The sequence below is a fragment of the Lethenteron reissneri genome, chromosome 26 (assembly GCF_015708825.2).
Source record: "Lethenteron reissneri isolate LAM-NWPU_2019-01 chromosome 26, ASM1570882v1, whole genome shotgun sequence".
Lineage (NCBI taxonomy): Eukaryota > Metazoa > Chordata > Hyperoartia > Petromyzontiformes > Petromyzontidae > Lethenteron > Lethenteron reissneri.
The window spans coordinates 24,609,476-24,670,423 of NC_083804.1; the positions used below are offsets into that span (position 1 = coordinate 24,609,476).

Consider the following 60,948-nt stretch of genomic DNA (forward strand, 5'->3'; position numbering starts at 1 on the left):
CAACGAGCGGAGCGCCGGGTGGCTAAAGCACAGCAAGTTGGTACAGTAGGGGGCACAGGTGGTGCATCAGCCAGTCATCTCGGTCATCTCGGTCAGTCGACCCGTGGCACCTGGGTCTGCCCCGTGACCTCCTGCCAGCGGGCGTTCGACACTTCACGTGGCCTCAAGGTGCACTTGGCCTGGCACAAGCGTCGTGGTGACGTCACCGCCACTTAGTGGCGAATGGCGGTTGTTGTTGTTGTTGATATTCTTAGGTTTTTTTCGGTAAAGTCACGTAGGTAAAACATTAAAATTAATAAAAGTAAAATAAAATAAAAATCACGACGTTTCGGAGGCAACACAAGCTTCCGTCTTCAGGTGGAACCGTCACAGCCACGACAGCTGTATCAAGTAAATGAGAGATTGCAGGAGCTACCACTCCGTTTATATAATGGTTGGAGAGGGGGGGGGGAAGGGCCAAGTAAAGCACACTTTTTATTCATATGGTAAGGTGAGGCTTAAGAGGGTGAGCCTTTGTTATGGAGAGGTACGGTGATGATGGTTACAAACTGAGTAATCATTGGAAAGATGTGATTAACCATGCAAAAAAGATTTAACTACACTCAGTTGGCCAATCTTATTTGACAGACTATTACAGGTTTACCATGTTTAGTGGTTGTCTCCTTGTCACAGGTTGAGTCACAAACCGTACCTCTCCATAACAAAGGCTCACCCTCTTAAGCCTCACCTTACCATATGAATAAAAAGTGAGCTTTACTTGGCCCTTTCCCCCCCCCTCTCCAACCATTATATAAACGGAGTGGTAGCTCCTGCAATCTCTCATTTACTTGATACAGCTGTCGTGGCTGTGACGGTTCCACCTGAAGACGGAAGCTTGTGTTGCCTCCGAAACGTCGTGATTTTTATTTTATTTTACTTTTATTAATTTTAATGTTTTACCTACGTGACTTTACCGAAAAAACCTAAGAATATGAATCCTTGCAGTCACGAAAGCTTCAAATCTAGAGTTGTTGTTGATGTTAGTGGTGGTGGTGTTAGTGGTGTTAGCGGTGGTGGTGGTATTAGTGGTGATGATGGTGGTGGTGTTGTAGTGACATAGGACGTCACTACTGTGTCGGCCCGTACGAGGGCTAGGGGCCCCAAGGCGGAGCCTTGGGGGTCACGGGGTGGAGGACCCGGACCTTCCCGGCGGTTCGGGAAGGGAGGGGTGGCTTGGGCGGAGCCGGCCATGCCGGAGCGGTTATAAGCGGAGTGTGAACGCAGAGTGGGGCTGTTCAACCCCGAAGTGAAAACGCCATAATCGGTCCTCAAGTCCCCGGGTTGTCGTCAGTGACCAGGCAGCGCATTGCCTGCCTTGGTCACGCTGATAGTGTTCCAGAGTGTTAGTGAGTTGAGGAAGGTGGCTACCACCTTATGTACAGTTTTATATAATTTAATGTTCTAATAAATAGTTTTGCCTCTAAGCTGTGTGTGTGCACCTAATTGGAACCCACTACAGTGTTAGTGGTGGTGTTAGTGGTAGTGTTAGTGGTGGTGATGTTAGGGTTACCACCACGACTCCCAAGGTTGGAGTGTCAGCGCTAAACAAACCCTAAAATCACCGCCACCGACTCGGGGGCTGCGGTGGCCGCCCCTCTGTGACCAGGCCGCTTAGTCGGTCACGGCACCGCGGCGTCACCACCGCGGTGTCGTGCCGGGGGTGGTAGTGCTGTGGTTGCGCAGTTGTTGATGTGGTTGTTGTTTTTGTTGTTGATGTGGTTGTTTTTGTTGTGGTTGTGTCAGTCTGTGCTGTGGGTCAGTGCGGCACCATCAAACATCTCCTGGACATCCTGAAGCACCAGCCGCTGTGGGAGCGCAGCCAGGTTAAGCGGGTACGGGGACACACGGTGAGACTCGGGGATACACGGTGAGACTCGGGGATACACGGGGAGATACGGGGAGACATGGGGACACACAGGGACACACATGGGGTGAGTAGATGATGGCAGGTAGTAGATGGGTAGTAGATAATGGCGAGTAGTAGACGATGGTGCTTAGTAGATGATGGTGAGTAGTAGATGATGGTGAGTAGTAGATGATGGTGGGTAGTAGATGATGGCGGGTAGTAGATGATGTTGAGTAGTAGATGATGGTGGGTAGTAGATGATGGCGGGTAGTAGATGATGGTGAGTAGTAGATGATGGCGAGTAGTAGATGATGGTGAGTAGTAGATGATGGTGGGTAGTAGATGATGGCGGGTAGTAGATGATGGCGAGTAGTAGATGATGGTGAGTAGTAGATGATGGTGGGTAGTAGATGATGGCGAGTAGTAGATGATGGTGAGTAGTAGATGATGGTGAGTAGTAGATGATGGCAGGTAGTAGATGGTGGCGAGTAGTAGACGATGGCGGGTAGTAGATGATGGTGAGTAGTAGATGATGGCGGGTAGTAGTTGATGGTGAGTAGTAGATGATGGTGGGTAGTAGATGATGGCGGGTAATAGATGATGGTGAGTAGTAGATGATGGCGAGTAGTAGAGGATGGTGAGTAGTAGATGATAGAGGCGCCGGTTCTCGTCATTCGCTTCTCGAGTTTTCAGAACTCGTCCGAGGACTTTCCTGGCGGCCTCTGCCGTCCGGGCTCGGCTTGCCAGCGCGGCGTCACACAGGGACACACATGGGGTGAGTAGATGATGGCAGGTAGTAGATGGGTAGTAGATGATGGCGAGTAGTAGACGATGGTGCTTAGTAGATTATGGTGAGTAGTAGATGATGGCGTGTAGTAGATGATGGTGAGTAGTAGATGATGGTGAGTAGTAGATGATGGTGAGTAGTAGATGATGGCGGGTAGTAGATGATGGTGACTAGTAGATGATGGCGAGTAGTAGATGGTGGTGAGTAGTAGATGATGGCGGGTAGTAGATGATGGTGAGTAGTAGATGTTGGCTGGTAGTAGATGATGGTGAGTAGTAGATGATGGCGAGTAGTAGATGATAGTGAGTAGTAGATGATGGTGAGTAGTAGATGATGGTGAGTAGTAGATGATGGCGGGTAGTAGATGATGGTGAGTAGTAGATGATGGCGAGTAGTAGAGGATGGTGAGTAGTAGAGGATGGTGAGTAGTAGATGATGGTGAGTAGTAGATGATGGTGAGTAGTAGATGATGGTGGGTAGTAGATGATGGCGGGTAGTAGATGATGGCGAGTAGTAGACGATGGTGAGTAGTAGACGATGGTGGGTAGTAGATGATGGCGGGTAATAGATGATGGTGAGTAGTAGATGATGGCGAGTAGTAGAGGATGGTGAGTAGTAGAGGATGGTGAGTAGTAGATGATAGAGGCGCCGGTTCTCGTAATTCGCTTCTCGAGTTCTCAGAACTCGTCCGAGGACTTTCCTGGCGGCCTCTGCCGTCCGGGCTCGGCTTGCCAGCGCGGCGTCGTCCGAGTGCGTGAACCCGCGGGAGCACGTCGCCGGAACGTCACCGGCACGTTGCGGGGGTTAAGATGGCGCGGCGCCGGGGAGAAAGCGGAGTCCACCGGCGGCTCCGCCGGGGCGCACGGTGGCAATGCCGTCGGCCCCCCGGGCCCACGCGGTGCGGGGGCCCAGAGGGCCGTGGCGGTGGCCCAACCCCGGGCACGGGCCAGGCGGCTCGGCGATGTCGGGGGGCGGGGAGAGCGGCGTGGCGTCGCGACCTGCGCCAAGGGGAGAGACGCTCGCGGAGACGAACGTGGGGACGCGGACGCAGTGAGACGGGTGCGGGGACGTGGACGCGTGAAGATAGACGTAGGGAGACACGTGGGGATGGACACGAGAAGAGATACGAATGCACACTGACATAGGGAGACAAATACGAGGCCACAGATGCTCTGTCTGTGGGGTTGGGGTGAGACAGTGGCACAGGGAGAGAGGGGGAGGCTGTCTGTGGGGTTGGGAAGCTCACGGAACAACAGGGAAGAGGAGACAGCGGAGACAGAGAGGAGACACAGAGGAGGAGGAGACACCGAGGAGACACGGGGAGGAGGAGGAGACAGAGCGGAGTAGAGACGGAGGCCAGGAGGAGGCACAGGCATCGTGGTTTGCTGGAGCGACGCGGCTGTCGCGTCCCGCTGGAGGCAGCGGCTCAACGCGCTCCAATAAGCAGTTTCCCTTTCCCAGAGAGCCGCAGCGCATCGACCGTGATGTAGTGACGTCACACCGTCGTGACGTCGCACCGCAGTGAGGACGCCTCGCCGCTGCTCACTGTGCGCAGACCACCGACGCACGGCCGCTCGCCGCACTTGGAGACACTCGCACCGTCAACAACAACAACAAGCAGCCAGAGGCACCGTCATGTGCACCTCCGTCAGCACACACGTGTCAACACGCATAAACACACGCGCAAACAAGCATGCAAACACACAAACAAGCATGTAAACAAGCACGTAAACGTGCGTAAATGCACACAAACAAGCATGTAAACACGCGTAAACAAGCATGTAAACACGCGCAAACAAGCATGTAAACAAGCATGTAAACACGCGCAAACAAGCATGTAAACAAGCATGTAAACACGCGTAAACAAGCATGTAAACGCGTAAACAAGCATGTAAACAAGCATGTAAACACGCGCAAACAAGCATGTAAACAAGCATGTAAACACGCGTAAACAAGCATGTAAACGCGCGTAAACACACGCAAACAAGCATGTAAACATGCGTAAACACACGAGTGTGTACCCGTGGCTGCGTGGAGCGCTTGTTGATGAAGGGACATGAAGGCGGTGACGTCTCCATGTGTATCTCCCCTGTCTCACCCCGTGTGTCGCCCCGTGTGCCGCCCCGTGTGTCGCCCCGTGTGTCGCCCCGTGTCTCGCCCCGTGTCTCGCCCCGTGTCTCACCCCGTGTGCCGCCCCGTGTGCCGCCCCGTGTCTCGCCCCGTGTCTCGCCCCGTGTGTCGCCCCGTGTGCCGCCCCGTGTGTCACCCCGTGTGTCACCCCATGCCTCTCACCCCATGTGTCACGCCGTGTCTCCCCGTGCGTCTCCCCGTGTGTCATCCCGTGTATCTCCCCTTGTGTCACCCCGTGTGTTACGCCGTGTGTCATGCCGTGTATCTCACCCCGTGTGTCTCTCCCCGTGTGTCTCACCCCGCGTGTCTCCAGACCATACGCAAGCTGCTGGTGAACACCGTCTCTCTGCTGGGGAACCTCTCCCGCGTGGCAGAGAACCGCGCCTCCTTCCGCCAGAGCAACGCGGTGCCCGTGATGCAGGAACTGCTCAAGAAGGATGACGTGGAGTTCAGGATGTCTGCCCTGCAGGTCATCGCCAACGTGCTGGAGGAGAGTGACTGCGACCCCCTGGGAGAGACGAGTAAACAACTCTCACCGCACCCCGCACGGACCGCTCCTCGCCTGCGGGACTCGGCACTCGGCTCTCGCTCGCCCGCCGCTTGCCTCCCTTGTGCAGCTTTAGTCCGATGTCAGATGAAGGGTGTAAACGCCACCGTTTCCGCATTAAAGGGAAGATGTTGATATTTTGGCTGACTGGCCTTGTTCAGGATCGACGGATTCATACAAATCTCCTGGAACGTTTGGGTGGGTTGCGTTGAGATTGTTGTTACAGGATAAGTGATGGTGAGTGACGGCTATTTTCGTGATGCCAGTCTCACTGAAGTGTATAGAGTTTGAAGAATAGTAGAGGTATTATATTCTCGTCAAGGAGAATAAACCATCACACAAACTCCGGCCATCCTCGCAGCGGCTTTTGCTTTAACACTTAGGCTTTCGCAGCTTTTGGCTCACCATTGAACAAAGACGGTGGTGACTGCATCGCGCACTTTAAGATGCGCTGTGGCCATCTGGAATGCTCTTCCCATATTAGGAAGCCACTGGAACTATGCAATTCTATATCATCTAGATTGAAACTCATTTCTTTCGAACTGATTTTTGTGTTCCTGTGTGTATGTGTGTGTGAGATCACTGTTAAGTTCCTGTGTGTGTGTGTGTGTGTAAGATCACTGTTAGGCAGGCCTCTCATGATGCCGGTGTGGGTAACAGCGTATGGTCCTATATGACGGCCTGCGTGTCTCGTTTCAGACTCCACTAATGAGCTGCTCCAGGCCATCAGTCGGTCCAAAGTGTACGGCCGATACAAGTGGGTAGGTGAGATCCTATACCAGGGCGAGGAGCTGCTGGAGATGCTGGCCATGCTGTCCGTGTGTTGGCCGGTACGCAGGAAGGTGAGCGCTCACACCGCACCAACGACGTCGGCCTGTGGCCGGCGTCGTGCTGCCCGAGTCGGCCCTGGGCGCCGTGCTGGGCGACACGCGCCGCGATCGTCGCTTCCCCGCCGGGACGTTGTCGCGGGTCGGTCGACGACGTCGCCCGAGTCGTGAATGCGTCGCGCTTCCACGCCGCTTCCTGCTTGCGCCGAGGTTCACCGTCGCTCTTCGCGGGATCCGCACCGCTTCTCTCGTCAGATCTACGAGGCGGGCGCCGTGGCTCCGCTGGTGCAGAGCCTGAGGCAGGGCCGCTCCGTGGAGAAGCTCCACGCGGTGACGACGCTCAGCAGACTCAGCCGCGACCCCGGCACCTGCTCCCAGATGAGGCAGGGTGAGGAGGGCGGCTCTCCCTGCACGCTCAGCAGCATGTCACACACACCACACATATATACACTACGTATTTGTGTGCGGTGAGTGTGTGTGGGGAGTGAGTGGTGAGTGTGGAGTGTGAGTGGTGTGTGTGGGGAGTGAGTGTGGTGAGTGTGTGTATGGTGAGTTAGTGGTGTGTATGGTTAGTGAGTGGTGAGTGCTGAGTTTATATAGTGAGTGGTGAATGAGTGGTGAGTGTGTATGGTGAGTTAGTAGTGTGTATAGTGAGTGGTGAGTGTGTCGTGAGTTGTGAGTAGTGTGTGTAGTGAGTGAGTGGTGTGTGTAGTGAGTGAGTGGTGTGTGTAGTGAGTGAGTGGTGTGTGTAGTGAGTGAGTGGTGTGTGTAGTGAGTGGTGAGTGTGTATGGTGAGTGTGAGTGGTGAGTGTGTATGGTGAGTGAGTGAGTGAGTGGTGAGTGAGTGAGTGTGTATGGTGAGTGAATAGTGAGTGGGTGAGTGAGTGGTGAGTGAGTGGTGAGTGTGACTCTGAGTGTTTGTGTGTCACAGAGGGACAGCTCCACTGCCCCATATGGAGCACGAACCAGAACCAGCTGAGGGAGAGAGCGGCCGTCTCCTGGGGCAGCGTGAGGACCCCCACCTCCTCCTCTACACCTCCTCCTCCTCTACACCTCCTCCTCCTCTACATCTTCTCCTCTACACCTCCTCCTCTACACCTCCTCCTCCTCTACACCTGCTCCTCCTCTACACCTCCTCCTCTACACCTCCTCCTCCTCTACACCACCTCCTCTACACCTCCTCCTCCTCTACACCTCCTCCTCCTCTACACCACCTCCTCTACACCTGCTCCTCCTCTACACCTGCTCCTCCTCTACACCTGCTCCTCCTCTACACCTGCTCCTCCTCTACACCTCCTCCTCTACACCACCTCCTCTACACCTCCTCCTCCTCTACACCTCCTCCTCCTCTACACCTCCTCCTCCTCTACACCTCCTCCTCTACACCACCTCCTCTACACCACCTCCTCTACACCTCCTCCTCCTCTACACCTCCTCCTCTACACCTCCTCCTCTACACCTCCTCCTCCTCTACACCTCCTCCTCCTCTACACCTCCTCCTCCTCTACACCACCTCCTCTACACCTCCTCCTCCTCTACACCTCCTCTACACCTCCTCCTCCTCTACACCTCAGTGCTCGTGTGGTGACACAACCCCCCCCCCCCTCCTGTGCCTCAGGTCGTGCTCCGCGCCGTCAAGGGCTTCATCTCGTGCTGCTCCTCCTCCAGGTCCAAGGAGGTGCAGGCTCGCCTCGCAGGTAACGGCAGCCCCTAGGCAACGGCAGCCACTAGGAAACGGCAGCCCCTAGCCAACGACAGGCCCTAGACAACGACAGGCCCTAGGCAACAGCAGCCCCTAGGTAACAGTAACCTGGCAACAGCAGCCCCTAGGCAACGGCAGCCCCTCAGCAACAGCAACCCCTCGGTAACAGCAGCCCAAGGCAACGGCAGCTCCTAGACAACAGCAGCCCCTAGGCAACAGCAGCCTGGTAATATCAGTTCAGGGGACATATGTATAGACACAGGGGCAGCTGGGTGTTTGATGCACCGAGTTGCAGGATTCTGCGTCAAGTTGCTCGTCTTGCTCACGCCGAGTCCCCCGTGGTTGCCCACGTCTGTTGCCCCGCGTGCGCCGCTTGCCGTGTCCCCAGGCGTCCCCAAGTGGCAGGAGGGTGACGTGCAGGCCTGGCTGGAGGAGAGCAGCCTGGGCGCCTACTGCCCCAACTTCACGCAGATCGACGGCCGCATCCTCCACTCCCTCCTGGAGATCCGCCAGCAGGTGGCACGGGGACACCGGGGGACACCACGTGGGGGCACCACAGAGCACCACGTGGGGGCACCACACAGCTCCTACCCTCCTCACACAGCTCCTCACCTCACCCAGCTCTTCCCCTCCTCAGCCAGCTCCTCCTCGATGTCTTTGTCTCACATATTCTCTTCCTGTTCTCAGGCCCCGGAGTTCTTCGCCATGGTGGCACGGGAAGTGGGCGGCTTCCACCGCCTGGAGGACTTCCTCAAGTTCCTGGATGCTGTGGAGAAACTGGACTGATGAGGTTCACTGTCCACTCACCATGCACTACCACACACTCACCACACTCATCATGCACTACCACACTCACCATGCACTACCACACATTCACCACGCAGTGAACACCACCACTCTCACACTCACCACACTCACCATGCACTACCACACATTCACCACACAGTGAACACCACCACTCTCACACTCACCACACTCACCATGCACTACCACACATTCACCACACAGTGAACACCACCACTCTCACACTCACCACACTCACCATGCACTACCACACATTCACCACGCAGTGAACACCACCACTCTCACACTCACCACACTCACCATGCACTACCACACATACACCACGCAGTGAACACCAGCACTCTCACACTCACCACCATCACCATGCACTACCACACATTCACCACGCAGTGAACACCACCACTCTCACACTCACACATTCACCACGCAGTGAACACCACCACTCTCACACTCACCACACTGTGCACTCACCACCGCCACCCATCACCACTCTCACGCGCTGCCTGTGCTCTGCTCTCACAGGACGTTTCTCTGCTGCTGCTGCTGTTGTTGCAGGTGGCAGAGTCGAGGACAGAGCAGCTGATTGGAGCTCAACCACACAAACACAGCACAGCCACACACGTGACAACCACACAGGACAACTCAACCACACCACACACATGACAACCACACACATGACAACCACATGCCGTACGTCCAGACACACCGGGACTGCACCTAAATGCAGCCGAGCACCAGTGACTGCCATGCGCACTTGAACTCCAAACCTGTAACTCTACGCTGATAACTCCATGCCACGCCATTTCTACCACAGCATAACTGCATTCTCTGACAGCCACTTACGCCACACAGGTGACGCAGGTGACACAGGTGACACAGGTGACACAGGTGACCCACACTCAGCACAGACTACTGGGCTCGTCTGACGACCGTGGGTACTGGACCCTGAACAGGGCTTGGGTCCACGGCCGCACTCACGCACTCACACACTCACTCACACACTCACTCACACACACACTCACTCACACACTCACACACTCACTCACTCACACACTCACTCACACACACACTCACACACTCACTCACACACTCACACTCACTCACACACTCACGCACGGCCATTCACACTGCATGCCTGCAGACGATGACGGTGGCTTCTTTGAGGCCTACAGAGGCCAGCACCGGCGCTCACACTGACACAGGCTCTGTGCTGCTGCTGCTGCTGAATGGCCATGAGTGAGTGGCGCTCACACTGACACAGGCTCTGTGCTGCTGCTGCTGAATGCCCATGAGTGAGTGGCGCTCACACTGGTACAGGCTCTGTGATGCTGCTGCTGCTGAATGGCCACGAGTGAGTGGCGCTCACACTGGCACAGGCTCTGTGCTGCTGCTGCTGAATGGCCATGAGTGAGTGGCGCTCACACTGGCACAGGCTCTGTGATGATGCTGCTGCTGCTGCTTGCAGGCAACACCGAATGCTCTCAGACGCCCGTGGCCCATGGCCACCTGTGGACGTGAAGAGGCCATCCACTGCCCCAATCAGCTTCTTGTCTCTGGGTCTCCGGGTTCCTTCTCTTTGTTGTCATAATTCTGTTTAACACTCAGCAGAAGCAGCGGTATTAGTAGTAGGAGGAGGAGGCTTTCGTGACCAATATTATCCATGAGAGGCTTTTGGGTTAAATTGCGTGAAAATAAGTGTCGTTAAACCCCCCCACCACCCAACACAGCCAATTAGTAAGGTTTGTCACGTAAACAAAACCTGCCAATTAGTGACGAGTACGGCACTAAGCGGCTGTGTGTTGAGAGTAAACCCACTACAACATCTACAACTCGAGTACAGCACTAAGCGGCTGTGTGTTGAGAGTAAACACACTACAACATTTACAACTCGAGCACGGCGTTTCGCCGGTAATTACAACCGGCCTGATGTCCGTGTCAGGTAGTGGTGGGTTTAACGACACATTAACACAATCTAACCCACAACAATCCTCTATTGCCGATGTCACGATCCTCCTCGTCAATCGCAGTTAATCCGATGGGTGTCGTTGGACCGGGCCTCGTAGTAATCGAGCGAGGTGCCCGGCTGGGATTCGCGTGAACGCAGCGGCTCTGTGTGGACGTCAACACTGGCAGCGGCAGGGACGCGGTCAGGTGGGGGTGGCGACGTGGGAATGTGCAGCGAGGGTGGGAGACGGCTCCACTCGCGCGGCGTGCGTGGTAGCCGGCAGGGCCCCGCCTGGAGGGGAGAGGCCTCGTCGCGGGGCGGTGGGCCCCTGGGTCCGGGTTGGGCAGGAGGAGTGGCAGTGCCGTGGACGTGGGCACTCGTGGCAAGTGCAGCGAGTGGAGACGGAGCCTGGTGGAGGCGGCATTTAATCTCGTAATCTTTGCTTTAATTTTAACATTTTACACGATAAAGTAGATTCTAGTGCAACCGTTAGGGTTTGGTTACGATGGTCCGAGCGCGATTCCATCCGGCAGAGCGGCCCTGGCCGCTGTTCACGGCGGGGGTTCTCCACTGTAGCTGTGCTGCAGATGCCTACGAGCGAGGCCGTGGATAGCAGTGGGGGTACGGAGACGACCAACGAGTCGGTGTGGAAGAGCCATCGGCTCCAAGGGCCACGAAGCCCTAGCGAGTCGTGATGAGTGCAGCGGCAGCAGCAGCGAGACCATCGGGGCTGCAGACTCCAGAAGGCCGAGAGCCTCTCTGCTCCTCGTCACCTGCCTGCTGTGGTGGTCTCGATTCGCACCATCGCAATCAAACACAAAGTAGAACCTGCGCTCGTGCTCATGAACAGTAGAATACGGCGTTACGTTCTAGTTAAGCGTTGGGGTGAGGTCGTCCCGCCAGCTCTACCGGCTCGCCTGGGAGGAGTCATAACCAATAGAATCCCGCGGCCGGGTTCACTCTGAGCTCTGACCTCGTGCCCATTCCCTCGCTGGCTTCGTGCCGTCTCCCCCCTTCTTCTCGCGTGAACCCTGTGCGTCATGCTCCATCCTCCCACTCCGCAAGAGCCTCCCAGGTGCTGCTGTAGACTTGGCGGCTAAGGGATAAGGTTATTAAAAGGCATTCTGCATTTTCTTCACGGTGATCATTAACCATTAAAAGTCGACGTGATTGTCATGTAAAACCCGCTGCTTGCTAATTGCTCCATTAAACATCTACTGCAGCCCTTGCCCGAGTCTGTTGGCAGTGCCTCGTGCTGTGGGTGGTCTCCGTGACCCCGTGGCCTTTCACAGACATTGCTGGGGAATGCGACGGTGCAAGTGTAGAGGTGCTAGACCAGTGGTTCTTAACCTTGTTGGAGGTACTGAACCCCACCAGTTTCATATGCGCATTCACCGAACCCTTCTTAATTGGAAAAATAAAATGTGATTTTTTTCAAATTTACTGGTGCACAAAATGAACCGTGCATCAACATTGTGTTCAAAGAACAAAACCAGCAAAACATGATTTTCACACAAAAACTAAATACTTGATACAGCTGTCGTGGCTGTGACGGTTCCACCTGAAGACGGAGGCTTGTGTTGCTTCCGAAACGTCGTGAATTTTTTCATTTGTTTTATTTTACTTTTATTAATTTAAATTTTTTACCTACGTGACTTTACCGAAAAAAACCTAAGAGTATGAATCCTTGCAGTCACGAAAGCTTCAAATCTAGAAATAATGAATACTTACTGCAAATCAGGGCCCGATGTACAAGTCTTAATTCACTGGCCAGGTGGTGTTGGTCAGAAATGCCATGAGCTCTGTGGTATAGTGTTTTGATGAGATTATTATTTTGAGCTGGGTGGTGGTGGGAATCAGGTTTCAAGTAGGAATCTGTGTGGGTGGCTTTCCTGTAGACAGAATGTCCCAAGGATCCATCAGATCTCCTCTCAAACAGAACATCTAAGAATAGTAGTTTGCCATCTTTCTCCACTTCCATGGTGAATCTGATCCTAAAAAACCTAAGAGTATAAAAAAATACACACAGACAGCAGCAGCAGCGTAAACTACTCAATATCCAACTACTCACTATTTAACTATTTAACTCACTCAATATTTAAATTCGCACTATTAAACTCACTATTTAACTAAATATTTAACTCACTATTTAACTCACTTTTCAACTACGCACTATTCAACTCACTCTTCAACTCACTCACTATTCAACTCAGGGGCCGTCCATAAATGATGTCACGTGATTTTTGACGATGTATTACCCCCCCCCCCTCGTCAAACGGCGTCACAAAAAGTCAGACCCCCCCTCAAATATGACGTCACAAAGCTCTGCCCCCCCCCAACCATATTTCCATTTTGAAAAGAAAACATGCTTAAAATCGCTTTAAACTATTGTCATTGTAGTGCGTATTTAATGTGGCGCTGAACCCTGATGTTGTAGGAGTGTTGTTATAACAATTAGTGTTGTTATAACAATTCTATATTTATTTAAAGTTGCGCATTTTGATGTGACGTCACATTTCTCAAACCCCCCCTCCCTCGTCACACATCGTCACAAATGTCTGACCCCCCCCCCACCCAAGGTGCGTGACGTCATTTATGGACGGCCCCCCACTCATTATTTAACTCACTCACTATTGAACTAAATCACTATTTAACTCACTCACTATTTAACTCACTCACTATTTAACTCACTCACTATTTAACTCACTCACTATTCAACTCACTTACTATTCAACTCACTATTTCACTCACTCACTATTTAACTCACTCACTATTTAATTCACTCACTATTCAACTCACTCGCTATTTACCTCACTCGTTATTTAACTCACTCACTATTCAACTCACTCGCTATTTACCTCACTCACTATTTAACTCACTCACTATTCAACTCACTCACTATTTAACTCACTATTCAACTCACTGACTCCGCTTCGCGTGCTCCTCAGCAAGGAGCCCCTCACGAGCCCCAGACCAGGGCCCCTGTCCCCTCACCCCGTGTCCCCACTGTCCCCGTGTCCCCCCCTGTCCCCTTGTCCCCTCACCTGGTGGTGTCTGTGACAAGAAACAGAAGCCGCAGCCCCCTCGCGCCCCTCCACCCACAACCCCCAGCCCCTCCCCCCACAACCCCCCAGCCCGTACAACTCCTGCGTGCCCCTCCCCCCACAACCTCCTCGCCCCTCCCCCTGCGCCGTGAACGGCATCGTGCTGGAAACCCCCTTGAGCAGCAGGCGACCAATCGGGGCGCGGGACGAGGCTCGCTGCCCCGCTCTGATTGGCCGCGCTCCGATCGCTCGCGCGCTCTGATTGGTACCTCATGCGGTGTGTAAACATCGCCACTGGGGAGACAAAGGCGGTCGGGCGTGGTGTTGGCCACCCACCCCCTCGTGTGCCGTGCTGGCCTTCATAGGTGTTGGCTAACAGCACTTGCCCCTACAGTCTGTTAAGGCTACACGGGGGATCTTTGTCTGTGTGAGTACTGTGCCAACTTGCTATGCTTTAGCCACCCGGCGCTCCGCTCATTGTTGTGAACGTCGCTCCTCCGCCCTCCATTGTTGGAGGACGACTGCCTCCAACTGCCCAGTAGCGTCCTTCACGAGCCTCCTCCACAGAGGCTTATCTTGACACCGCTGGTACCAGTCATCGGCAAGTCCACTCAGCTCCACGTCCTCTTGTTCCACATCACTCCATCTCTTCTCTAGCCCGTGCCGCGCCCATTTATCTCCCTCTATCCAGCCAAACAAAAGCCGTTTAGGCATGCGGTGACTGGGCATGCGGGCTACATGACCCAGCCAACGCAGCGCCGGATGAGCTCACCGATGGGACATTGTCCAGATCTTTCAAGGATTTGTGAGCTCCTCACACAATCCAGCCTGGTTAAACACAGGATGGATCGTAGGCAGGCCAGCCTAAATGTTTCTAACCGGCGAAGATGCTCCATTAGGGGGGTCCACGTTTTGCAAGCGTAGAGAAGGGAGGGCATGACTGTGGCCGAGAAGACCTGAAGCTTCGTGCGGAGCGACAGACCCAGGTAGCTTCCACACAGCGTTACGCAACCGATGAAAAGATATTGCCGCTCGACAGATTCGGAGTGAGACCCCTCTGCTGTTAAACTGGAGCCAGTCATGAGCACACTGCCCAGGTATGGGAAACTCTCCACTCTCCACAACTACCCCATCACCATCATGGGACCTCCTTTGCAGGGCGCGTAAATACTTGGGAAATTGGATACTGACAGGATAGGCTCTGCTCGCAGAATATTTCCTCCGGGCCGCTTGAGACTTGGGGCGAATGTCACGGAAGGGGCTGGACATTTACTCGGCTCTGCCACGGCGAGACGCGGGGGTGGGATGGTGGTTGGTGGTGCTCCCTTCCGCCGTGAGCCCGCGGCTGCCGTGTACGCGTCTCGATCAACGAGACTCGTCCATATGCTTTGGGTCTTTCGGGAAAGTCACGTAGATGGGGACAAAAAATAATAAAAACTACGACGTTTCGATCCCAACACAAGCGACCGTTATCAGGTAGAAAAAAGGGGGGGGGGCGTCGTAGTTTTTTTTATTTTTACTTTTTTATTATTATTTTTACTTTTTTTATCCCATTTACGTGACTTTACAGAAAGACCCAAATAATATGAATTCCTGCAGTGATGAAAGCTTTAAGTCAAGAGTCATCAATTGACCGCAGTCGTCACGGCAGAGGCATCGTTACAAACAGATATTCAGTAAATTTGAAAAGTCTCGTGAAAATGCGGCAGCTTCAAATGTGGTTGGACGACTTTGATTCCGCACCGGGCAAGACGCTGCGCGCGTGCCCGCAGCTCTTCGCCGCGTGCGTCTGGTGCCCTCGACTCCCACGTGCTCCTCTTGACGTCCCTCGCTGCCATTGCACGTGAGCAGCTCTCTCCATGCTTCCTTGGGCACCCACCTAAGCCACCCGAGACTAAGACTGGAGTGATCTCAAAGTTACAAACGTCTACGGGTGAGGCCCACTGTCTTCTAAGATCCAGGTCCGGTTCAATGCAGTACACAAAATCCGTGATCTGATCCCATCCGAAAAGGATGTCATTCCTGACTTACAGTACCCCGGTGTTTACAAATTGAGTTGTACCTGCGGTGACTGCTATATTGGGGAGACGAAACGACATATTTCTGACCGAATTCGCGAGCACAAATCAGATTTGAAACACGGCAGAACGAATTCTTCGGCCGTAGCTGATCATTGTTTCAACACAGCGTGTTCTCATATTGTTTTCTCCGATATCAAAGTACATCTGCAAACCTCCCGGATACTACCAAAGATTTGTCCATGAAGCCATCCAGATATACAAACATAGACACAACTTCAACCGAGAGGATGGTTTCAAATTAAGCAATCGTTGGAAAGATGTCAACCAAGTCAAACATCAGTTGCCACATGGCACTCTCTCCGTCCCCCTAACTCCCTGCAGCATAACAAAAGGCAGGGTTAACTTAGCCCCCTCCCCCACGGCCCGTCCTGGCTCCCCCCCCCTCCTGAACCTGTATACAATCTCGTGTCTCTTTGAGCTCTCTTCACTGGATACAGCAAGTTTGCTGTGACGGTTCCACCTGAAGACGGAAGCTTGTGTTGCCTCCGAAACGTCGTCATTTAATTCATTTTTTTTACCAACGTCACTTTACCGAAAGAAAACAAAGAGAATGGACCTCATTGTTGTCGTCATCAGGGGCGGAGCCTCCAGGGGGCAGGGCGTGGACAAACACGCGGTGACCTCATTGTTGTCGTCTCCAAGTGGTCACGGAGACCACCCACAGCACGAGGCACTGCCAACAGACTCGGGCAAGGGCTGCAGTAGATGTTTAATGGAGCTGTAATGCGGGCGTAAACGACCTCCCGGATGTGACGTCATGAGGGGAGGAGTTAAGTCACGTGGGGGAGAGGGGTCAGGTCTATAGGGAGAGAAACCGGAAGAGGAGGGGGAGTGATGGGAGACTAGGAACGAGTGAGGCCACGTAGGGCGAGAGCGGGAGAGTGGCGAGATCGCCACGTACACGGGGAACGAGGTTCGGCACCGTCGGCCAACGGTGACCGACCCCGGAGCAGCGAGGAGGCTGCAGGTGGCAGCGGGGGTCGGCACACGGAGGTGGCAGCGGGGGTTTGCACACGGAGGTGGCAGCGGGGGTCTGCATACGGAGTTGGCAGCGGGGGTCTGCACACGGAGTTAGCAGCGAGTCTGCAAGGAGAGGAAGGAGGCTACAATAGTGACAACAGCCAGGGGCTGCAAGCAGAGGGTCTCTAAGAGAGTGCCGTGAGGGGAAAAGACAAAAACCCAAATAAAGGACACGGAGTCAGAGAGAAGCGTCCGAGTCTTTTATTACACTGGAGTCAGAAGTGTAACGGCATGGCGAAACAACTGAGAAAAAAGAATATTCCGTCTCCGGCATCGGCTTCATCTTCCGACGACGATGATCTTCCTCCTGAAGTCGGCCTGACTCTGGCAGAGGAAGAGATCCGTGCTGGGACGAGTGCGGGTCCGAGGGTCCAAGAGGTCGCCGTGTCGGCGGACCCGTCTGCTCCAAGGGACGCGGATTCAAGATGGAGCCAGATGGCGGAGCAACTTGAAACTCTCAAGAACGTCATTACACAGTTGTGTGAGCTTGTCACGCCGAGGGCGGCGTTGGAAGGAGATGTTGGTGGTCCGCAGGAGTCCGGGTTGTCTTCGCTGTCGCCGCCATCGGCCACGCGGCACGAAGACGCCATCTTGGGCGTGGCGCACGACGAAAAGCGGGAAGCCGCCATTTTGGGACCTCCGCGACGGTCAGCCGCCATCTTGTCGACACCGCGTTGCGACGCCATGTTGAATTTGCCACCAGAGGAGCCAGCGGCTAGAGAGAGCAGGCCAAGGAGTCGCAGTCGTCACCTAACAACTGTCAAGGAATTCTCCATCGGGGGCGATTGGAGTGCGTTCGCCTGTAGATTTCTGGCAGCGGTACGCTCAGCGAGGTGGACGGACGCCGAGGCTCTGGAGGTTCTTCCGACTCTTCTCGATGATGAGTCCGTTCGATTTTTTCGCTCTATAAAAGCCGCGAAGAAGAAGACTCTGCGAGGTGTGTTCGACGAAATGGCGGACGCGTACGAGCCTCCGGATGATGCCCATCGCCGGTTTGTGCAACGACAACGCGCACCCGAGGAGTCACCGGTGGCGTATAGGGGCGTGGTGTTGGAGCTGGCTATGGCCGCTTACCCGGAGACGGAGCCTGACCTGCTGGAACCTCTCATCCTGGGGAAAATGTTGGAGTTGTCCCGGGATCTCGGCATTCCTATGCCGGTGTGCGGTCATGAAAAGCTCACGTCCCAGGCCGCGGCGAAGTGTCTGGACGCCCAGTTTAACCTTCGCCGCTGGAAACAAGTTACGGCGTGGACAGGTGGTCCTGTCGTCGAGGGGGGTGCCGTAGGGTGGGACCCTAAAAAGGCCGTGTACGTGCCGGATGGGAGCAGCCAGCAGGAGCTGTCAGCTGCCTCCACTCCGTGGCCGGCCCGGGGGGGGCCGGGGCCGCGGGCTGCGCCGCCGATACGGCCGCGTCGGGACGGGGTGCCCGATGCGCGCCGCAACGACATCGAGTGCTTCCGCTGCGGGCGTCGGGGCCATAATGCAAGGGACTGCTGGGCCCGCGTTCCGGGTCCGCCCCAGCAGGAGGCCTCGACAGCGGACGCTCCCAAGAAAGATTCTACAGCACAGGCAAGTCGGTGCGCACCAGACACCCGGCAAGGCTTGACACCTCACTCATCGCCGTTGTCTTGCGGGGCGGATGTTGTTAATAACGGGAGGCCATTATCTGCGCCTTGTCGCTCGGTAACGCAGTGGCGCAAGTTGGCTCGGCGGGTTGTCGCGGCCGCTACCGGTTCATCCACTGTACCCGGGTCGATCCAAGGGGTGGACGTACGTATTTTGGTGGATTCCGGTGCGTCCGCGACCATCGTTTCGGACGTAATATTCCACCTTTTGAACATCCCACCAGGGGCCGTAAGGCCGGCTTACGCTTCCTGCGTCGCTGCGAACGGGGGTAGCATGGGCATCGTGGGCCAGGTGGACGCTAACATATCTATCGGGGGAGTGTCGGCTTCGGGAATTGTGTTAATTTCGAGGTCCCTTGCGGTTCCTTGCCTGTTGGGTACTGATTTTCTGGCCAAAATGCCCATTCTAATTCGAATCAATGAAAACTGCATTGAATTACCGGGGGGCCGTAAAATGGCATTTTTACCGTCCGCCTGGGGGCGACCTGCTCCTGTCGCCCAGGTGCAGGCGTTGTCGGAAGTTTCTGTTGATATTCCACCTGGCTCACAGATGCTCATTCCCTTACGATATCGGAAGCCGCTGCCTGGTCGGCAGGGAGCTTTTGGGGTTTTGCTGTCGCCGTCCGCCGCTATTACGGGCGGATCGGCGCTGGTGGGGGCGCAAACTATTGTCCGGCCAGATCAGCGGCCGGTTTTTGCAGGTGCTTAACGCGAGTACCGAAAGCGTGTGTGTGCCGGCTGGTACCGTTGTGGCACATGCCACTACGGCGTTTACGGCTCAGGGTGATCTGTCCAGCGGGGGGCTGGTTGGGGGTGTTTCACACGATGGAGCGGTGGATGATCGCTGGATCGCTGAATTGTGTGGGGAGAATTCGGCCCTTTCCGGCGAACAACGTTGTGCGATTCGTAAATTATTATCGAGTTATTCGGATGTGTTTAGCTCCGACGATTTGGACTTGGGACGCACCTCGCTGCTTTATCATCATATCGACACAGGGGACGCTGCCCCTATTCGCTTAAACTCGCGTCGGATGAGTCCGGCTGAGCGAGAGCATGTTCGAGGGGCAGTGGACGACATGTTGAATGCGGACATAATATCTCCGTCTAACAGCCCATGGGGCGCGCCTGTTGTGTTGGTTAAAAAGGATGGCAAATTGCGATTTTGTGTAGATTTTCGTAAGTTGAATAAAGTGTCGGTAGCAGATGCGTACCCCCCTGCCGCGTATGGACGATTCTCTCGACGCCTTGTCGGGGGCGAAGTTCTTTTCAATGCTAGATCTCTCTTCGGGCTTCTGGCAGCTCCCCCTTGACGAGCCCTCGCGAGAAAAGACTGCTTTCCGTACGCCGCAGGGGTTATTCCAATTTAACTGTCTTCCGATGGGGTTGAATGCGGCCCCTGCCACTTTTCAGAGGTTGATGGAGTTGGTATTAACGGGGTTGCAGTGGGAGACATGTCTGATATATTTAGACGATATTATCGTCTTCAGCCGCACTTTTGATAAGCATTTACTGCGGTTGGAGGCTGTATTCACCAGGATGCGTTCTGCTAATTTGAAATTCAAGCCAAAAAAATGTCACCTACTGCAACACTCCGTTTGATACTTGGGGCACATTGTTAGTGCGGACAGGGTGGCCACAGATCCGGAGAAAACAGCGTGTGTCCGTGATTGGCCAACCCCAGCCACGGTGGGTGATGTGCGTCGGTTTTTGGGGTTCGCCTCTTATTATCGGAGGTTTGTTCCAAATTTTGCTACGATCGCGAGGCCTTTGCATCTCCTTACGGGGAAAGGACACAAATTTGCTTGGGGACCGCCGGAGGAGGAGGCGTTTCGAAGCCTGCGCGATCTATTGGCTACGGCACCGACGTTGGATTATCCGGATTTTGAACATCCCTTCATTCTGGATACGGATGCGAGTGACACTGGCATTAGGGCGGTGTTGTCTCAGTCAAAAGGTGGGGTTGAACGCGTGGTGGCGTATGGTAGTCGGGTTTTGTCTCCCGCGGAAACCCGCTACTGCGTCACTCGCAGGGAACTTTTGGCTATTGTTTTTTTTCTCCGCCAATTTCGACCGTATCTGTACGGTCGGTCGTTTATTGTCCGCACGGACCATACGGCCTTGCAGTATGCTCTTAAGATGGACCAACCATCCGGCCAATTGGCAAGGTGGCTGGACACGCTGCAAGAATTTTCCTTCCAAATTCACCATCGGAAGGGTGTGCGTCACGCTAAAGCGGACGCGCTTTCCAGGTTGCCGCAGCGATCCCCTTGCGCGTGTGCGTCGGGGACGCATAGGTGTGGACCGATTCAGCACCCCCCTCAACCTGTCGCGCTGGCAGTTGAAGTGCCTGGAGCTCCGCTTAAGCCGGGACCGGTTGATGGGGGACCGGCTGATGGGATTTTGCGTCTCCCGAGGTCTGTGTGGATTCGGGAGCAAATGTTGGACGATTCCTTGGTAACGTTACGAAAGCGACCGGAGAAGGCAAGTAGGGGACTCGGTGCGGGTGGTGTGCCGGAAACCGCTCTCCGAGATGGGTTGCTGATGTGGAGGGAAGGGATACAGGAACGCTGGCGTCTTGTTGTACCGGCATCATTGCGGTACGAATTGATTAGGACTCTGCATTGTGACACACTTTTACATCTGGGGGTGCAGAAGACCCTATTGACGCTGCAGCGAGATTACTATTGGCACGGCATGACGACAGATGTCGTCGGTCACGTTCGCGCGTGTCCCGATTGTGCCCGCCGGAAGCCACCTAAACATCCATATGTGCCGCCGATACAATCTATTCAGGTATCTCGAGTTAATGAATTGGTGGCGTTAGATATTTTAGGACCCTTTCCGCCATCCGCTAGGGGAAATAAGTATTTGCTAGTGGGGGTGGAGTACCTCTCCCGCTGGCCGATGGCCTGGCCTTTGCCTGACCAGTCAGCGGCGTCTATCACAGACGCCTTTCTATTTGGGTATGTTATGGACAAGGGGGCGCCGGAGAGGCTCCTTACAGACCAAGGCCGGAATTTTTCGTCTAAATTGTTGGGGGAGGTGTGTGCGGCTCTTGGAACTAAAAAGATACGGACATCCCCCTACCACCCACAAACGGATGGTATGGTGGAACGGTTAAATCGGACCCTGTCCGCCATGCTGTGTCACACGGTCAGTGAAAAACAATCAGATTGGGATTTGCATATCCCTGGGGTGCTTTCGGCGTATCGCATGACGCCGCACGTGGCTACTGGATATTCGCCGTTCTTTCTTATGTACGGCCGTGAAAACGTGCCGCCAATCAATGAGCAGTTGGGAACCGGAGCGAGGGGACCTGCTAAACCTCTTCCTGATTATATTCAGGACAACGTTCGCCGTGTCACTGAGGCGAGGGAAGGAGCCCGCATGGCTACGGCCAAAGCCCAGGCCCGGAACGAGCGGTGTGCTCGACGTTCAAAGGGGGAGTGCCCCTGGAAAACGGGGGACCTGGCCTGGCTTCATTGCCCACAGGTGCGGCCAGGTACCTCTCCTAAATTACATAAATCATGGCAAGGACCGGTCCGCCTCATCGAGGTTCCCAACCCACAGTCGGCGCGTGTTCGGGTTGGATCGCGGCGTTGGTTCGTACACACATCTCGGTTGAAGCCATACGTTGCCCCGCGACCTGATGCGTCATCTCCTGAGGTTGCCTTGCCGGGGTCTGTTGTTGCCGACTCACCCTTGCCTGTGCCTGCTGACCTTGCAAGAGCGCCTGTCGTACCCCTTACAGACAAGCCGGCCGTGACGCCGCAGGAGGGAGGACGCTCCGCTCGCGGGGTGCCGACCAGGGCCGCGGAATCTCCGGGACCTGTAGCCCTTCCTACCCCACCACGGACGCGATTACGGGACGCCTCTGAACGGGACATGGACGGTGGCAGGCCTCCAATGGCGACGGACGAACTTGCTCCTGTCGCCCTTAAAACCCTGCCACGTTCCCGCTCGGCGGGTGGGCCGCCAACCGTCCGGGACGGCCCGGCTACCCGTACTCGCTCGAAATCCCTCACATTTTGTTAACTTGTGTTGTGTTCTTGTTATATTGTTGTTGTATGCTTCGTGTCCTTTAACGTATTGGTCTTTTACACTCGCATTACTTGTTAAGTTGTTGTTCAGCCGAGGTCGGCTGGATTTTCTCTACGGGGGAGGGTGGTGTAATGCGGGCGTAAACGACCTCCCGGATGTGACGTCATGAGGGGAGGAGTTAAGTCACGTGGGGGAGAGGGGTCAGGTCTATAGGGAGAGAAACCGGAAGAGGAGGGGGAGTGATGGGAGACTAGGAACGAGTGAGGCCACGTAGGGCGAGAGCGGGAGAGTGGCGAGATCGCCACGTACACGGGGAACGAGGTTCGGCACCGTCGGCCAACGGTGACCGACCCCGGAGCAGCGAGGAGGCTGCAGGTGGCAGCGGGGGTCGGCACACGGAGGTGGCAGCGGGGGTCTGCACACGGAGGTGGCAGCGGGGGTCTGCATACGGAGTTGGCAGCGGGGGTCTGCACACGGAGTTAGCAGCAAGTCTGCAAGGAGAGGAAGGAGGCTACAATAGTGACAACAGCCAGGGGCTGCAAGCAGAGGGTCTCTAAGAGAGTGCCGTGAGGGGAAAAGACAAAAACCCAAATAAAGGACACGGAGTCAGAGAGAAGCGTCCGAGTCTTTTATTACACTGGAGTCAGAAGTCGACTTATAATGGTTAATGATCACCGTGAAGAAAATGCAGAATGCCTTTTAATAACCTCATCCCTTAGCCGCTAAGTCTACAACAGCACCTGGGAGGCTCTTGCGGAGTGGGATTATGGAATTTCTCTCACTTGATACAGCTGTCGTGCTGTGACGGTTCCACCTGAAGACAGAAACTTGTGTTGCCTCCGAAACGTCGTGATTTTTATTTTATTTTACTTTATTAATTAAAAAAAAAATGTATCTACGTGACTTTACCGAAAAAACCTAAGAATATGAATCCTTGCAGTCACGAAAGCTTCAAATCTAGAATTATGGCTCCTCCCAGGCGAGCGGTAGAGCTGGCGGGACGACCTCACCCCAACGCTCAACTAGAACCTAACGCCGTCTTCCACTGTTCATGAGCACGAGCCCAGGTTCTACTTTGTGTTTGATTGCGATGGTGCTAATCGAGGCCACCACGGCAGGCAGGTGACGAGGAGCAGAGAGGCTCTCGGCCTTCTGGAGTCTGCAGCCCCGATGGTCCCGCTGCTGCTGCTACCGCTGCTGCTGCCGCTGCTGCTGCTCCTCATCACGACTCGCCAGGACTTTGTGGCCCTTGGAGCCGATGGCTCTTCCACACCGACTCCTTGGTCGTCTCCGCTCCCCCACTGCTATCCACGGCCTCGCTCGTAGGCACCTGCAGCACAGCTACAGTGGAGAACCACCGCCGTGAACAGCGGCCAGGGCCGCTCTGCCGAATTGAATCGCGCTCGGACCATCGTAACCAAACCCTATCGGTTGCACTAGAATCTACTTTATCGTGTAAAATGTTAAAATTAAAGCAAAAGATTACGAGATTAAATGCCGCCTCCACCAGGCTCCGTCTCCGCTCGCTGCACTTGCCACGAGTGCCCACGTCCACGCCACTGCCCCTCCTCCTGCTGCCCAACCCGGACCCAGGGGCCCACCGCCCCGCGACGAGGCCTCTCCCCTCCAGGCGGGGCCCTGCCGGCTACCACGCACGCCGCGCGAGTGGAGCCGTCTCCCACCCTCGCTGCACATTCCCACACCGCCACCCCCACCTGACCGCGTCCCTGCTGCTGCTGCCGGTGTTGACGTGCACACGGGGCCGCCGCTGCGTTCACGCGAATCCCAGCCGGGCACCTCGCTCGGTTACTACGAGGCCCGGTCCAACGACACCCATCGGATTAACTGCGATTGACGAGGAGGATCGTGACATCGACAATGGAGGATCGTTGTGGGTTAGATTGTGTAAATGTGTCGTTAAACCCGCCACCACCTGACACGGACATCAGGCCGGTTGTAATTACCGGCGAGTAGTAGATGTTGTAGTGGGTTTACTCTCACCACACAGCCGCTTAGTGCTGTACTCGTCACTAATTGGCATGTTTTGTTTACGTGACAAACCCTACTAATTAGCTGTGGTGGGGGGTATAACGACACTTTTATATTCACGCAATATAACCCAAAAGCCTCTTATGGATAATATTGGTCACGAAAGCCTCCTCCTACTACTACTAATACCGCTGCTGCTGCGTGTGAAACAGAATCATGACAACAAAGAGAAGGAACCCGGAGACCCAGAGACAAGAAGCTGATTGGGGGCAGTGGATGGCCTCTTCACGTCCACAGGTGGCCATGGGCCACGGGCGTCTGAGAGCATTCGGTGTTGCCTGCAAGCAGCAGCACAGAGCCTGTGTCAGTGTGAGCGCCACTCACTCATGGCCAATCAGCAGCAGCAGCAGCACAGGAGCCTGTGACAGTGTGAGCACCACTCACTCATGGCCATTCAGCAGCACAGAGCCTGTGTCAGTGTGAGCGCCACTCACTCATGGCCATTCAGCAGCAGCAGCAACATCATAGAGCCTGTGCCAGTGTGAGCGCCGTGCTGGCCTCTGTAGGCCTCAAAGAAGCCACCATCATCGTCTGCGGGCATGCAGTGTGAATGGCCGTGCGTGTGTGAGTGAGTGTGTGAGTGCGTGAGTGTGTGCGTGGGTGAGTGAGTGTGTGAGTGCCTGAGTGAGTGTGTGAGTGTGTGAGTGAGTGTGTGAGTGAGTGTGTGAATGGCCGTGAGTGAGTGTGTGAGTGTGTGTGTGTGAGTGAGTGTGTGAGTGAGTGTGTGAGTGGGTGTGTGAGTGAGTGTGGGTGTGTGAGTGAGTGTGTGAGTGTGTGTGGGTGTGTGAGTGTGTGTGTGAGTGAGTGAGTGCGTGAGTGTGTGAGTGTGTGTGTGTGAGTGTGTGAATGGCCGTGAGTGAGTGTGTGAGTGTGTGAGTGTGTGTGAGTGTGTGAGTGGGTGTGTGAGTGAGTGTGGGTGTGTGAGTGTGTGAGTGTGTGTGAGTGTGTGTGTGAGTGTGTGAGTGAGTGTGTGAGTGAGTGCGTGAGTGAGTGTGTATGTGAGTGAGTGTGTGTGTGAGTGAGTGTGTGAGTGAGTGAGTGTGTGAGTGTGTGAGTGTGTGTGTGAGTGTGTGTGTGAGTGTGTGTGTGAGTGTGTGTGAGTGTGTGAGTGAGTGAGTGAGTGCGGCCGTGGGCCCAAGCCCTGTTCAGGGTCCAGTACCCACGGTCGTCAGACAAGCCCAGTCGGCTGTGCAGTGTGTGTGTCACCTATGTCACCTGTGTCACCTATGTGGCGTGAGTGGCCGTCAGAGAATGCCGTTATGCTATGGTAGAAATTCCGTGACATGGAGTTATCAGCGGAGAGTAAGAGCTTTGGAGTTATCAGTGTGGAGTTAGATGTATTCAAGTGCGCATGGCAGTCACTGGTGCTCGGCTGCATTTAGGTGCAGTCCCGGTGTGTCTGGACGTACGGGCATGTGGTTGTCATGTGTGTGGTTGTCATGTGTGTGGTGTGGTTGAGTTGTCCTGTGTGGCTGCCATGTGTGTGGTTGTCATCACGTGTGTGGTCGTCACGTGTGTGGTTGTGCTGTGTTTGTGTGGTTGAGCTCCAATCAGCTGCTCTGTCCTCGACTCTGCCACTTGCAACAGCAGCAGCAGCAGCAAAGGTGCAGCGGAACGTCCTGTGAGACCACAACACAGGCAGCGCGTGAGAGTGGTGATGGGTGGCGGTGGTGAGTGCACAGTGTGGTGAATGTGTGGTAGTGCATGGTGAGTGTGGTGAGTATGAGAGTGGTGGTGTTTACTGCGTGGTGAATGTGTGGTAGTGCATGGTGTGTGTGGTAGTGCATGGTGAGTGTGGTGAGTGGTGGTGTTCACTGTGTGGTGAATGTGTGGTAGTGCATGGTGAGTGTGTGGTAGTGCATGGTGAGTGTGGTGAGTGTGAAAAAGGTGGTGTTCACTGTGTGGTGAATGTGTGGTAGTGCATAGTGAGTGTGGTGAATGTGTGGTAGTGCATGGTGAGTGTGAGAGTGTGTGAGAATGGTAGTGTTCACTGCGTGGTGAATGTGTGGTAGTGCATGGTGAGTGTGTGGTAGTGCATGGTGAGTGTGGTGAGTGTGAGAAAGGTGGTGTTCACTGTGTGGTGAATGTGTGGTAGTGCATGATGAGTGTGAGAAAGGTGGTGTTCACTGTGTGGTGAATGTGTGGTAGTGCATGGTGAGTGTGGTGAGTGTGGTAGTGCATGGTGAGTGTGGTGAGTGTGTGGTAGTGCATGGTGAGTGTGGTGAATGTGTGGTAGTGCATGGTGTGAGAGTGGTAGTGTTCACTGTGTGGTGAATGTGTGGTAGTGCATGGTGAGTGTGGTGAGTGTGAGTGGTGGTGTTCACTGCGTGGTGAATGTGTGGTAGTGCATGGTGAGTGTGGTGAGTGTGTGGTAGTGCATGGTGAGTGTGGTGAGTGTGAGAGTGGTAGTGTTCACTGCGTGGTGAATGTGTGGTAGTGCATGGTGAGTGTGGTGAGTGTGTGGTAGTGGTGGTGTTCACTGCGTGGTGAGTGTGTGGTAGTGCATGGTGAGTGTGCTTCAATGGCCCGCGATCACAAATCGCTCTTTGATTCCATAAAAAAAGTAACCTGCAGCGCCACACCTATTACCATTATTAGGGGAAAGAACGGTGATCCAATCTCCGACCCCCAGGAACAGGTTTGCAGATATGCTGACTATTTCTGTGAGGTGCTGGGGGACGGGACATCCCTCAGCCTGGATAACAACGTGGGACAAAGTGGGGATGACCCTGCCGAGGCTGCGGTGCCTCAAATATTGGAAGAAGTCACCCCCTGTGAGTGCCTGGCTGAGGTGCCATCTGTTGAGGAAGTACTGAAGGCAATCCAGAGTCTGAGACCAGAAAAGGCACCAGGCAGAGATGATCACCCAAGCGAAATGCTGAGGGTGTCGTTTGTGCACAGACTGCCCTATATGACATCATAACAACAGTCTGGACCACTGGACAGGTTCCGCAGGATTGCAAGGATGCCCTGATGGTCCCCCTCTTTAAGAAGGGGGACCGCACAGACTAACAACTACAGTGTGCCGGGAAAGGTCCTGGCAAGGATTACGTAACATCGCCTTGCTAGGCACGCTGAGGAGAGGCTTGCGGAGCCCCAATGCGGTTTCAGGAAAGGGCGGTCCTGCACAGATGCCATATTTTTTGTCCGTCTGCTACAGCAGAGGTGTAGGGAATTCCAACAAGACCTACATCTCTGTTTTATTGACCTGCTCAAGGCCTATCATACCATCAGTAGGCCTGGGTTCTGAGTTGTTCTTCGTGCTTTCGGAGTCCCTGACCCTCTGCTCACGAATGTAGTGCCGTAGATGGGCCACACTTACCGGCAGTGGTAGATGGGGCCCATCTGCAGGCGGTACCTCGTACCACCAGGGGAGGGGCTGCTGCGGGCTCAGGATCCTAGACAGATAAGCCCCTCGACGCCCCCGACGGGGGGGGGGGGGGGGCGCTAGGGGGGTTTTGGAATCCCACGCGGCCCCACCCCTCGATGGGCAAGGGGCATAAAAGGGGACGACCTCCCCAGCCGATCGGGAGCTGTCGCCGCCGAAGAACCAAGACCAGCCAGCTTAGGACCCTGGACCCCCTCGCCCACTGTCCTTGTCAGGAGCGGGACGCTGTGCGGGCCAGTGGTGGGACTCTGGGACTCCCGGCCAGAGTCTAGACCCGCACCTTGGCTGGGTTGGGTCAGGTAGCCTCCCCTAGGGTAATTGTAGCCGGAGGGCCCGAGAGCGTAGCCGGTGTCAGGCACGCTAGAAGTATATTCTTAGGTTTTTTCGGTAAAGTCACGTAGGTAAAAAATTATAATTAAAATTAATATAAAAAAAAATCACGACGTTTCGATTGCAACACAAGCAATCATCATCAGGTATAAATGAAATAGCAACAAAAAATTCTAACCAGAAAAACTATAGACAGACATATAAGCAGACAGATATCACCAAGATACATAGAGAGAGAGTAACACAGGTATAGAGAGGGAGATCGTCTCTGTTGAGTGGCCTTAAATAGGCAGAGGGGGCGGGGGCAGAGAGATGGAGGGGGTTAGATAAAGAATTAACATGTCAATGAGTGCGGAAAACACGTAAAAAATTTACATGTCAATGAGTGCGGAAAACGCGTAGTAAAGTAAGCAAATTTGAACATTAGGAGAGAGGGAGAAAGAACACACTAAATTAAATAACCTAGCAAAATATCGAAATGTTATGTAATACAACACAGAGAGTCGGTCAACACACAATTAACGCATAGCCTGGTCGATTACGTATTTCAAAGATTGCTAAGTTAGAATTTAAGTGTGAAAATTCCTCGGCCAGTCATTCCCTCCCTTCTCTACGCTTGCAAAACGTGGACCCCCCTAATGGAGCATCTTTGCCGGTTGGAAACATTTAGGCTGGCCTACCTACGATCCATCCTGGGTTTAACCAAGTCCCATCGGTGAGCTCCTCCGACAGGCACGGCTGCGTTGACTGGGCCATGTAGCCCGCATGCCCAGCCACCGCATGCCTAAACAGCTTTTGTTCGGCGGGATCGAGGGGGCTAACCGGGCACTGGTACCAGCGGTGTCAAGATCGGCCTCAGTGGAGGAGGCTCGTGAAGGACGCTACTGCAGTTGGAGGCAGTCTCCCTCCAACAACAATGAAGGGCAGAGGAGTGACGCTCACAACAACGAGCGGAGCGCCGGGTGGATAAAGCACAGCAAGTTGGCACAGTAGGGGGCACAGGTGGTGCATCAGCCAGTCATCTCAGTCAGTCAACCTGTGGCATCTGGGTCTGCCCTGTGACCTGCCAGCGGGCGTTCGACACTTCATGTGGCCTCAAGGTGCACAAAGCCTGGCACAAGCATCGCGGTGACATCACCGCCACTTAGTGGCGAATGGCGGTTGTTCTTTGTGAGTGTGGTGAGTTTGAGAGCGTTGTTGTTCACTGTGTGGTGAATGTGTGGTAGTGCATCGTGAGCGGACATTGAACCTCATCAGTCCAGTTTCTCCACAGCATCCAGGAACTTGAGGAAGTCCTCCAGGCGGTGGAAGCCGCCCACTTCCCGTGCCACCATGGCGAAGAACTCCGGGGCCTGAGAACAGGAAGAGAAGATGTGAGACAAAGACATCGAGGAGGAGCTGGGTGAGGAGGTGAGGAGCTGGGTGAGGAGGTGAGGAGCCGCAGGGTTGGGGTCCCCACTGAGTCGTGGCGTCTGTGTCCATGAGCTTGCCACGTGGTGCTGTGTGTGGTGCCCCCACGTGGTGCTGTGTGTGGTGACCCCACGTGGTGCTGTGTGTGGTGACCCCACGTGGTGCTGTGTGTGGTGACCCCACGTGGTGCTGTGTGGTGTCCCCACGTGGTGCTGTGTGTGGTGACACCACGTGGTGCTGTGTGGTGACACCACGTCGTGTCCCCCGGTGTCCCTGTGCCACCTGCTGGCGGATCTCCAGGAGGGAGTGGAGGATGCGGCCGTCGATCTGCGTGAAGTTGGGGCAGTAGGCGCCCAGGCTGCTCTCCTCCAGCCAGGCCTGCACGTCACCCTCCTGCCACTTGGGGACGCCTGGGGACACGGCAAGCGGCGCACGCGGGGCAACAGACGTCGGCAACCATGGGAGACTCGGCGCCGAGCAACTTGGCCGTAAGCAACCCGACGCGAGCAAGACGAGCAACTTGACGGAGAATCCTGAACTAGAGGCTGGCCGAAACTGAATTTTTGGTTTCGGCCGAAATCAAAACCAGACCGAAAGTTAAAAATTGACTTTCGGCCGAAACCGAAAGTAAACTTTTCGGTTTCGGCCGAAACAGAAACAATGCTGAAAGAGGCCATATGCCAACTTTCGGCGCCGAAACTGAAAACGAATTTCGGTCGGCCTCTACCCTGAACTGCTATTACCAGGCTGCTGTTGCCTCGGGGCTGTTGTTTCTAGGCTGCTGTTGCCTAGAGGCTGCCGTTGCCTACGGGCTGCCGTTGCCTAGGGGCTGGCGTTGCCTAGGGGCTGCCGTCGCCTAGGGACTGCCGTTGCCTAGGGGCTGCCATTGCCTAGGGGATGCCGTTGCCTAGAGGCTGCCGTTACCTAGGGACTGCCGTTGCTTAGGGGCTGCTGTTACCTGCGAGCCGAGCCTGCACCTCCTTGGACCTGAAGGAGGAGCAGCATGAGATGAAGCCCTTGACGGCGCGGAGCACGACCTGAGGCACAGAGGGGGGGAGGGGGTTGCGTCACTGCACGAGCGTCGCCCTGCACGCTGGGGACACCGCTGGGATGTAGAGGGTGGTGTAGAGGAGGAGGTGTGGAGGAGGTGAGGAGGAGGTGTAGAGGAGGTAGTGTAGAGGAGGTGGTGTAGAGGAGGAGGTGTAGAGGAGGTGGTGTAGAGGAGGTGGTGTAGAGGAGGTGGTGTAGAGGAGGTGGTGTAGAGGAGGTGGTGTAGAGGAGGAGGTGTAGAGGAGGAGGTGGTGTAGAGGAGGAGCTGTAGAAGAGGAGGTGTAGAGGAGGAGGTGTGGAGGAGGTGGTGAGGAGGAGGAGGTGTAGAGGAGGTGTAGAGGAAGTGGTGTAGAGGAGGTGGTGTAGAGGAGGAGGTGGTGTAGAGGAGGAGGAGGTGTCGAGGAGGAGGTGTAGAAGAGGAGGTGGTGTAGAGGAGGAGGTGGTGTAGAGGAGTAGGTGGTGTAGAGGAGGAGATGTGGAGGTGGAGGTGTAGAGGAGGAGGTTTAGAGGTGGAGGTAGTGTAGAGGAGGAGGTGGTGTAGAGGAGGAGATGTAGAGGAGGATGTGTAGAGGAGGAGGAGTTGTAGAGGAGTAGGTGTAGAGGAGGAGGAGGTGTAGAGGAGGAGGTGGAGGTCCTCACGCTGCCCCAGGAGCCGGCCGCTCTCTTCCTCAGCTGGTTCTGGTTCGTGCTCCATATGGGGCAGTGCAGCTGTCCCTCTGTGACACACAAACACTCAGTCACACTCACCACTCACTCACTCACCACTCACAACTCACTCACTCCCTCACCACTCACTCACCACTCACTCACCACTCACTCACCATACACACACTCACCACTCACTCACTCACCATACAGTGGAGCTGTCCCGCTGAGAAACACAAACACTCAGAATCACACTCACCACTCACTCACCACTCACTCACCATACACACCATTCACTCACCACTCACTCACTCACCACTCACTCACTACTCACTACACACTCACCACTCACTCACCACTCACTCACTACTCACTACACACACTCCCCACTCACTCACCACTCACTATTTACACTCACTCACCACTCACTCACCATACACACCATTCACTCACCACTCACTCACTCACCACTGACTCACCACTCACTACACACTCACCACTCACTCACTACTCACTCACCACTCACTACACACACTCACCACTCACTCACCACTCACTATTTACACTCACCACTCACTCACCACTCACTCACTACACTCACTCACCACTCACTCACCATTCATTATACACACACTTACCACTCACTCAGCACTCACTCACTCACCACTCACTCACCATACACCCCCCACACTCACTCACCACTCACACACCACTCACTCAACACTCACTCACTACTCACTCACCACTCACTATTCACACTCACCACTTACTCACCACTCACTCACTACACTCACTCACCACTCACTCACCGTTCATTATAAACACATTCACCACTCACTCATCACTCACCCTACACACTCACACCACACTTACCACTAACACTCACTCACCACTCACTCACCACCCACTCACCACACACACTAACCACTCACTCACCACTCACCACTCACTCACCACTCACTCACTACACACTCACCAGTCACCATACTCACTCACCACTCACTACACACACTCACCACTCACTCACCACGCACTACACACTCACCACTCACCATACACACTCACTCACCATACACACCACTCACCATACACACACTCACCACTCACCAAAGACACGCTCACCACACATACACTCACCACTCACCAAAGACACGCTCACCACACACTCACCACTCATACTCCCCACACACACACTCACCACTCACTGACCACTCACCATACACGCACACACCACTCACCATACATACACTCACCACTCACCATACACACACTCACCACTCATCATACACACCACTCACCATACACACACTCACCATACACACTCACTACTGACTCACCACTCACAACTCACCACACACTCACCACTCACTATACACACTACTAACTCACCATACACACAACTCATTCACCACTCACTATATAAACTCACCACTCACTCACCACTCACTATACACACTACTAAATCACGATACACACTCACCACTCACTACATAAACTGACCACTCACACTCACTCACCACTCACCATGCACACCACTAACTCACCACACACTACTAACTAAGAGTTAACCGACGGTCGCCGATCGGTGGGATAGGCTCTGCCGCCTCGGTCATCAGCCAATCAAAGGGATGCGCCGAAGTTCAAGGGCGGAGCTCAAGGGCTCTTGTGGGTAACCAGCAAGAAGGTTCGTTAGGGGTGTGGCTTTAGGCGGGGCTTGGTGACGTACGTGAAGGGTTATAAGGGGAAGCCGGAAGGGGCTCGAGGTCAGTGTGTGGAGTGAGGGAGTGAGACCACGTCTCACGCCTCCGGAACGCCAGCGGCCACGTGGCGGGCCGGAGGCTTTCTCCTTGCGAGCTGCTTTTGAGCGGCGCGCAGGAGCGGGGAAGGTGTGAGCGAGCCGGCGCAAGCAACAACATCTAAACACGTGGAACGGTTAGTGGAGCCGTGTCAGAGTGAAGAGAACGCGGAGCTGTCCAGCTGTCGAGGAATAAATAATAAAGAAGACACAATTCACAGATTGTCGTCGCAGTGGTTTATTACAAGTGGTGTCAGAAGTGACTCTTGAAATTGGACGAAGCAGGCACTGTAGCAATGTCCAAGCATCTCAAGAAAAATAATCCACCTGCGCCGTTCTCGGACGACGATGATGACTCGCTCAACCAAGACCTGCCGACCCCGAGTGCCACGGACCCGGTTGCCGCAACCGCGGCTGGCTCGACCAAAGGGCCGGGCAAGGACATCGGTGTGGAGCCGTCTTCGTCTCCGGCCGTGGAAGACGGTTGGTGGCGGCTGGTAGAGCAGATCGACTCTCTCCAAGCTGTTCTGCTAAACCTCGTCACGCTAGTCGCTTCGTCTGCAGCGCCGGTGCCACCACGGGAAATGCTGCCGAGTGGAGACGAGCAGGGCTCCCGTCAGGGGGTCTCGGAGGGTCCTCTCTTGCAAAAGTCGACTGACATGGCAGTCTCGGAAGGGCTGCCCGCCATCATGACGACGGCGGGTGCCACGTGGCACGAATCCGCCATTTTGAGCGCGGTCGCGAGCGCGCCGTCCGATGTCGCCATTTTGTCCGAGCCGCATGGCGCACGCCTGGGGGAGGCGGCATCGCTCAATGATATCGGCGCGCGGCGCAGCCATCGCCTACCCAACATTAAAGAATTTGTCGCGGGCGGCGATTGGAATGCGTTTACTTGGCGGTTCGAATCCGCTTTCCGTTCAGTAAGGTGGACGGAGGAGGAGGCGTTGGACGCCTTACCTACACTGCTGGACGACGTCTCGTTGGCAGTGTTCCGATCGATTCCCTCGGAAAAGAAAAAGACGCTGAAAGACGCCGAGATAGCGGAAATTTACGAACCACCATCTGACGCTCAGAAGAAGTTTATGCATCGGCGCCGGGGGGCCAACCAGTCTCCACTCGCCTAATGCGGCGTGCTCGTGGCGCTCGCGATGGCCGCCCACCCCGACTCCACGGCCGACTTACTCGACCCTTTGATTCTAGCCAAGGTGCTGGAATTGTCTAAGGAAATGGGTATCTCGCTGGCGGTGTGCAGCCACGAGCCGTTGACATCCTGGTGGGCCGCCAGGTGCCTCGACGCAAAGATCAACTTGCGTCTGTGGGCGCAGATGGCCGCCTGGACGGGTGACCCCGCCAATGATGGAGAACCGATTGGCTGGGCGCCTTCTCGCGTCGTCCACATTCCAGATGATGATGGGGACGAGGATCTGGCCGCTGCCGCGCCTCGCTGGGTGCCGCGACGGGGGTCGATGGTGCGTCGGGAGGGTGCCCCGACACCGTGTGGGAATGCCGAGGGGGCCTCCCGAAGTGCTGGGACGACGTGCTTTAAGTGTGGCCGGATGGGCCACTTTGTGTGCGACTGTCTGAGTCGTCCCGATCCTCCTCCGCCTTCCGTGACTCCACCTTCGGAGTCGCCTCCATGATCGGACTGTATCCCTGGCCAGGCAAGTCGGCGCGCGTCGGACACCCGGCATGTACTGACACCGCATGCACTTCCGGCGCGCTAAATGTTCCTTCGGTTCGCGACGCTGGGGGTTCACCGCGTACGGTCACTCAGTGGAGGAGATTGGCGCGCCATATCGTCGCAGCCTCGGCGGGGTTCTCCACCGTACCGGGCACTATACAGGGGGTGGACGTTCGGATTTTGGTCGATACCGGGGCGTCGGCGACTATTATATCCGACGTCATCTTCCACCTCCTGTCTATCCCAGCTTCACGGGTGCGACTGGCTTTTGACGCGTGTATTGCTGCTAATGGGGGGAGTATGGGTATCATCGTACAGGTGGAGGTTCATATCGCCATTGGTAGTGTCGCCGCTTCAGGGACAGTTTTGATTTCACGATCATTAGCGGTGCCCTGCTTGTTGGGCACCGACTTCCTTCGTAGAATGCCCATCAAGATCCTTGTGGATCAAGGCCGATTGTAACTACCGGAAGGCCGGAAAATGTTTTTTTTTGCCATCACCACTGGGTCGCCCATTGCCGTGCCTTGCCGTGCAAGCGATTGCGGATGTCACGGTGGAAGTTCCACCTGGCGCACAAATGCTCATACCCTTATGTTATCGGAAACGGTTGGGGGAAGTTAACGCAGCAACTGGAATTCTGCTGTCCCTGTCTAAGTCCGTCTCCAAGAGTTTGTCTCTTGTCGCCACACAGACGATTGTCCGCGCCGGCCAGGCCCCGTTCTTACAGGTTCTGAACGGGGGCCCAGAAGGTGTAGTGGTCCTGGCCGGTGCGGTTTTGGCTCACGCCACCACCGCATTCACGGACTACGAGGGGAGTCGTCCACATGTTTTGGCCGTGGGGGCGAGCCACAATGCTAATTCCGACGATCGGTGGATCGCCGAGCTGTGCCGGGAAAATTCGTTGCTGTCCGGCCAGCAGCGTGATGCGCTGCGGGCGCTGCTGTCGGACTACGCCGACATCTTTAGCAGGAGCGATCTTGATCTGGGTCGTTCATTACTCTTATCCCATCACATAGATACCAGGGAAGCGAGTCCAATACGAATGAATCCGCACCGCATGAGTCCCGCGGAAAGGGACCATGTGCGTGAAGCGGTGGACGAAATGTTCGCTGCTGACATAATTTCGCCATCGAATAGCCCTTGGGGTGCTCCTGTCATGCTTGTTAAGAAGAAAGATGGCGACCTCCGGTTTTGTGTGGATTTTCGTAAATTAAATAAGGTGTCCGTGGCAGACGCGTACCCTCTGCCCCGGATGGACGATTCCCTGGATGATTTTTTGGGAGCGAAATTTTTTTCCACCCTCGATCTCTCGTCAGGATTTTGGCAGTTGCCTCTCGATGAGGCGTCAAAACCAAAGATGGCATTTCGTACGCCTCAGGGCCTATTTGAGTTTAACTGCCTTCCTATGGGTCTGAACGCTGCTCCCACCATGTTCCAGCGTTTGATGGAGCTGATGTTAGCAGGGCTGCAATGGGACACGTCTAATATACTTAGACGATATCATTGTGTTCAGTCGCACGTTCGAAGAACACCTTCAACGCTTGAAGGTTGTTTTCGATAAAATGCGGTCCGCTAATCTAAAATTCAAGCATAAGATGTGTCATCTTCTGCAATAATCCGTGCGTTACTTTGGTCACATTGTCAGTTCCGACGGTGTCGCCACGGACCCGGACAAAACCTCTTGCGTTCGTGACTAGCCGACCTCCACCTCCGTGGGGGAGGTACCTCGATTTGTCGGGTTCGCGTCCTACTACCGTCGCTTCGTTCCAAATTTTGCCACCATCGCTAGGCCTCTGCATGTCCTGACGGGGAAAAAATCTGAGGTTCAAATGGGAATCCGAGGATGAGCTGGCGTTTTGAACCCTCCGGGATCAGTTGACGTCCGTGCCGACACTTGATTATCTAGACTTTTCATTGCCCTTTATCCTGGACACTGATGCCAGTGATACGGGCATCGGCCCCGTATTGTCCCAGCGTAAAAATGGCGCAGAGAGGGTCGTGGCATATGGTAGCAGGGTTCTCTCTCCAGCGGAGACTCGTTACTGTGTTACGCGCAGAGAGCTTATGGCGATTGTGCATTTCGTTCGCCAATATCGGCCTTACTTGTATGGCAGACAATTTCTTGTACGCACTGACCATGCCGCCCTGCAATACTCGTTAAAGATTGAACAACCGTCTGGCCAGCTTTCGCGTTGGCTTGAAACGTTGCAGGAGTTCTCCTTTGAGATATGTTACCATAAAGGTACTCGCCAAGGTAATGCGGACGTGCTCTCCAGGTTGCCCAGGGGTTCCCCTTGTGCATGCGCGTCCGGCACTAACCGGTGCACGGTTCTTCCTCAGCCCCCTCAACCTGTCATGTCCGCGGGGGTGGACTCCACGGAACATGCGGAGCCGGGGCCGGCCGACGGTGCATTGAACCTGCCACGGTCGGTATGGATACGCGAGCAGCTGTTAGACAACTCGTTAGTTTCGCTGCGATGGCTCCAGCGCGGCCCCATGCAAGGACGGCTTCCGCCAGGCTGCCTTTCGGGAGGGCCTATTGATGTGGAAGGATGACCTGTTGGGCCATTGGCGTCTGGTAGTTCCCGTGACGCTTTGACACGAGCTGATTCGAGCACTGCACGCCGACAAGTTGTTGCACCTCGGCATGCAGAAGACATTACTTACGTTGCAAAGAGATTATTTTGGCCCGGCATGATGGCTCATATCGCCAAAGCCATCCATACATGTCCTGAATGTGCTCGGCGGAAACCTCCACACAAGAAATATATTCCACCCTTACAATCGATTAGGGTTACGCGCATTAATAAGCTTGTGGCTTTTGATATCCTCGGGCCGTTTCCTTCCACCAGGGGTAACAAATTCCTGCTGGTGGGGGTGGAGTATTTTTTGCGTTGGCCAATGGCTTGGGGCCTGCCCGATCAATTGGCGGCGTCCATTACGGATGCGTTTTTGAACGGTTATGTGATGGACAAGGGGGCTCCGGAATGGCTGCTCACAGACCAGGGTCGGAATTTTTCATCCAAATTACTACACGACGTATGTGACGCTTTGGGCACAAAGAAGATACGCACTTCACTCTACCATCCGCAAACGGACGGAATGGTGGAACGGCTGAACCGTACCTTGTCTGCCATGCTTTGTCACATGGTGAACGAAAAACAGGCCGATTGGGACCTTCACATTCCTAGCATACTGTCCGCCTACTGTATGGCCCCGCATTCCTCTACAGGTTACTCACCGTTCTTCCTCATGTACGGTCGGGAAAACGTGCCACCGATTTGCGTGCAACTAGGGGCGCCCGCTAAGGAACCAGTGCTGACCCTGCCGGAACACGTCCGCGATTCGATTCGCCGGGTCACAGAGGCACGGGAGGCACCGAGAATTGTTACGGCGAAGACCCAGGCCCGTAATGAACGGTGCGCTCGTCGATCGCGAAGCGAAATGCCATGGGCCGTAGGCGACCGGGCCTGGCTTCACTGTCCCCAGGTACCGGTGGGTACTTCTCCCAAATTACACAGGCCTTGGCAGGGGCCTGTTGATTTGATAGAGATACGCAGTCCTCAATGTGTGCATATACGGGCGGGTTCGCGCCGCTGGTACATCCACACTTTGCTGTTGAAACCCTTCTTTGCTCCGCGCGTTGATCCCTCATCCCCATTAACTACCCTGCCGGGGTCTGATGCGTCCGATGGGCCACCTCGGTTACCGGTGAATCCCCAGAAGGGGCCTGTTTTGCCTACAATAGACTCACAGGCCCTGAACGCCCCAGCTGCTGCCCCGCTCCAGCTGCCGCTTCCTCCGCGGCTGCAGACGCTGGACGTTCCACTCTTCTGCCTCCTGTTGTGTCGCAACCAGCAGAGCCTCGTGCCGCTGCTGGGGATGGACCGGCATCACTTACATGTTCCAAATCTGTTCCCTTTCGTTGAAAATTGTTCTGCCTTACCTTGCATAGTGCGTTCATATGCATCTTATCATTGTTGCTGTATTACGTTACGATTGTTCTTCTTACTTACCTTGCGTAGTGCTTTCATTAGGCACCTTGTTTTATTGTTGTTGCTGTTGCGTTGTGGCTCTCGTATTGCGTGCTACTTCGTTCCTAGCCGGGATGGCTAGCCTTTCACACCGGGGGGGGGGGGGTGATGTAATACAAGAGTTAACCGACGGTCGCTCGGTGGGATAGGCTCTCCGCCGCCTCGGCCATCAGCCAGTCAGAGGGATGTGCCGAAGTTCAAGGTGCCGAAGTTCAAGGGCGGAGCTCAAGGGCTCTTGTGGGTAACCAGCGAGAAGGTTCGTTAGGGGGCGTGGATGTAGGCGGGGCTTAGTGATGTACGTGAAGGGTTATAAGGGGATGCCGGAAGGGGCTCAAGGTCAGTGTGTGGAGTGAGGGAGCGAGACCACGTCTCACGCCTCCGGAACGCCAGCGGACACGTGGCGGGCCGGAGGCTTCCTCCTTGCGAGCCACCTGCCAGCGGCGCACAGGAACGGGGAAGGTGTGAGCGAGCCGGTGCGAGCGACAACATCTAAACGAGCGGAACGGGAGTGGAGCCGTGTCAGAGTGAAGAGAGCGCGGAGCTGTCCAGCTGTCAAGGAATAAATAATAAAGAAGACACAATTCACAGATCGTCGTTGCAGTGGTTTATTACACATACACTCACCAAAGACACAGTCCCCACTCACACTCACCACACACACTCACCACTCACACTCCACACTTATCACTCACTCTCCACACACTCACACTCCACACTCACACTCCACACTCACTGCACACATATGCGTAGTGTACAAATAATGTGTGTGTATATAGTATATGTAGTGTGTGTGTATATAGTGTATATATAGTAAATAAGGGAAATAAGGGAAATTTGTGAATGTGTGTCTGTTCGAAATGTTTAGCATACTTCCCAAAATGCAACAAACTTGAAATTTGGCATGGGTATCTTCCAGACTGTACACAATGCAAAACGTATAAATATCGACTTTTGTATTTTGGGGGGGGGGGCGCAATAATGGATATATTTTGTACGGCAAGTGAGTGGTGACGTCACATCCGTCATGTCACCCGCATGGAGCAGTCGAAACGCAGTGTGCCTGCTGACGTCACGCATCCCCCCCCCGCCCACTCTCCGCGTAGGTCGTGTATTAATCCAAGACAAAAATCCAAGTCTCGGGCGAAGCAGGGTAGTAAAGCTAGTAAGGGTATATATGTGTGTTTTTTTTATATATGTAGTGTGTGTGTGTACGTGTGGTGTATGTGACGTGCTGCTGAGCGTGCAGGGAGAGCCGCCCTCCTCCTCCTCACCCTGCCTCATCTGGGAGCAGGTGCCGGGGTCGCGGCTGAGTCTGCTGAGCGTCGTCACCGCGTGGCGCTTCTCCACGGAGCGGCCCTGCCTCAGGCTCTGCACCAGCGGAGCCACGGCGCCCGCCTCGTAGATCTGACGAGAGAAGCAGCCTGAGAAGCGCCACGGATTCACGACGCGGGCGGCGCCGTCTACCGACCCGCGACGACGTCCCGACGGGGAAGCGACGTGGGTGATGCGGTGCGAGTGCTCACCTTCCTGCGCACCGGCCAGCACACGGACAGCATGGCCAGAGATTCCAGCAGCCCCTCGCCCAGGTATAGGATCTCACCCGCCGACTTGTATCGGCCGTACACGTTGGGCCGACCGATGGTCTGGAGCAGCTCATTAGTGAAGTCTGTAACAAGACACGCAGAGACCATGACTCCTCAGCCCACCACGTGTCCCGTGTCACCTACACAGCCCACCACGTGTCCCGTGTCACCCACACCAACGCAGCCCAGCGGAAGCGCCTTCGCCGCTTGTTGCTGAGGTTCACGGCTCAAATCCAGCGGCCGCTCTGGTTATTACTGTGGTGTAATAACCAGAATAATATGCCCTGTCTACTTAACCGTTGTCTACTTAACAGTTGCTTACTCGTCTCTCCCAGGGGGTCGCAGTCACTCTCCTCCAGCACGTGGGCGATGACATGCATGGCAGACAACTTGAACTCCACGTCGTCCTTCTTGAGCAGCTCCTGCATCACGGGCACCGCGTTGCTCTGGCGGAAGCAGGTGCGGTTCTCTGGAACGCGGGAGAGGTTCGCTAGCAGAGTGACGGTGACCACCAGCAGGCTGCGTATGGCCTGGAGACACACGGGGAGAGACACGGGGTGAGACACACGGGGTGAGACACACGGGGAGAGAGAGACACGGGGTGAGACACACGGGGAGAGAGACACGGGGTGAGACACACGGGGTGAGAGACACGGGGAGAGAGACACGGGGTGAGACACACGGGGTGAGAGACACGGGGTGAGACACATGGGGAGACATCTGTTGTATATATAGGCTTTTTTCCAAAAATGTATATTAAGAATAATTCTGCCAATATTTTTTTTTTATAATTGATCGGGCCCAGCATGGGGCATGAAGGGGTGAGGCACACCCCACCCCTCACACCCAGCTGCCTTACCGCATTAAAAGCAACTCGAGGGAGGAGGTCATTAAACCATTAAATAACAAATTCGGGGCAAAGGAAGGTTAACGACGAACTGGGAAATCTCCAGGTTGTCAGATGACCATATGACACGACCTGCCCAAACGTTTTGGACAGTTCACAAACAAATCTCCAGAGCCGTAAAACACAGGCACATAGCAGGGACAAACGCACATTATAACTGGATGTTTTTTTTAATACGGTAGAAGTTCGAAGCTTGGCTATAAGAATTAGTCGACATTATAGACTGCAGTATTCCTTATTTTATTTTTATTATTATTCTTCTATCTACGCGACTTTACCGAAATAACCAAAGAATGAATTCTGGATAAACATAAACCAAATAATAATTATGAAGTATTAGACTGAGGGTCATCCAGAAGAATAAAAAAGGCGAAACAGGTCAATCACACATAACCAAGATAAATGTATCCCATTGAGAGAGAGCTTCCCAACCGCCTTTGTCTCCCAGCAGCACGGGATAGAAAACATTTGCATACGCATGCAGAGGGCATCTTCCCTTAAAAAGAAAAATCAAACACCATGAAGGAACTCCAAACCACGATGTAAACACTGCTACAGACATACCTTGAGTCACTTATAGAATCAGAACTACAAAAGTGGTACGGTATCAAGCTATAAGAGGTAAAATAATATTTTTTCCAAACGGTACAAGAGAAACGACTTCAAAGACCAACGCCCCTCTCTGTGAGAGAGAAGAAAATGTAACACCCCACCGCGAGGGAAGCGGGGGGGGGGGAATGCGACCGGACAGAGGGAACCCCTCCCTCCAGAGTGATTATTACAAAATAATAAACACCAAAGGGCAATTTGGGGCATCTGTGTTCCACGGATGAAAAGATGGCTTGAGGAGGGGGACAGAAACAAGGCCAGGGTGAGACTTAACAGATTTCTTAATAAATCAGGACATACACATACACACACACGTACCCCGGATGAACAACTGCCCCCACAGCAAAGAGCGAAATCAAAGAAAGTTCCGGTCCTTTGTGAGAAGGCGAGCCGAGGGGTGAGAATTTCACATAAAAACAGAGACACGACCCATTCATTGCCATTACTGCAAGCGACAGAAGGGTACTGCAAGCGGCAAGCTCAGGGGTGGGACTCTGCAAGCGACCAAGGATGGCGAGGCTTGCCGAGTAGCGAGATGTCACCGAGTACGAGTTCGGCGCGGACAGAATAAGAATCGCTCAAAGTTATTCTACACTGAGTGCCAGCTCCCACCCGGCAGCTGCACGATCAAGGAGAGAGAAAGAGTGACGAGCAACGACGAGCAATCAACCGGGAGAAAGGGCGGAAAGCGCCAAGCATCGACCAAGCCAGCATCGTAGAGGACCAGCTGCACGCGCAATCGTGCATCGCCAGAGAGCACTGAGCTGGAGAGAGAGCACAGCAGCGCCCCCAGCGCCACCGAGCAAGGGTGTCAGCTGCCAGCGGACAAGCGGTGAGCACTATCGTGCATCTTCAAAGACAAGCGTCGTGCCGACTCAACTCATCCAGCAGGGGAAAGAGCCTGACCAGCCGCCCGTGAGGAAGAGGAGAGCGCCGGCGAGAGCGCCGTGGGTTCGACCCACACACACCGACCAGCACCAGCTGGGAACCAAGACAAGAGTGAGGAACAGTGACCAGCAGACGAGCTGCGGGCGCTATCTGACGACGGAATCATCGCACACCGCCGACGGCGAGCGTCGTGCCGACTCTTCATCCAGCAGTGGACAAGCAGCCCCAGCTGCTGTCGAGCGAGAGAGAGCGAAGAAGCTGTTTGTATGCCCCTCCCCCACAATCACGCACTCACAACGCATCGCCCAGCGTCTGCTTAATGCAAATAATTAATCAAGGAGACAAAACCACCAACACACCCATAACGGGACTAATAATAAGAAGACCAATGATAAGAGTGCGTCAACTATTAGCTGATAATGAAGAACATTGCTGCCCATTGAGTTACGTGGATACGGTCGTTTGGAAGTATTTAAGTCGTTATTTTTGTTAATTGTAACTGTACCAATGAATTAATTGACAAACTAAACGTTTAGAAACCTACGTTACGAATCCACACACTCACAGGTAGACTATTGTGTTGAAATCTTTCTTTTGATCACAGAATCTTGCCCACGAATTTATTGAAGCCTTAGCCAATTGATAAGCATTTGCTTAAGCAGGCACACTGCCGCACACCATTGTTCCAAGACATTTTGTTAATTACATAATCTTACCAATGAATTCATTGATATCTACTTTTACCTTCGGGACGTGTTTCTTTATTGCCGTTCGTATGAATATCGTCACATTCATTTTGAAGGACTTTTTCCTATTGCCGTATATGCTCGCGTTACTGTGAGGAATTAATCGATTGTTCTGTTACCCAGTTTAACAAACGTAGCCATTGAGGGTTAAATGTACAGATCAATGAGGAGAACATCTCCAGGAGTACTGTGTTAACAATTCCAATCATAAGAGTTCACATATTAGAGTGTTATGTTTTTGTTTAGAGATTAAAGTTGCTTAACACAGAAGTGTCTGAGCGGTGCCTTCCTAAGTTCATGCGTAATAATCTTGATTATGAGAACTATATCCTGCGGTGAGATTTGAATTGACATAAACACACTAAAACATAATCAGTAAAGTTAAAGTGAAATTCATTGTATTATCCCGATTGATAATACGACCCGAGACAACAAGGCAGAGCCTAAATTATCATAACGGGATGCATTAGCATAATTGCATACATTTACATAACGTAATACAATAACACCTTCCTAATTAGCATAATTGAGGGGGCGTGTCAGACACGCCCCCCTCAGTGAGGACACGCCCCCCTCAGTGAGGACACGCCCCCTCAGTGAGGCAGCTATCTCAACTGCCTCACTGAGGGGGCGTGTCTTGAGCCCACGTAATTGACGCTCGCTCTCCCTCCACGTTAGGCAGCTCGAGCAAAAAAATTCCAGCGGCTGCGAAAATGGAAAACGTTATATCTAGCCTTAAACATTTCTCAAAATTTGACTTTCAATCAAAACAGGGATTGATAAACAATGGAAGACCAATGCCTGAGCTTGAGCACCTACTTCAAACGAAGGGACAGAAACTAACACGGTCGTTTCAAATGGAGTGGTACCAACTAAACGACTGGCGGCTGCTGCGTGGCAGTGCTACGAAGTAAATCGCCTTCACTGCTTCCCCTGCCTTCTGTTCTCCACTACCGACAACGTTTAGACTCACGCGGGATTTTGTGACTTCAAAAATCTACCAAGGAGCCTCAACAAACATGAAAAATCGAAAACTCACATTTAAAGCCAAATTGATTTAAAAACTTTTGGAGCTTCAAGGATAGATCTGGCTTTGAATGAACAGCGGAGATTAAACATCAGCATCCACAATGCTAAGGTAAAGGAAAACCGTGAAGTTATAAAAAGGACTTATTAATGCGACCTGCTTCCTAGCCAAACAGGAATCAGCATTTCGTCTTAACGATGAGAGCGCAAGCTCTTCTAATCGTGGCAACGATGTGGAGGAGCTATTACATGCTTTTGCTGAGAAAGATGAAAAGTTAGCGAGACATTTGGAGACATCCACTGTGTTGTCTGGCTTATCAAACAGAACACAGAACGATTTAATTGAAGCAGTCGGGGACGTAATTAGCAGTGATATCAAAGAGGAGATTGATGCAGCCCCATTGGTTGCGGTCCAAGTGGACGAGACAACGGCTGTCACAGACAAAGCCCAGGCCTCTGTGGTGTTGCGTTGTGTGGCTAGAAGTGAGGTGACCTGTGAGCTGGGGGAGGCGTTCTTGGGTTTTGATGTCAGTAATGACAAACACTGGCTATTGCTGATGATGTTTTATGAGTGTTGGGGAAATACAATTGCGTTGAAGAGCTGGGAGCTCAGACTTACGACGGAGCCTCTGTGATGGCATCAGATCTTAATAGGGTGCAGGCCAAGGTTACAGACAAGGTACCTGAAGCCACGGTCACCCATTGTTATGCACACAAATTGAACCTGGTGCTCTCGTATTCAGCAATATGTGCGCCTGAGTGTAAAAGATTTTTAAAACAGTTGAGGGACTTGCGACATTTTTCAATAAGTCGATCAAGCGCACCCACCTACTGGACGATGCTGTGAAGCGACGTTCACCAAGAGCAGCGCCCACGAGATGGAGCTCAGATTCTAGACTCGTTCAGACGATCAGCATGTACCAATCTGATCCGCGTGCCGTGTTCCAGATGATGAGCGAAAATCCCGATGGTTGGGACAATGACACCCTGATGATGGCCGCCGGATAGAATCTCTGGCTGTCAAAAGCATCAACCTGCTTCTTCATGGTGGCACACGAGGGCATTTTCAATGAACCCGATGTACTATTTCGTGTGCTGCAGAACAAAGTAATGGACATTGGATTCTGCTGTGCGCGAATCCGCGACACGATGGAAGTTGTGGGACGCCAGAGACAAGAGTTTGACAGTTTCTATGATCAATTGGAGCAAAAATGCATCACACTTGGCCTGACAGAGAATACCCAAAGTCAAGAGCTGATCAGAGATGATAGGAAAATAATGTTTTATAACATTATGGACAATATCAGTGTTCAAATGAAAGCTAGGTTTGATCAGTTCGGTGAGCTAACTTTCCTTGGTGTGGTTGATTGCACGAAATTTTATGAAATGTCATGACATTTCGATGACAACAAACTGCAGAGCCGATACAAATATGCAAGGTACTTTGACTTTGTTAGACTCATGGCTGACCTTATCGGATTGAATAGTTCACAAATGGTGAGGAACGAATTCAAATGACCCGGACAGATCCTCAGCTTTGTGGCCCAGAATGATCTGATGCAGATGGTTCCCAAGGCGACAAAGTCACTCAGCTGGTGCTCACTATGCCAGCTACAACAGCGGCCGCTAAAGTTCGTGGTTCTCTGCTTTGAAACGACTCAAAACACATAGTGGGAATTGGATTGACCAAGGACGACTTTCATCCCTGGCAATCATCTCTATTGAGACGGAGAGACTTTTATAACTAAAAGAGAATAAAGAGGACTTCTACAACAAAGTCACTGACATATTTGTCCTGAAGGAGTGGCGAATGGACTTCATCTGCAAGTCAAGGTAAGACCACGCAATATCTATTATCATTTGTATTGAATGAGTACGAATGGTGGAGCTGCATTCGCCTATAAAACGTGAATTGTTTATGTAACTCACCTGTGTGTGTGTGTTGTAAACAATGCCGAAGTGAAGTATGAAACATGCGGACGCCTCACCAACAGCCATTGTGCAACCTGCCAATTGAATGGTGAATTTTAGCTGCCTCTATCGCGTTCATTTGCGTGTAGATCTGGCTCTGATACCATGCAAAAAGATTTAACTACACATTTGGACCATCTTATTTGACAGACAACTATTCTTTAGTTACTGTACAGTTTACTGATAGACAGCCAGTTTTGTTTTATCATGTTTAGCTTCTTTTTCACACGCTGGTTTCCTGCTTTAAGTTTTACCCACCAAGCAACGTAGCAAGAGGCTGTTTCTTCCTGACCTGCTTTTTTGCTTTTACCATCTACATGGCAGGGGCTCGGTCCCATCAGCAGCAGCCGCACTTTAACAACTCTGGCACCCCCCCGCCCCCCTCTCAGCCAGTCTACATAACAAAGGCTCAGTCCTTTGTTATGTAGACTAGCCGTAGCTTCAGCCGCACCAACCTTATCATAATAATAAAAAAAACTCCTATCCAGGGGCCTCCTCCCCCCTCAACCAGTATATATACAAGGTTGGGTCTCTTGAAATTTCTCATTTACTTGATACAGCGAGCGTGCTGTGACGGTTCCACCTGAAGACGGAAGCTTGTGTTGCCTCCGAAACGTCGTGATTTTGAATTAACTTTATTAATTTTAATTTTTTTACCTACATGACTTTACCGAAAAAACGTAAGAGTATGAATCCTTGCAGTCACGAAAGCTTCAAATCTAGAATCTGATACTAGCTATCATCTACTACTCGCCATCATCTACTACTCACCATCATCTACTACCCGCCATCATCTACTACTCGCCATCATCTAATACCCGCCATTATCTACTACTCACCGTCATCTACTACTCACCATCATCTACTACTCACCGTCATCTACTACTCGCCATCATCTACTACTCACCTTCATCTACTACTCACCATCGTCTACTCACCGCGTGTCTCCCCACGTATCCCCGCGTCTCCTCGTGTGTCCCCGCGTCTCCCCACGTCTCCCTGTGTCTCCCCCGTGTCTCCCCGTGTGTCCCTGTACCGGCTCAGTCTTGCTGCGCTCCCACAACGGCTGGTGCTTCAGGATGTCCAGGAGATGTTTGATGGTGCCGCACTGACCCACAGCACGGCCTGACACAACCACAACAACAACCACATCAACAACCACATCAACAACAATCATATCAACAACCACGCAACCACAAACACCACCACTACCACCACTCCACAGCACCACCACCACTACCACCACCACTCTCTACTCTACTCTACCACCACTACAACCACTCTCTACTCTACTCTACCACCACTACAACCACTCTCTACTCTACTCTACCACCATGACAACCACTCTCTACTCTACTTTACCACCACTATCACCACTCTCTACTCTACTCTACCACCACTACAACCACTCTGTACTCTACCACCACTACAACCACTCTCTACTCTACCATCACTATCACCACTCTCTACTCTACTCTACCACCACTACAACCACTCTCTACTCTACTCTACCACCACTATCACCACTCTCTACTCTACTCTACCACCACTATCACCACTCTCTACTCTACTCTACCACCACTACAACCACTCTGTACTCTACCACCACTACAACCACTCTCTACTCTACCACCACTATCACCACTCTCTACTCTACTCTACCACCACTACAACCACTCTCTACTCTACCACCACTACCACCACTCTCTACTCTACTCTACCACCACTATCACCACTCTCTACTCTACTCTACCACCACTACCACCACTCTCTACTCTATTCTACCACCACTACCACCACTCTCTACTCTACTCTACCACCACTACAACCACTCTCTACTCTACTCTACTACCACTACCACAACTCTCTACTCTAACACCACTATCACCACTCTCTACTCTATTCTACCACCACTACCACCAGTCTCTACTCTACTCTACCACCACTACAACCACTCTCTACTCTACTCTACCACCACTACAACCACTCTCTACTCTACTCTACCACCACTATCACCACTCTCTACTCTACTCTACCACCACTACAACCACTCTCTACTCTACCATCACTATCACCACTCTCTACTCTACTCTACCACCACTACAACCACTCTCTACTCTACCACCACTACCACCACTCTCTACTCTACCACCACTATCACCACTCTCTACTCTACTCTACCACCACTACAACCACTCTGTACTCTACCACCACTACAACCACTCTCTACTCTACCACCACTATCACCACTCTCTACTCTACTCTACCACCACTACAACCACTCTCTACTCTACCACCACTACCACCACTCTCTACTCTACTCTACCACCACTATCACCACTCTCTACTCTACTCTACCACCACTATCTACTCTACTCTACCACCACTACAACCACTCTCTACTCTACTCTACCACCACTATAACCACTCTCTACTCGCTCCGTGATGCTCACCCATTGCTGGGCTGGAGTCCGTGTATTTCATCAGAACGTCCACAGTGGCGTTGATGGGTCTGAAGTTTGCGTCGGGCACCGGTGAGTCCTTGTCCGACAGAGACGTGAGAGCCTGGGCCAGTAGCTCTGTGTGGAGACAGAGACACACGGAGACATGGGGACACAGACACACGGACACACAGAGCCACCCACTCATAGACACATGGACATGAGAGCACCACGTGTGGAGGCACGCCGCTGTGTACGTGCGAACAGTGCGAGTTCACGCACGTGACCGTACGCCACCGCGTACATGCCTGTAGGTGATTGTGTGTGCCTGCACATGCGTGTGTGTGCGTATTTGTGCGCGTGAGTGTGGCGTCTGTGTAAGCTGACCGCCCATCTGCTTGCGTTGCAGCTAAGACTGATGTCGATATGAATGTGCTCTACGTGTGAGCTGTGCGAGTGAGCTGTGTGTGCTGTTTGTGTGAGCTGTGTGTGAGAGTGAGCTGTGAGTGAGGTGAGCTGTGTGTGAGAGTGAGCTGTGAGTGAGAGTGAGCTGTGTGTGAGAGTGAGCTGTGAGTGAGCTGTGAGTGAGAGTGTGAGAGTGAGCTATGAGTGAGAGTGAGCTGTGAGTGAGCTGTGAGTGAGCTGTGTGTGAGAGTGAACTGTGAGTGAGAGTGAGCTGTGAGTGAGCTGTGAGTGAGCTGTGTGTGAGAGTGAGCTATGAGTGAGAGTGAGCTGTGAGTGAGCTGTGAGTGAGCTGTGTGTGAGAGTGAGCTGTGAGTGAGAGTGAGCTGTGTGTGAGAGTGAGCTATGAGTGAGCTGTGTGTGAGAGTGAGCTGTGAGTGAGAGTGAGCTGTGAGTGAGAGTGTGAGAGTGAGCTATGAGTGAGAGTGAGCTGTGAGTGAGCTGTGAGTGAGCTGTGAGTGAGAGTGAGCTGTGAGTGAGCTGTAAGTGAGAGTGTGAGAGTGAGCTATGAGTGAGAGTGAGCTGTGAGTGAGAGTGAGCTGTGAGTGAGCTGTGAGTGAGAGTGAGCTGTGTGTGAGAGTGAGCTGAGTGTGAGCTGTGAGCTGTGAATGAGAGTGAGCTGTGAGAGTGAGCTGTGTGTGAGAGTGAGCTGTGAGTGAGAGTGAGCTGTGTGTGAGAGTGAGCTGTGAGTGAGAGTGAGCTGTGTGTGTGAGTGAGCTGTGTGTGTGAGTGAGCTGTGTGTGAGTGAGCTGTGTGAGAGTGAGCTGTGTGAGAGTGAGCTGTGTGTGAGAGTGAGCTGTGTGTGAGAGTGAGCTATGAGTGAGCTGTATCACTGACCAGCTGCTCCCTGCTGCACCATCACGTCCGCCACATCCTCACTGAGGCTCTTGGGCAGCCTATTGAGCTTCTCACTGAGATCACCGAGCTTCTGCATGGGAGGGAGGAAGGTGGCCACCTGGTACCTGCACAGCGTGACACTCGCATGTTAACTGTTGTTAACTCTCACACCATGGTAACTGTTGTTAACTCTCACACCATGGTAACTGCTATTACCTTTGATACCATGGTGGGGGTAGAGGGGTAGTGGAAGGGGTCGTGGTGGGGGTGGTGGAGGGTGGTTGTTTACACACCGCACCAGATACTCATTTTGAGGCCGAATCGACCTAAGGGAGGCCCATGACCGGTTCAGATAATCGTTACCGGCGTTGGCCGTGGTCGGGAATCGAACTCGGGTCGCTGGGTTCGTAGCACAGAGCCGACCACTCCACTAGCCCAGCGGCGTGCACAGTGACACACTGCGTGGTGGTGCACAGTGACACACTGCGTGGTGGTGCACAGTGACACACTGCGTGGTGGTGCACAGTGACACACTGCATGGTGGTGCACAGTGACACACTGCGTGGTGGTGCACAGTGACACACTGCGTGGTGGTGCACAGTGACACACTGCGTGGTGGTGCACAGTGACACACTGCGTGGTGGTGCACAGTGACGCACTGCGTGGTGGTGCACAGTGACGCACTGCCTGGTGGTGCACAGTGACGCACTGCGTGGTGGTGCACAGTGACACACTGCGTGGTGGTGCACAGTGACACACTGCGTGGTGGTGCACAGTGACACACTGCGTGGCGGTGCACAGTGACACACTGCGTGGTGGTGCACAGTGACACACTGTGTGGTGGTGCACAGTGACGCACTGCGTGGTGGTGCACAGTGACACACTGCGTGGTGGTGCACAGTGACACACTGCGTGGTGGTGCACAGTGACACACTGCCTGGTGGTGCACAGTGACACACTGCGTGGTGGTGCACAGTGACACACTGCGTGGCAGTGCACAGTGACACACTGCGTGGTGGTGCACAGTGACACACTGCGTGGTGGTGCACAGTGACACACTGCGTGGTGGTGCACAGTGACACACTGCGTGGTGGTGCACAGTGACACACTGCCTGGTGGTGCACAGTGACACACTGCCTGGTGGTGCACAGTGACACACTGCCTGGTGGTGCACAGTGACACACTGCGTGGCGGTGCCCAGTGACACACTGCGTGGTGGTGCACAGTGACACACTGCGTGGTGGTGCACGGCGACACGTGGAGTGGGGCACTGCCGCTCTCCACGCGTCGCCTCGCACAGCTCAGACGCACGGAGAGAACCCCGTCGCTGACGCCCACTGAGCCACTGAGCCCCCCCCTTGTGTGTGGGATCACGTCCTCGTGCTCAGGAGAGGAATGACGCAAAGAGAAGTCAGAGACTCGTCGCCGGAATAGTTGGACGCTCGGCCGTCTCCGAACCCCGCGGTCTCCATCTTGCGCAATCCTCGCTGCGTCTCTCACCTGCTGCCGCCGTCGAGCTTCTTGATGTCGTCGACGCATCGCTGCACCAGCAGCTTGTGGGCCTCCACTTCCGCCGCCATCGTCTCCTGAGGCACAAGCGACACAACGGACAGCTCGCACCGCACACCGCCACCGGGGCCGGAGCAGCTCGTGAGGCCCCCCGTAGTTCACAGGCCCTCCTCTAGACCCTCATCAACACTAATAGATACTCGTGAACAATCACCACTAATATATAATCGTGAACAATCACCACTAATAGATACTCGTGAACAATCACCACTCATAGATACTCGAGACCAATCATCACTAATAGATACTCGTGAACAATCACCACTAATAGATACTCGTGAACAATCACCACTATTAGATACTCGTGAACAATCACCACTAATAGATACTCGTGAACAATCACCACTAATAGATACTCGTGAACAATAACCACTATTAGATACTCGTGAACAATCACCACTATTAGATACTCGTGAACACTCATCACTAATAGATACTCGTGAACAATCACCACTAATAGATACTCGTGAACAATAACCATTATTAGATACTCGTGAACAATCACCACTAATAGATACTCGTGAACAATCACCACTAATAGATACTCGTGAACACTCATCACTAATAGATACTCGTGAACAATCACCACTATTAGATACTCGTGAACAATCACCACTAGTAGATACTCGTGAACAATCATCACTAATAGATACTCGTGAACAATCATCACCAATAGATACTCGTGAACAATCACCACTATTAGATACTCGTGAACAATCATCACTAATAGATACTCGTGAACAATAACCACTATTAGATACTCGTGAACAATCACCACTAATAGATACTCGTGAACAATCACCACTAATAGATACTCGTGAACACTCATCACTAATAGATACTCGTGAACAATCACCACTATTAGATACTCGTGAACAATCACCACTAGTAGATACTCGTGAACAATCATCACTAATAGATACTCGTGAACAATCATCACCAATAGATACTCGTGAACAATCACCACTATTAGATACTCGTGAACAATCATCACTAATAGATACTCGTGAACAATCATCACCAATAGATACTCGTGAACAATCACCACTATTAGATACTCGTGAACAATCATCACTAATAGATACTCGTGAACAATCATCACCAATAGATACTCGTGAACAATCACCACTAATAGATACTCGTGAACAATCACCACTATTAGATACTCGTGAACAATCACCACTAATAGATACTCGTGAACAATCACCACTAATAGATACTCGTGAACAATAACCACTATTAGATACTCGTGAACAATCACCACTAATAGATACTCGTGAACACTCATCACTAATAGATACTCGTGAACAATCACCACTAATAGATACTCGTGAACAATAACCACTATTAGATACTCGTGAACAATCACCACTAATAGATACTCGTGAACAATCACCACTAATAGATACTCGTGAACACTCATCACTAATAGATCATCATGGCTTGGCTTCGCGAACGAAGATCTAGGAAGGACATCCACGTCTTCTGCAGGCACGCTGGTGGCTGAAGAGGCCTATGCGGGACAAGCAGGTCCTGCCACAACAGCTGCAAGTATAGGTCTCATCTGGGATGGGTGCTGAGGGATCATGGTTCTTCCTCCTTCTCCTTTTGTCCTCCATACGGGCCCTGCGGGTATCTTCGAAGAAGGAGGTGGCCTGGTGGACTGTGTGCCGCCAGGAGTTGCGATCAGCTGCTTGTGTTGCCCACTGACGGTGATCGATGCAGCAAGCAGTGAGGGACTTCTTCAGGGAGTCTTTGTATCGCTTTCGTGGTGCCCCTATGTCGCGATGGCCAGAGGACAGTTCCCCATACAGCACGATCTTAGGCAAGCGGTGGTTCTCCATCCTGGCGATGTGCCCTGCCCAACGAAGCTGTGTCTTGAGGACCATGGCCTCGATGCTGATGACCTTCGCTGACTTGAGGACTTCAGTGTTGGCGACGAAGTCACTCCAGTGAATATTGAAGATTGTGCGGAGGCAGCGCTGATGGAAACGCTCGAGGAGACTCAGGTGACGACGGTACGTAACCCAGGACTCAGCGCCATACAGGAGAGTGGTCAGCACAACAGCTTTGTAGACGTTGACCTTTGTGGCTCTTTTAAGGTTTCTGTTGTTCCAGACACGTTTGTATAGTCTGCCAAATGCACTGTTTGCCTTGGCCAGCCTGTTGTCGACTTCGTTGTCGATCTTGGCGTCAGACGAGATGACGCACCCCAAGTAGCTGAACTGGTGGACAGCTTTCAGTTCTGTTTGTTCAATGAAGATGCTTGGTGGATGGTGCTCCTCATGGGGTGCGGACTGATGAAGAACTTCAGTCTTCCTCAGGCTGACTTCAAGGCCGAAGATCTGAGCTGTTTTCGCGAAACAGGACGTAATTCGCTGCATAGCTGCCTCTGTATGAGCAAGGAGGGCGGCATCGTCAGCAAAAAGCAGCTCCCTGATCAGTTGCTCCATGGTCTTTGTGTGGGCCTGCAAACGCCTCAGGTTGAACACGCTCCCGTCGAGACGAAAACGGATGTATACGCCATCAGCGTCGTCGAGGTCCTCTGTGACCTGCTGGAGCATCATGCTGAACAAAATGGTGAACAGCGTGGGAGCAAGAACACAGCCCTGTTTCACGCCGTTTGCAATAGGGAAGGGCTGCGAGAGATTGTTGCTATTTCTGACTTGTCCAAGCTGATCTTCATGAAGCTGGACGATCATGGTGAGGAACTTCGGTGGGCAGCCTAGCTTGTCCAGGATTTTCCAAAGTCCCTGCCTGCTCACGGTGTCAAACGCTTTTGTCAGGTCCACAAAGGTGACGTACAGTGCTTTGTTTTGCTCCCGGCACTTTTCCTGAATCTGCCTCAGGACAAACACCATGTCTGTGGTTCCCCGGTTGGCTCTAAAGCCACACTGGGTCTCTGGGAGGTGATCTTCAGCTATTGCGGGTACCAGTCTATTCAGCAGTACTCTTGCGAGGATTTTGCCGGCGACGGACAGAAGTGTTATGCCACGATAATTGGAACAGTCTGATTTCTCCCCTTTGTTCTTGTACAGGGTGATGATGACTGCATGTTTGAGATCTTGAGGGAGTTTACCCTGCTCCCAGCAGCAGACGAAGAATTCATGGAGTTTGGTGTGCAGTGCTGGGCCTCCGTTCTTCCATACTTCAGGAGGGATGCCATCGACTCCTGCAGCTTTACCACTCTTCAGCTGTTTAATGGCTTCCTCAGTCTCTTGTAATGTTGGTGCCACATCCAGTTCGGTTTTCACTGGTTGTTGTGGGATGCGGTCAATCGCTGGTTCTTGGACTGAGCGGCTAGCATTGAAGAGCGTGTAGAAGTGCTCAGACCAGCGGTTCAGGATTGAGTCCTTTTCAGTGAGCAGTTTTTTCCCGTCTGCACTCCGCAGGGGGCTCAGGATTTGGTACGAGGGGCCATATACCGCTTTTAGGGCTTCGTAGAATCCCCTGTAGTCGCCAGTATCAGCGCAAACCTGTGTTTTTACTGCGAGGTTGGTCCACCACTCGTTCTGAATCTCTCGAAGCTTGCGCTGGATGGTGCTGCATTCCAGGCGGAAGGCTGCTTTTTTGTGCGGGCAGGATGGTCGGGCCAGGTGGGCCTGGTGTGCTGATCTCTTCTTTGACAGCAGCTCCTGGACTTCTAAGTTGTTCTCATCGAACCAATCTCTGTTTTTCTTCGTGGAGAATCCGAGGGTATCTTCAGATGTTTGCAGAACAACAGTTTTGATGCGGTCCCACAGCACTTCAGGAATCGGAGGCGAGTCTCCTAGGCAGCTCGGTTCCTCTAGCCTAGATCGTAGGCTTTTCTGGAAAGCTGCTTTGACCGCGGCAGACTGAAGGCTGCAGACTTTGAGCTTCTTCCTCGGGGCGCCACCGTTTCTTGGTCTGGGTTTAAAGTGAAAGCTGAGTTTGCAGCGGACAAGACGGTGGTCTGTGTGACACTCGGCGCTGGGCATTACCCTGGTGTGAAAGACATCTTTTAGGTCACGCTGGCGCACAAGGATGTAGTCTATGAGATGCCAATGTTTTGACCGAGGGTGCATCCAGGTTGTTTTCAGACTGTCTTTCTGCTGGAAGATGGTGTTGGTAATGGAAAGCTGCTGTTCTGCACAGAGTTCAAGTAACAAGCGTCCATTGTCGTTGCAGCTGCCCACGCCGTGCCTTCCAAGTACGCCTTTCCAGGTTTCCGAGTCTCTGCCCACTCTGGCGTTGAAGTCGCCAAGGATGACAATCTTGTCGTCAGCTGGGATATCCTGCAGAAGGTTGCGTAGGTCGGAGTAAAACTTGTCTTTATCAGCGGGATCTGCCTGGAGAGTTGGAGCGTACACACTGAGCAGCGTTGCGTGTTGTTGGTCACGAAGTGGTAGACGCATTGAGATGATGCGGTCAGAGTGGCCGGTTGGCAGGCTTGTAAGCTTGGTAGCGATAGAGTCCCTGATCATGAAGCCGACACCTGAACGGCGTCTCTCTGCCGCTGGTTTACCTGACCAGTAGAGAGTGTAACCTGCGCCATGCTCCCTCAGACTGCCTTCCTCTGAAAAGCGGATTTCGCTGAGGGCGGCGATGTCAACATCCAGCCGAGCGAGTTCGTGTGCAATTAGAGCAGATCGTCGCTCAGGTCGAGTGCTGTCAGCTGAGTCTAGCATGGTTCTGATGTTCCAGCATGCGAGTTTGAGTCCTTTCCCACCTTTTAAGGCGAGTGGGATGCGCCGTCGATTCTTTGATGTAATTCGACCGCATATGAAGATGCCCGTTGACCGCGGTAAGCCAACTGAGGGAGGAGGAGACGAGCTTTGTTTAGGCCACCTTTTCTAGGCCCCTCTCCGTGTGGAGCAAGCAGTGCTGTCCCTAGAAAAGGCTGCTTGGTCGCTCAGGGTGCTGCCGGGTGATGATGTCGTTTCCAGGTCATCATCAGACGACCACTTGCGCCTGAGCCGCCTGCATGCAGGATTGAGACTGCGGCTGCCAGTGTCATCTTACACCTGCCGAGTTCGCCCCTTTCCCATCGCTACAGGACTTAGTGAGACCGGGGGGGGGGGGGGGGGGGTAGACGTGAAGATGTCCTTCTTGCCTGCGCAAAGGAGCTTTCAAGTGGAGTGCAATGTGCGCAGAACTGACCCCACCCTTTAAACCCGGGGTTCGTCTGCCATGGCCTAGCAAGCTGGGACGGTGACAGCGAGGTCCTCGGGCCGTAGGTTTTACATCAGAGTTTCCTTCTCCTAGGTAGACAGCCTTCCAAGGCTGAAGAGATCCACCTTCCCTGCTATTTCAAACCATAGCTGGTAGGCCACAGCCGCAGTCCACAGTAACGAAGTGGCGCGCCTTAGTCCCGAACACTTGGCCGTTGGGTCCTAACGAGACCCTTCCGCCCTGGCCGGTGACTCCGTCGTGGGAGTTCATTCGCCCAGTGATGCAGTGTTGACATCACCCCCTCACGTCGTTTAGCCCGCCAGCTGAAGCGGTTTACCGGGGTGTGGCACTAGGAGCCAGACGTCAGAGATTTAGGAGATGGATGAGGACCAGTGTTTCCGTCCACTCAAAAATTGAGTGCAGCTACCAGAAAACAAAGGTACTACCTCTACCCAGAGCTCCCTACACCCCTCACAATCATCACTAATAGATACTCGTGAACAATCATCACCAATAGATACTCGTGAACAATCACCACTATTAGATACTCGTGAACAATCATCACTAATAGATACTCGTGAACAATCACCACTATTAGATACTCGTGAACAATCACCACTAGTAGATACTCGTGAACAATCATCACTAATAGATACTCGTGAACAATCATCACCAATAGATACTCGTGAACAATCACCACTATTAGATACTCGTGAACAATCATCACTAATAGATACTCGTGAACAATAACCACTATTAGATACTCGTGAACAATCACCACTAATAGATACTCGTGAACAATCACCACTAATAAATACTCGTGAACACTCATCACTAATAGATACTCGTGAACAATCACCACTATTAGATACTCGTGAACAATCACCACTAGTAGATACTCGTGAACAATCATCACTAATAGATACTCGTGAACAATCATCACCAATAGATACTCGTGAACAATCACCACTATTAGATACTCGTGAACAATCATCACTAATAGATACTCGTGAACAATCATCACCAATAGATACTCGTGAACAATCACCACTATTAGATACTCGTGAACAATCATCACTAATAGATACTCGTGAACAATCATCACCAATAGATACTCGTGAACAATCACCACTAAAAGATACTCGTGAACAATCACCACTAATAGATACTGGTGAACAATCACCACTAATAGATACTCGTGAACAATCACCACTAATAGATACTCGTGAACAATCACCACTAATAGATACTCGTGAACAATCACCACTAAAAGATACTCGTGAACAATCAGCACTAATAGATACTCGATAATTGGTTCTTTACCCTTCTATCTGGCAACAAGGGTAAAGAACCAATTATCATATTTTTACTGGCAAATGAGGTCCCCATAGTAATAGATACTCGTGAACAATCACCACTAATAGATACTGGTGAACAATCATCATTAAAAGATATTCGTGAACAATCGCCACTATTAGATGCTCGTGAACAATCACCACTAATAGATACTGGTGAACAATCATTATTAGATATTCGTGAACAATCACCACTAATAGATACTCGTGAACAATCACCACTCATAGAGCCACTCAACACAGTCGTTGTTGACGAACACGTTTGATTCGTCTCGGAGTCAGGAAGCTCTCGGGGCTCAGAGACTCAAACGGAGACCACGACCCCTCCCCTTGTTCCCCCCGCAGCCCCCCGCCCCCCGCTGGGCGTGTTCGCACGGTGACGTCACCGCCGGGGATTTCCGAAGCGGCGCGGCGCGGGTCCGGGTCGGGTTGAGAGAAACGCCGCGGAAATCCCCTTCGCCAGGGGACCAATCAGAGCGCGCGACGAGCCCCGTTGCCCCGCTCCGATTGGTCGCTGTCTCGGCACGTAAACACTCACTAGTTAACTCACTCGCTATTTAACTCGCTCACTATTTAACTCACTATTTAACTACCGCTCTGCTCGGGGCTCAGAGAGCCCGAGACCAGGACCCCGTGTCCCCCTCACCCCGTGTCCCACCCTCACCCCGTGCCCCCGTGTCCCCCTCTGTCCCCATGTCCCCCCTCACCTGGTGGTGTCTCTGAGCTCTCGGGGTCTTCGCCTCTCGCCTCCTCTCGCTGCGCAGCTTCTGACAACAAACAGAAGCCGCAGCTGTCACTCAACTAGCACGCCCCGCCCCCTGATCCTCCTACAACCGCCCTGCACCCCGGTTTCCAGCGCGGCGCTGGAAACCCCCTTGAGCAGCAGGCGACCAATCGGGGCACGGGACGAGCCCTGCTGCCCCGTTCCGATTGGCCGCGCTCCGATCGCTCGTGCGCTCTGATTGGTACCTGGTGCGATGTGTAAACATCGCCATTGGGGAGACAAAGGCGGCCGGGCGTGGTGTTGGCCACCCACCCCCTCGTGTGCCGTGCTGGCCTTCATAGGTGCTCGCTAACAGCACTTGCCCCTACAGTCTGTTAAGGCTACACGAGGGATCTTTGTCTGAGTGCGTGAGTGTGTCTGTGTTGTGTCTGAGTGCTGTAATGAGCCCAAGGGGCTGGATCTATGCCGTTTTCGTCTTATTCCAGCAAGCAAGAATCGCCATTCGCCACTAAGTGGCGGTGACGTCACCACAACGCTTGTGCCAGGCTATGTGCACCTTGAGGCCACGAAGTGTCGAACGCCCGCTGGCAGGTCACGGGGCAGACCCAGCAGGTGCCACGGGTCGACTGACTGAGATGACCGAGACGACTGGCTGATGCACCACCTGTGCCCCCACTGTGCCAACTTGCTGTGCTTTAGCCACCCGGCGCTCCGCTCTTTGTTGTGAGCGTCGCTCCTCCGCCCTCCGTTGTTGTTGGAGGGCGACTGCCTTCAACTGCCCAGTAGCAACGTCCTTCACGAGCCTCCTCCACAGAGGCCGATCTTGACACCGCTGGTACCAGTCATCGGCAAGTCCACTCAGCTCCACGTCCTCCTGTACCACATCACTCCATCTCTTCTCTAGCCCGTGCCACGCCCGTTTAGCCCCCTCGATCCGGCCGAACAAAAGCTGTTTAGGCATGCGGTGGCTGGGCATGCGGGCTACATGACCCAGCCAACGCAGCCTTGCCTGCTGGAGGAGTTCACCGATGGGACTTTGCCCAGATCTTTCAAGGATTTGTGAGCTCACACAATCCAGCCTGGTTAAACCCAGGATGAATCGTAGGTAGGCCAGCCTAAATGTTTCCAACCGGCGAAGATGCTCCATTAAGGGGGTCCACGTTTCGCAAGCGTAGAGAAGGGAGGGAATGACCGTGGCCGAGAAGCAGAGGTCGCAATCGGGTACCCGATACCCGGCTACCTGTACCCGGCCGGGTATGGGTAGCCGGGTACCCGATTGCGACCCTGGTGCGGCCGGGTACGGGTAGGCCGTGAGTCACTGGTGAGTCACCGTTTGTCACTCATTTCCCAACATCTTGTCTCTTCTCACAATTCAAGTTCCTAGAATCAACCCACCCGCGCCTGCAACATGGCTTCATCCCAGAGGTCACAATCGCGTACCCGTACCCTACCCGATACCCGGCCGGGTAAGGGTAGCCGGATATCGGGTAGGGTACGGGTACGGGTACGGGTACCCAGCGGCGCCTCGCTGAGCCTTCGACGGCAGCTTTGTGGTGCCTCGTGCTGGCCTTGTGCTCTGCTCTCACGCGGCTCGTTCTTCGTTACTGTCTCCCACAGCACCCATCGCCGGTGAATACTTTTACGTCTGCGGCTGTGTTCTTGTCAACACGGCCATTGGGTAGAATCACCAACGTGATGCATGGAGAAGACATCGTTGTTTGCCTTCCGAGGTTGTTTTCGGTGCGCATCCGATGTTCACATTGAACATCATCATTATTATTGTTGTTGCTACCCACGTGACTTTACCGAAAGAACCAAAGAGTATGGATTCCTGCGCGTCACGAGAGCGTCAACTCGAGACTGTTCACATTGAAATA

The 60,948-nt window shown here is 53.3% G+C and overlaps 2 protein-coding genes across 2 annotated transcripts; one reads left to right on the forward strand and one right to left on the reverse strand.

The window, feature by feature from the left end:
• Positions 1 to 5,091: 5,091 nt before the first annotated feature.
• LOC133347975 (uncharacterized) lies at positions 5,092 to 11,856 on the forward strand. The gene is made up of 8 exons (XM_061560737.1): positions 5,092 to 5,323; positions 6,049 to 6,191; positions 6,387 to 6,564; positions 7,108 to 7,184; positions 7,795 to 7,873; positions 8,267 to 8,394; positions 8,566 to 8,668; positions 9,238 to 11,856. Exons 1-7 carry the CDS (start codon positions 5,218 to 5,220, stop codon positions 8,662 to 8,664), a joined length of 810 nt encoding a protein of 269 aa, XP_061416721.1. The 5' UTR covers positions 5,092 to 5,217; the 3' UTR covers positions 8,665 to 8,668; positions 9,238 to 11,856.
• Positions 11,857 to 29,453: 17,597 nt separating this feature from the next.
• LOC133347921 (uncharacterized) lies at positions 29,454 to 59,111 on the reverse strand. The gene is made up of 12 exons (XM_061560671.1): positions 59,055 to 59,111; positions 51,791 to 51,876; positions 50,291 to 50,415; positions 49,004 to 49,129; positions 47,587 to 47,675; positions 40,726 to 40,933; positions 40,344 to 40,486; positions 40,092 to 40,224; positions 31,305 to 31,381; positions 30,574 to 30,652; positions 29,898 to 30,025; positions 29,454 to 29,557 (listed from the first exon to the last, which is right to left on the reverse strand). The coding sequence occupies exons 2-12, from the start codon at positions 51,868 to 51,870 to the stop codon at positions 29,459 to 29,461; spliced, it is 1,287 nt and encodes a 428-aa protein (XP_061416655.1). The 5' UTR covers positions 51,871 to 51,876; positions 59,055 to 59,111; the 3' UTR covers positions 29,454 to 29,458.
• Positions 59,112 to 60,948: the final 1,837 nt, after the last annotated feature.

Coding starts and splice junctions, on each gene's coding strand:
- LOC133347921 (XM_061560671.1), bottom strand. CDS start 51,870: ATGGCGGCGGAAGTGGAGGCCCACAAGCTGCTGGTGCAGCGATGCGTC. Junction 40,487..40,725: donor CGACCCCCTGGGAGAGACGA/GTAAGCAACTGT, acceptor GTCTTGTTACAG/ACTTCACTAATGAGCTGCTC. Junction 30,653..31,304: donor CGGCCGGCTCCTGGGGCAGC/GTGAGGACCTCC, acceptor TCTGTGCCTCAG/GTCGTGCTCCGCGCCGTCAA.
- LOC133347975 (XM_061560737.1), top strand. CDS start 5,218: ATGCAGGAACTGCTCAAGAAGGATGACGTGGAGTTCAGGATGTCTGCC. Junction 6,192..6,386: donor GTTGGCCGGTACGCAGGAAG/GTGAGCGCTCAC, acceptor GCTTGCGCCGAG/GTTCACCGTCGCTCTTCGCG. Junction 8,395..8,565: donor TCCTGGAGATCCGCCAGCAG/GTGGCACGGGGA, acceptor TCCTGTTCTCAG/GCCCCGGAGTTCTTCGCCAT.